The sequence below is a fragment of the Alosa pseudoharengus genome, unplaced genomic scaffold (genome assembly GCF_046254945.1).
Source record: "Alosa pseudoharengus isolate Yale_2024_CS ecotype anadromous, Long Island Sound unplaced genomic scaffold, YU_APseudo_1.1 YU_APseudo_1.1_scf_8, whole genome shotgun sequence".
In the NCBI taxonomy this organism is placed as follows: domain Eukaryota; kingdom Metazoa; phylum Chordata; class Actinopteri; order Clupeiformes; family Clupeidae; genus Alosa; species Alosa pseudoharengus.
In genome coordinates, this window is record NW_027468870.1 from 1,164,692 (window position 1) to 1,236,780 (window position 72,089).

At 40.9% G+C, this 72,089-nt stretch overlaps 1 protein-coding gene across 1 annotated transcript; it reads right to left on the bottom strand.

Moving 5' to 3' along the window:
* Positions 1 to 31,518: 31,518 nt before the first annotated feature.
* On the bottom strand, positions 31,519 to 33,255 carry LOC143111993 (uncharacterized). The gene is made up of 7 exons (XM_076274247.1): positions 33,153 to 33,255; positions 32,978 to 33,069; positions 32,750 to 32,854; positions 32,440 to 32,612; positions 32,179 to 32,343; positions 31,794 to 32,038; positions 31,519 to 31,669 (listed from the first exon to the last, which is right to left on the bottom strand). The coding sequence occupies exons 1-7, from the start codon at positions 33,253 to 33,255 to the stop codon at positions 31,635 to 31,637; spliced, it is 918 nt and encodes a 305-aa protein (XP_076130362.1). The 3' UTR covers positions 31,519 to 31,634.
* Positions 33,256 to 72,089: the final 38,834 nt, after the last annotated feature.

The window sequence follows — 72,089 nt, forward strand, 5'->3', positions numbered from 1 at the left end:
GACCAGCCGCTACAGAGGACTTCATAGGATGGTAATAGAGAACAAGACAATGGGGATAGACTCATTTTGTACGTACATCCCTGGAACAGATGAAGACATTGAGGGTGTTATAAAGGCAATGGATAGACGTAAGATCCTGAACACTGAAGCTCATGGAATTTCGGGAAAAGAATAGAAGAATATAACATTAGATGTAGGTGATGTGTCAGGTATTTTTTAGTCCAGTGACTCAGTGGCTGTAAAACAACTTTGGGTCACTGGGAGCACTGATTGTGGCTCACAAGACTGTGGCCAAACAATTGATGGTCGTGGAAAAAGAGTATGAAGAAATGTACCCGAACACACGTGGACATGAGAATCAAATAATGTTGGAGGGGCTCCAGACTTGTTTGGTCCTCCATCCACCGGTTTGGCAAGAATAGGGTGGGGCATGCGAGAAGCCCACACCTATACACAAGAATACATAGATGCTTTGTCTGTACACACACACACACACACAATTACTGATAGGTAACTCACAGGACATGTACCTGCACGCCCAGGTGACAGAGAAAAGGATAGAAGTCATGGGCTGTGACCTGATACGAATAGTCGCCTCAAAAGAGCATAAAGTGATAAGGGAAAGGTAAGATGGATGTTGATGTATGGCTAATGAATACTTATTATGTGTAGATGAAACATAGAATTGTGGAGGATTAGCCCTCACCTGCAAGGCCATCCAGAAAAGTTGGATTGTACTGCTTGCTTGAAATTTATAATACATGCTCTCACCCCAGCCTGCCGTATGCTAGCCCCGGCCGGCCAAAAGGCGTGGCGGAGTTTGGGGCTCAGGCATTGCCCAAGGACGGGTAAGACCCCATTTTGGTCAGCAGGGGCAACCTAAGGCAGGGGGCTGACGGCCCGGCTCCATAGTGTGGCGTACACTTGCGACCGGTGACATCCACCCAGCCCGGAAGGGGCATAAGTGTTGAGATATCTGGGAGATATCTAAGGGGGGGCGATGCTACGGGAGAACAGGGGGGTGGGACATGTAAGGAAAATAATCAACCTAAATCAATATATAATCAATATATATATATATACTTTACTTACAAATATGTGAGGAGAAAACGGATTGGCAGATTGGGGACAAATACGATCATGATGTTGTTATGTAACTCCGAATCGTCACGATGGCCGTTGCATGAAAATTATGTTTATGCTCAAAGTGACTGACATATTGGTCGGCTTTGGGGACAAATCCGTCTCGGGTCCTAGCCATTGTCATAAAAAAAAAAAATTTGGTCTTTCTGTCACCCGTTCTGGGCGTCCAGGTTTGATAATTTAGCAATAGTACACATATTTGAGAGTACTAGTGCATAATCATTTAAATAGATTAGGTAGTGATACATTACGGGTTACATTTATATACAGTTTTTTACAATTACACATATGATAGTGAAAATTGTACAATCATCACTTATGAAGGGTGCTAACCATATACAAGGTTCCATAGCAAATGCTCACGCATGTCTGGATGAAAATGCCTTGACAATGTATTAGGTCACGACATATCATTTATGCTTGCTGTAGAGTGAGGCTAATTTAGCCTCAAAGGAGGGAATATGTGGTGGATTTCTATGACTTAACGGATGCATGTATGGTTTTTATAAACTTTGATATTACTGCAATTATTATGAGACTTCAAGGCCTGTACACATCTTAAACAGACCAGACCAGCAGTCAAGGAGTGGGGTGAAGGAGTTCACAGTGACACCTGGCTAGATGGTCGAGGTGAAGGAGTTCACAGTGAACTAGATGGCCGAGAGCGAGAGGATGATGTAATTGGATGATGTAATGGTGGTAACAGCAAGGCCAAGTAACAGGTGGCAAGATAAGAAGCCCTGTTACAACTGGACTTTATGCATGACGAGACAATGGGTTCCACCAATAGTCGTAACCTTGGTGGATGCTGATAGGCCAACAGGTGTCTTTCGAGGGAGGCGAGAAGGCCCAACTTCAAGGTTAAGGAGTATAAAAGATAGGCCGCAGCCATTTTGATTTCAGATCTCATCGGGGGCGCCAGCTGATGACATCTCACATCACCCTATTGCTTGACACCTGGTCTGGACATCGTTTAGGCTGGACTATCATTGCAATACGGTGAATAAAGATCAACAGTCTTCAGAGATCTCCTGTCTGCATTGTCTCCTTCGGACGCTTTGTTCCAGAGTGCTAATTAGTAAGTAGTTAAGTGATAAATTGTTCATTCGATTCGGAAGTGGACCGGTTTTTCCACGACATTCACTAAAGAGACAAAACTTTATTTACACTAAATTATTCCTTTGTTACACACGCACAGAGTTTGTTTGATGCATGGAGTTTCCGACCGTTTTCCCCTGAGAGCTTAGAGAATAAAATGAGGAGAGCTACCTGTGTTTTACATATAATGTGTAACATTTATTCACATGGCCAGTTCAAAATCACCTAAGGTTTTGACTGAAATGTGTGCCGATATCAATTATTGGGAAAAACATTGTTTGGAGTGGATGGCGGGTGGATTATTGATGTAGCTGCAGGTGTAGATGACATGACTACAGCTCATCCATGCATCTAGGATGTTGGAATTTGATAGGATACAGGAACTGAGATAAATTGAAAATGAGGATTGGTAATGTCGGAATAGCGGTACTAAAAAAAGTCGGAGTAGGGGCATGTCTAAATAGAGGCATGTCGTAATAACGGTATGTCGTAATAGAGGGTTGTCGTAATAACGGGATGTTGTAATAAAGAGTGAACCCCGGATGTTTGGTGTGCAGTGACTCACACACACATACACACACACAGGACAGAGATGCTATGGAGGGATGTTTGGTGTGCAGTAACTCACACACACACACACAGGGGAAAGAGAGGCTATGGAGGGATGTTTGGTATGCAGTGACTGTGAACTACCACACTATATTCCAACATTTATCTGCAGCTGGAACATTAGATGTGGATAATGATCTAGACCTCATCTGTCTACATTACGTCATGCTTTCACGCATAAATCGACATCTCCAGCTTTTCATAAAAGCATGGGATCGTCATTCACTCTCCACAGAGCAAGGAAGGTCACCGCAACAATTATGGATCGAGGGCCAAATTATGGTCGGTAATACAATCTCCGTCCCTGTCAACTTGCAGGTAATGCCTAAACACCAAAAACATGTTAACAAGATGTGAAGTTTTTCAAAATCTTTTTAATGTTCCTAACAAAACTGTATTATAATGTTAACAGACCTCAATTCTGATGCCATTTGATAAATCTGGACCTGTTACGACCCTGTGGGTCGTTTCTGTGTATTCTCCATTTCTGTTCCTCTGTTCTGTGTCTTATAGGCCGATTGGTGCAGCTGATTAGTATTGGACGTCTTGACGACCTGCCCCTTTAATTCATTGAGTGCCAAAAACATAATATTACATTTTTCCTTCCCATGCGTTGAGTGCCAAAAACGTAATATTACGTTTTTAGCTTTTTTTTTTTAAATTACGAAACTAGACACTCTAACACACCTTATATGTGATTTTGGAAACTCTGTGATGAATGGAAATGAAAATATGACGATCGAAAACTCATGAAAACGCACAATCTGGACATTTTATCATAACTCTGTTGCCGCTTTGGGTCGAATCAGTGACGCATGCACGTCAGGTCAAAACCAGTGGGTCTATCACTAGGTGGCAGTTTCGCCAGGTCTCGCTGATCACTTCCAGGAAAGTTTACACATGTAAGTAACAGGCAACACTTCATATTTCATGAAAGACATTATATCTCCATTTCTAGAAAAAAAAAACAGCAATTTTGATGAAAACTAGCCACTGTTTAGCTTGGGATTTCTCAGGAACAGAGGCGTGTAGAAATACACGGTTTGCACCCACCGAGAGCTTAAAGTCTCAACTTTTAATCGAGCCATTGTATGTGTTCATAGCTATAACACAGAATATGCTGTGGCTGTACAAATATAATCAACAATGGTCTAGATTGCTGGCACTCTAGGACAAAGCTCCCGAAAACTTGGCATTCAATGAGTTAAAAGTGGCTGGGTGACGTCAATCGGCAGCGCCGCTCTCGCTCTTGCTCGTTTTGGAGGATCGTTCCTTCCACCGCCGCTGCCGCACTTTGTTGCCGCTAGGGCCAGCCTCGGGCCTTACCCGTGCAACCACCATCATTTTTTTCCACTCCCTGGGGCGACCAGGAGTGAGAGCCTGGCCGCAGAGGCCTTGTTTTTTTGTAGTGTCTGGACTGTTTTTTCTGTATTAATAAATACACTTTAATGTTACGTTTCGCTGTCTGCCCGTTTCTCACAATTCAAAACGTTGTTATATCCCACTATGCCATGCACCTGTACACTGGTCACAATGTTAATGGGATTGACTGGGACGGCCCAACACCATCTGATCCAGAGGGAACAATCAATGTTCCAGAAGCACTTCAAACTTTGAGGAACCAAATTGTCCATGATCTTCGTGGGATTATTGTGCTGGCCGGAGTTTTTAGAAAGAATCGTTTTCTGAGGCGAATTCGCCGTTTGCATGTGAACGAAGGGAAATGTCTCAGTTTTTCAAAATAACCATGTGTAAACTTAAAAGACTATCTGTGTAAAAGAATGGGCCAAAATCACACCTGAATACTGCAACTGATTAGTTTTTGTTATACAGGAAATGCCTTGATGCTGGCATTACAAATAAAGGCTTTTCCACACAGTATTTAAGAAATGTCAGTAGGCACTCATTAATGACATTAATGTTTGGATTTTTTTTATATATGTGGATTACCAAAATTAATGCTAATGTCTGATGAAAATTTCATGCGAATAGCCTCACTGGAAGTATACTTACTGAAAAAAATGTGGACATGTTCAATGCTTATTTTCCCCACTGTATGTCAATAGTATATTGTCCCCAGATTAACTGGGGTGAGGTTGCTTTGCAAAAGGCCACAACGGTTGAAGCAGGGAATCCAACCCACAACTTCTCAGGCCCCATGTTTAGCTATAGGCTACTATAGGCTACGGACAATACAACAGAAGTTGCACGTCAAAACACAAACAATTTATGGCTATACAAATAGGCCAATATAAAAATGTGAAGCAGTAATTACATTCATATTGAAACTTTACATTTACTGAAATGCCTACCGTGAGAATAAATATATGAAAAAAACCAACTTCTTTATGAATTCAAAAAATAAAATAAAAATGTATCTTGATCGCGCTAGGTAATTGTAAAGTCAAGACATTGGTAGTTCAGTCAGAGACTTTCTAACGAGGAGACACAACTCAAAGAATCTTCATATAGGTTACATGCTGCTATTCCGACATGCCGCTACTTGGACATTGGCGTCTAATTGTCGAAATGGCGGCATCAACATTAATTTTCAAGCGTCCCACTTGTAGAACATTTGTCTGTCATGTTATTCACCAAATGTTCATAAGTAATGAGATCAGTTTGAATACTCTGAATGGGCACTGCGCATGCGCGTAGTCAGTATAGTGAATGACGAGTCTGACCCAAGTTGCCTGTAATGCTTTTATGCCTTTACGAGTTCCTGAGTAAAAGCTATAATACGGAATCCTGAATGATGTGTCACTCGTCTTTCAACATGGTGTCAGAAGTTGAGGTTTGGTCGTGAGTGAAAGGACTGTCTACAACGTGGTAAGACGACGTTTTCTGTGCTTTGAGGACATAGCAAACAGGCGCAGCCAGCTAGCGCTGCACAGTTATTGTTGCGAAGGCTAATCTACCAACGACCATGGCTGAAGGATTCCGTAGGCCAGAACCGCTAATATTTGATGGAAACATTGGTGAAAAGTGGCGTGTGTTCGAGCAAGAATATGATATATTCATTGCAGCTGCTCACTCTGATAAGGATGCTCGAACTCAAGCTTTCATACTCCTAAATGTAGCCGTCTCGGAAGCAATTGAAAGGAAACGTGCTTTCGTTTATGCACCCGCTGTTTATACGGGGGTGGGAGAGAACCGACGTATAGTGACCAGAGCAGAATCGAGAGAAGATCCTGAATGTCTTAAACAAAAATTCCGCCAACTCTGCAACCCTCAGACAAATATAACAATGGAAAGACACAAATTTAATACAAGAAACCAACGACCGGATGAAACAATTGAGGCTTACATGACTGACCTAAGAAACAAAGCCAAGGGCTGCAGATTCGGTGAACTCAGAGACGAGCTTATCAGAGACAAATTGGTGTGCGATGTGTGTGATGGCATGAGAAAGCAACTCCTGCGTGACAATGAGTTAACGTTAACCAAAGCCATTGACATGTATCAAATATATGAACAGACTGAACAACATACAAAGGCCCTTGCAGCCCCAAAACCTCAACCTCAACCTGTCACTCCAGCGGAGAATGTCTTTAAACTGGCAGATAAAGTCGCTGCATTTAAAGCCAAGCTTGATTTGTGAGGACGACGAGTGGACCAGGTAAGTTCCAAACAGTATTGGGGGTTTTGGGAGAGACTGAGGCAGGGCCCTTTCTCTCGCAGCTGGTGCGCGATCACCTTGTTGCGCTTTCAAATGAGTTTGAGCGTTACTTCCCATCCTCCAAAGATCCACGGCAAACCAATGAGTGGGTCCGCAACCCATTTGTCAATATCCCGAATAGTCCTAACTTGTCAGCGCAGGAGGAAGAGCAGTTGATCGAAATTGCAAATGACGGTGGTCTTAAGAGTGTGTATAAGGAAACCTTTCTGGCGGGTTTTTGGATCAAAACCAAAGCAGAATATCCCGAGATAGCCGTAAAAGCGCTGAAAACGTTTCCCACCACGTATCTATGCGAGGCCGAGTTTTCGGCAATGACTGCAACTAAGACCAAATTGCGCAATCGACTGGACATTTCAAACACACTGAGGGTGTTACTGTCTTCCATCAGCCCCAGATGGAAGCTTCTTGTTGTAGGGAAACAAGCAGGGCTCCCACTGATTATATTCGTAATGCACGTTTAGTTCATGTTTTGTTCCCATATTTTGTTAAGCATGTTCACACTTATAGATGTAGCTTCAAGTTGTTCAATATTCATAGTTCATATTGTTCAATTTTCACTTATTTAAAAAAAAAAAATAGGAATCAAACCGGTCCATGGTACATAAAAGGTTGGGGACCCCTGGTTTACAACACAAAGTATGGAAAAGACAGACACCAAAGCCAAAATCAGGCGCAGAGCAGTATGCATTTCAATCACTTTCAGACCAGCGTCCCACACATTCCATAACTAACTGCAATAATTGTGGAAATAACCATGAGGCTAAAAGAGAGAAATGCCAAGCTTATGGTCAGCAATGTCACAAGTGCAAAAAGTGGAACCATTTCCAGAAATGCTGTAGTTCATCACAAACACAAGGCTACAAAATAAGATCTGTGAATCCGATTCAAACTGTGCAGGCCACTAGCAGTGATGAGGAACTGTTCTTTGTGGATGTAGTTAGTGTTACAAGTGGAACTGTAGATGCTGTTGACTCCCATCTGCTACAAAGGAATGACATATTCTCCACTGTACACATTAATGGAAAACCCGTAGAACTCAAAGTTGATACAGGCGCCAAATGTAAAGTCATGTCTGCGGATCTTTTCACACAAGTGAGACAGCATGAAAACCTCCAGTCATCAGAGGGTACTAAACTGGTAGCCTATGGAGGTGAAGAAATCCATACAGCTGGGTTAGCCCTACTTTCGTGTCACTCTGCAGGCAGAGTATACAACCTACAATTCTACATAGTGAAACGAAACGTACAACCTCTGCTTGGCCTACCAGACCTCGCTTGGACTTAAAGGAGAATTCCGGTGTGAAATTGACCTTAGCTGCACTGAAAGATGTTGCCGAGTACGTACATGTGTCCAATAGGCACCTTCGGTCACCCCCTAGTATTCCGAATTGCGCCGATTTTCGCCGAACTTGCATAAGGTTTTCAGCTAGCTGTGGGGGCATAGCGTAACCTATGCAGCTAGCTGGGGGTGACCGAAGATGCCTATTGGACACATGTACGTACTCGGCAACATCTTTCAGTGCAGCTAAGGTCAATTTCACTCCTTTAATCAGCTTGAACAAAGAAGTTCATCACATAGACATCAGCAAAGAAACACATTTCTCACAGCAGATGTTTACAGATGTTTACAGAGTATGCAGACTTCTTTAAGGCGAGACACTACAGGTGTTTTTTTAACTTATAGATATCACCATGAAACTTCACCTGTTGATTACATACATTAATAGGAGAAAAAAATGCATTGCAGGTTTTCTGTAATTTTATGTTTAAATATGCTAATTCAGGTATATCTAATTAATGATGCGCTAATTTGCATATATTTTGAAGCGAAGAATCTAACCATTGGAAAATGTTGGGTTCAAAATTCTTTTTTCATTTTGTTGAGGAATTAAATTAAAAAACATTTACAGAGGGGATTATGGATATCTCCCTTTATTACCCAGTAAATCAGAAAATACTGCCAATAGCCTTAATTTTAGGCATAAAACATCATATAAATCAGGCCCAGAATGATGTATCAACAAATCCCTCTGTTAAAATCTTCATAATATAGTTAAGAACAATACTGTAAAGTTTGGTGTATGTAGGAACTACAGAAGTGGAGATTTCTCGCTTGGCGTGTGTGAAAAAAACCATTTTGAGAAAACGGCCTTTAAAGATTTTTATGGCAAAATTCCACACATTCCTATTGAAAACCATGTATTACAGACAAAATATACATTGAGGTCCAAGTAATATCCATGTATCACACTGTATAACATTCAAAACTCATCCACCACATCCATAACATCCAAAACAACACAGGCATCAACATAGGCCTCAACTGAAGACCGATCACAAAGCTCAATTAGAACGGACAGAACACAACCATAACACTGCCTCCCCCCAACATCTCTACATATCCATGCCAGCACCATATGTGGGGCCCTCCTGCATCTCCTGCTGGTGTCTTTTTACGTTTTTGGCTGAGCTCTCACTTTTTCGTCTCCGCTTTGCACTGGCGGACTGGACACTATCTGCTTTTGAGATTCTGACCATATCGTCATTACTCATTGCACTCACAGTCACAGCTGTGCTCTGAAGCCACAATTTCTCCATCACACTCAGCATGGCAGAGGCACCCTCATTAAAAGTAGAAATAGCCATACTGGCTGCAGCCTCAACCCTACTTTTCCCAACAAAGACTGTTTTTGGACATCGGGCCCATATGACCGAGTTGAGGCACTCGTTGGCATTCTGAGTGCCCCCATGCTGCATCCGCTTCAGCAGGCTGTCACTGGACATTCGGTGATACACAGGGAGGAGTTGTTGACCCACCTCCCGTGACAAAAAGTTCCCTGCGTGGCGATCATGGCTCTCTGGTTGCTCTCCATTCTCCTCTGCTCTCCTGTACCAGCACCAGGCAGGACTGCACCTAGTGTGCATGGGGTTGTCATCACTGGACATGGAATGGAGGAGACCTGCCCATATTTCTGCCTTCATTTTATCTAATGAGCCTTGATTATTAAGAATGGCCCCCCTGTAATAGTTCTGTAAGGCTTTACATTTTTTGGCTGTCAGCTTCCCGCGACCTTTGCCCCCTAACTTGCGTTCAGCACTCAGTTTCCTGAGTGCTGTGCCCATGCGTTTGTGAGCATGATTAATGCACTCAAGTTTCACTATTTCGTGCCCAGGGTACGGGTTGAGTGCAACCACCTCCTTAAATGCAGCACTGTCCCCATCTGACAGCATCTGGGTACCTCAGCTGATGTTGAGACACTGACCTGGCCCACATCCTCTTGGCTGCCTCCTGCTCCATGGCCTTACTTGACCCTGAAAAGTTCCTTGCACAGTCAACATGATTCTGCTTCCAGCTATCATCTCTTCCTGTGTTATTTTGCTGTCTCGTCTGGCACGCTCTCTCAGGGTACAAGCATGACAGTAGGAGGATAGCACCTCAAAGTCCACTACCAACCCAGTGAGGATGTCAATGCACACGCCAATGCCGTAGTGAGACGTGGATCCCCTCTTCTGCCATGTGCCATCAAAAGACACACTGATATTGATCACAGCATCCTGATCCTGCCTCATCATCTCTGCCACAACAGGGTCAATATCTCTGTATGCCTGCCTGATCTGGTCCTTGGTTCTCTCCAGTGACTCCAACCCTCTCTCAATTTCTGCCACTAAAATGAAAAGTATACTGTATCAGAAACTTTTCATTTGGCCTGATTGTATTGATACCCTACATATCTTCATTTCATTTGGCCTGATTGTATTGATACCCTACATATCTTCATTTCATTTGGCCTGATTGTATTGATACATATCTTCATTTCAGTGGCAGAAATCAGAGAGGGGAGCAGCCAGGTCATAAAAGGTCACTTTAGCAGGGAGTTACAGTATGTGCATTTTTATTTAGCTGATGCCTTTGGTTATGGTTTTTTTGCAAGCACTTTTATCCAAAGCAACTTAAATGCCTTTGGAGCGAATCATATGCTTAGAGTCCTACAAATGGCTTATAAGACTTGGAACATTTAGATAAGAGATAAGATAGTACTTTATTCATCCCGTAGTAAATTCATTTGTATGGAATAAACTGGTTATGGTTTGTTTAGTACCCTATATGCTTTTGTCCAAAGTCACATGCAAAACAGGACAAAAAGAGAACAGAATATACTGTTGTTTGTGTGCATATGAGCCTGCGTGTGTATTGTGTAGGTCCAGCTGTTTTTTGCAACAGACTTCTCCTGACCATTTGCTTAGGCTACATTATTTTCATATCCACCTCTGTTTACTGCCACCTCAAAGAAAATATGTATGGTAACAGTAAAACTGACCAGCACAAAATAACATTACTGAATGAAATGCCACTTAATTTCTTCATGTATTATTGTTTCCTCATAGAAAGATGCAAACTATGCACACAAAACAGCAAACAGAGGTGGACATTTCCAGCTTCAGAAAATACTGCCACGGATTTTGACAATGTAAATTACTGGCTGATCTATTTATCTTAATAGTTGTGCTAGGATCAGCAAGCTGGTTGGAATAAATAAGCAAAGTGATGTACGTTTCTGGACCTCTGAATACAAAGCAAATCACAGCCAGTTCGTTTCTGATAAGCTACTCTTAACTACTCCTATTAAACACATTTCATACCTGTCACTCTCCTGTCATGTCTTTGGTAAGACTTAAGATGCAGGCCAGGAATCCCCAACACCTTTGAGATCTTTTTGAGGGCCGCATACCCCAATCCTAGTTTGTGCGCTAAAAGCACCATGCGAACATTCACATCAAAGGCAACGTCATTCCTAGACTCCTCCTGAAGATGCGTGGATGTGTGCACACTTCTGCAGTACTTGTAGCCTTCACACACACTGCACTCAAGCAACAAACTGCTACAAGATCCTTGATTTTGTTTGTCGATTGTAAGTTGCAGCCCAGACCCAGCACAATTAGGACAAACGAGCTCACAGATCATCTCATTCAATCGCGCAACATGAACTATGAGCCACTGCTGAGTGGTACGGCTGTCACTGCCGCTGACTGAACTCTCTCCTTTCCCCATTGACAGCTTACGTAATGATGCACTTTGAGAGGTTATTTCATCACCTGATTTATTGCTTACTTTAGCCTTTGATTTTCTGGCATTACTTAACTGCATCACTCTCCTATTTGAAGCTTTAAATCGTCGCGTTGCAGCCATCTTGATAATTAAATATCCCGTGGAAAGCTAACAAGGAAGTGTGGCAGTATACCACGTGACACGTTTGAACAAATCGTCTTGTCGGAAATCGCGTGCAGCCAATGAGAGTTCATTTAAAAGTTTAAAGCCCCTTGTAAGCTTTCAGGATTGGTGGATGATACAGCGGAACTATCTATGTTTGGATGAGATGAAACAGTGCTGCAGACCGAGCCGTTTAAAGTGGTATCAAACATGGCATAATGAGAGAGATCAGTCACGAAACGACACGGTGCGTAAGAATGCTAACTTTTTGTGAATCTTCGGTAAAATTCACAGGTGCAAGTCGACAAAGTGTAATAAAATAAACACCTAAATGTGTAATTTGGACGTTTTCTTTATAGCAGTGTGAAAGATTACATGTTAAGGCTGTAAACTAGCCCAATAACTCAAATTTGACCAGGTCATGAAAAATCGATGTTTTCACCTGACGTGTCTCGCCTTAAAGACGAGCTTGGCAAGCTTCCTGTCACTTATTCCATGAAGCTAGACCCCGAGGTCCCGCCAGCTGTAAAACCAGCACGTAAAATACCAGTGCCAATGCAAGATAAAGTCAAAGCAGAACTGACCCGTATGGTTGACTTAGGCGTAATCACTCCTGTCTCAGACCCCACTGAATAGGTTTCTTCTATGGTTGCAAATCATAAGAAAAACTCTGATGACATCAGACTGTCCATTGACCCAAGGGATCTAAATAAAGCCCTGAAACGTCCGCATCATCCCATACGTACTGTAGAGGAAGTAGCTGCACAAATGCCCAATTCCACAGTCTTCTCTGTCCTCGACGCGAAAAGTTCTGCCATTCTGGCAGATCTCACTTGATCACAAGTCATCCATGCTGACGACTTTCAGCTCTCCATTTGGCAGGTTCCGCTTTCTAAGAATGCCATATGGAATCTAACCTGACCCTAGCCAAATGAATTTCGTTCCACTTAGCTCCGCCTAGCTTCACTCACATCTATCTGGGACCTCTTCCATTGAGAGTGATTTCTGCAACCAACTTTATGGTTCAGCCAATCAGGACGCAGGGCGGGAGTTTCATAGATGTGACGTAGTGGAGAAGCGACCGTGAGACTGTTATCAGCGTCACGGGTTGGCTTCGATGTGAGTGGTTGAAGTAGCACGTCAATAGATGACGGACAAGTGGCTTATTCAATCATATGGAAGCATTTTTTGATTAGGGCCAGCCTTCTGAAGCAACACTTCAATGGATCGGTTCCAGATGGATGAGTGGAGCTAGGCGAGGCGAAATTCATCTGGCGAGGGTCAGGTTATATGGAATCAACTCAGCCAGTGAGGTGTTCCAGCATGCAATGGAGCAAATCTTTGCTGGGTACCCCTGCGCTGTCATAGTGGACGACATAATCATAGGCGGGAAAGACGAAAAAGAGCATGAACAAAACCTCAAAAAAGTGATTGACCGTGCAAGGGGAGTGAACCTTAGGTTCAACCCCACAAAGTGCAAATTTCGACTTAAAGAAGTCTGTTATGTCCGACATGTGTTCACAAGTGAAGGATTAAAGCCAGACCCTGCAAAGACAAAAGCAATTAGTGAGATGCCCTTACCTGAAAATGTCACAGCCCTTCAGCGTTTCTTAGGCATGATCAACTATCTAGGAAAGTTCATTCCTAATTTTAGCGAGATCTCAGCCCCTCTGCGCGAGCTAACATGCAAAGACATTCAGTGGTGCTGGCTGAAACAACATCAGGAGGCGTTTGATGCTTTGAAACGGTGCCTGTCCAGTCCACCCACTCTGCGCTACTACGATCTCCAGAAATCGGTTACACTTACCTGTGACGCCTCACAGTATGGACTCGGGGCAGCATGCCTTCAGGAAGGTGCTCCGATCGCATACTCCTCCCGAACATTGACTCAGACTGAAATGCGCTATGCGCAAATTGAAAAGGAGCTGTTAGCAGTCGTTTTTGCATGCTCGAAATGTAATGATTACATCTATGGAAAGCAGATTGAGATTGATCATCAGCCTTTAGTGACAATACTCAACAAGCCCATACACTCAGCTCCAGCCAGATTGCAACGTATGATGCTGAGGCTGCAAAAGTATGACTTCAAGATTGTCTACAAGAAAGGCTCACAGATGTACATCGCTGATACTCTGTCGCGTGCCCCTAGAACAACAACGGAGCAGCACAGTGATGAACCAGGTGACTATGAGATCATGTCAGTCCAACATATCTCATCCTCCAGACTGAATGAATTGAAGGAACACACTGCTTCAGATCTAGCCCTGCAGAAACTGAGCAGCGTCATATCAAAGGGCTGGCCTCTCAAACAAACTCAGATATCCCCAGAGATCCGCCAGTACTTCCCCTACAGAGATGAACTGGCTGTTGAAGATGGTGTTATCATGAAGGGCCCAAAGACAGTCATTCCCAAGTCATTGCAAAAGGACTACATCACCATTCTTCACAGAAGGCACCCAGGCACAGAATCCACTAAACGCAGAGCACGTGGAATCGTGTTCTGGCCCACAATCAGTGAGGACATTGAGAGGGACACAATTGCATGTCCTGTGTGCAACAGTACGAAACCTCACCAACAAAAGGAACCACTTAAGCTACACCAGGTCCCTGACCTACCCTGGTCAACAGTCGCAACTGACATACAAGTAGCGGCACTTGGTCATTTCAAATACCTTCTAAGGACCCGACAATAACGTTATACCGGGGACATGAGGGGGACGTTTGTTTATTCACACATGGCAGCGGAGTTGAGAGCGCTCTGGCTACCGCCTGCAGGACGGAGACATCACATCCATGCACGACTTCACGTTACGTCTGGGGATGACTAAAGTATCTATCTATCTAGTATCTCTAGCAGTAGCTGCATTAGCCTACCGTAGTCTAAGGCAACATATCATATACAGTTTATGAAGTTGTGCGTCTATGAGCAAAGTAGGCCTATATGTCTACTTTGCTCATAGACGCACAACTTCATAAACTAGGAGAAGGGTTGTTAACGTTAAACTCAAAATGTATATGCTACATAATTCAGCATACATGCTGAATTATGTAGCACATACATTTTGAGTTTAACGTTAATGTATAATGTTACAAACTAGGGAAGGGATTTTATCAAATTCGCTGATGTGATGCTTGGTGTAACGTTAGCAAAGTCACTGTTCTTCTAGCTTAGCCTACAATGCGCATTTCTTCAGATAACAGTCATTACGTGATGCATGTAACATGCTCTAAATAGGCAGTGGTTTATTTAACGTAGTCACCTACTTATTATCTGTTTTATTTTCAGAAACACACACACGGCCGAATTTGGACTGAACCGACTTTTGGAGCTGAATACGATGCAATAAAACTAGAGAAATGTTAAAAACAGACCACGTTTGTTTAGGGTTGTCTAGCAACAGAAGTGACTAGGCTACTTAATTTGTAAAGCAAAACGATCTAGCTCTACATTGCAGAAGAATTAAGGATACTGCTTCTTCATGACTTGTTTAAATGTCATTGTAATTTATTTGACGCATGCTCGCGTTTAAAAGTGTCACGCAGCTGTCCCCGATGTTACAGCAGCTCCTTGTGGAAACAGCAAAGAGTGCACATAGCCTATCCGATGAGATTTCTGACGAGGAGCAAGCTCTCTGCCTCACCAGAGCCTTACTGTTTATTAATAAAACAATGATATAGAATAGAAACATCTTTCTATTTATTTCATCTTAAAGTTGGCTACAAAGAGCATTCAGGGAAAACGATACATTTTTCTTTATCTGCAATGTTCCAGGAAGATAGGCTTACATTAGGCTGTGCCTGTTTGATCACAGGTCCAAGAAAACGAGTGGATATAACGTCAATGCATTCTAGTTATGTTTCATGTAGCCTGCTTTATTTCATGTTGAGTTTTGCTTCCCAGCATGCATTGCGATTCATTTAGTATTTTTGGCTATTATTAGTTTTTAATATTTTGAAACAATATGGTTTGAACTATTTATCTTGGGCTAGCCTAGGCCTACTCTGATGATGTTTTGAACAATATGCTACGGGATATGCCCATTAAAACGTCGTACTAGTTTATGAAGGAAATGACACCGTAGATGTGAAAGCAGCACATCCTAGCCCGGTATAAATGTCCATGTCTACTCATCATTAGTGTAATACATTCGGAGGACGTGATTTGTCATACATGCGTGAAAATATGAGGTGAGTGACGTTGATTGTGTAGTTGTAGAACAAGTCGTTGATGCGTGTTGTCGTTGCTGTTCCGTCCCCCTCTCTCCTAGCAACGCTGAGACTTACAGGATGTAATAGCCTACCATACTAAATCGCGCTTCATGTTTTTTTTTTTTTTTTTACCATCGCGGAAATATAAACGTCGCGCGCATAACGTCGCGGTGACCATTACAGGACGTCCTCTCAAAGTCTCGTGGACGTCTTTTAGACCTCCCGAACAGAGGTCCGCGGGACGTAAAGGGAACCCTACACAATGTCGAGGAGGTGACGTTCGCCAGGGGACCTTTAGGGGACGTCGCCAGGACTTTATTTTGTTTACTGTGTATTTTTTTATTCCAATATGGGCAGTAGCCTAGGCCTACAGTAATCGTCCCAACTTTAAACAACACACGATTTCATCACAGCGCAGACGATTTATGGCAAAAAAACAATAAAAAGGCTACATTAAATAGCAGGGTCAACAGGATTGGATTCTATAATAGCCTACGCACAAGAACTTCAACCGAAAGGTTAGTCGCGTCTCAAGGAGTCCAAGAGTGCGCGAAGAGTCCCAGAGAGCGTTCTGTGGAGGCTGCCATCTTGTGGCGACGCCATTACTGAGCTGTTACTGGTATGTAAACAAACCTCCGTGATAACGCACCCTCAATGACAGCTACAGCCAGGCAGTATGGCTTGTTGGGTTGATGATGTTAGACAGTGGCCTCCAGTCACAGATGAAGGTACAAGCGATCTTACAGATTATGTATGAAAATAGCTTAGAGTAGAGAATGAGGAAATAAAGACATAATTGGGACTAGGTTGATATTATATCTACTTAATTACTGTAGCTAGCTAACGTTAGCAATAACTACCGTATTTTCCGGACTATAAGTCGCACTTTTTTTTCATAGTTTGGCTGGTCCTGCGACTTATAGTCAGGTGCGACTTATATATGAAAAAATTATATAATTTAACATGTTTTTAAATGTTAATTTATATTAACTGACATGAACCCTACATGAAACATTATCGTCTACAGCCTTGAGAGAGTGCTCTCAAATGCACAAGTCGTGAAACACACGTGCTTAAATCCTCAAATTACTGCCGGGATTCTATTTATAGCTGGGCCTCAGATTCGGACAAATAAAAGCCAGTATAATTTTGTTCCAATTTAACTCATAAAATAGCTCTTCTTAAAAATTAGTGGGTTTGATCCAGCAAGACCTTTCAGCCATGCTTCTTCTTAAGTTTACTTATATCTTCTTATTCACCCACTTTTTGGCCGAACTACTGCTCCTAGACCGTTTGAGCTATCGACGCAGTTCGAACTCCAAAAATTCAGGCCCGAACCGGTGTAACTTGCTTGTTACTTTCGTGTCGCTGGCCCTTGTCGTTTTCGCGGTATTCCCGTTTTTCTGCGTTTTTGGGTCCCATTGAAATGAATGGCGGAATGTTCAAGGATTCTAATTCGATTGTGACATCACAGCTCTAATTGTTTAAGCTTGCACCTGGCAGAGTTCTGAGTCATCTGGCAGAGCTCTAATGGGCTGGGCTGGGCTGTCTGTGTATATGAAGGTGTGTGCATGTAACTTTTGACCCGTATGTCCGATTTTCATAAATGAGGTACCGTTGGAATCCTTGGATGAGGCCGAGTTCCATGCCCCTGATCAAACCCACTCTTGCAGTTCCTCGGAACCGCAATTCTAGTTTATATTGTTGGTTGGTTTAATATTGTTGCCAACGAAGTCATTGTCCTACACAATGAGTCTCCAACACATTGCTCTCAAGCTACCAGGAGCACGCAGCAATTGGTTTAATATTGTTGCCAACGAAGTCATTGTCCTACACCATGAATCTCCAACACATTGCTCTCAAGCTACCAGGAGCACGCAGCCCCAGGTTAACCTACATTTAAACACAATTGTTGCTGCCAGGCATCAGCCTACGAATTTTATAAAAAAGTAAATCATGCCTAATTTAAAAAATAACTAAATTTAGGCTATCTTAGACCTCTTTGGCTATACGGAATAAGGTTTCCCTTGCAGCACAGCACACGTTCCATGAATGAATGAAAGCGGATGCCTTATCTCGCAATAAGCGGATGGACATCCTGACACTCTTTCATACATGAAACTTAATAGTGACCCATGCAATGCCATTGATAGCCTACCGGTATGCTGCTCCAAAAGTATAGGCCTATGTCTCACAGTAAAACGCAAGAAATGAAGGCCTATAGCTGACTCGAATAGGCTACAAGCCATGGTCCAAATAAAGGTGCTGTGCTTTGCCCAGCCATAAATATAGGATTCACGATAGTCTGTCCCCTAAACATTCCTCACCCGTTATCTGGACATGCATGAAAACATTTGAAAACAAAACTCACTGCCATGTAATATTTGATCGCTGTTTTGCTAGTAATTATCTTTCACGTGAATACGCACAGAAAGTGAAAGTAGGCCTACTATGCTGTCTGTGTCTGTAGCTGTCTGTTCACGTCCGCAATCGATTATAACGTTCCTCAAATGGAGAACACATCCATGTTCTCTCGCGTTATATTATAGGCTGTCAAGCTTCTGTGTTTGCGGTTCCTGATCGCTAAACGTTTGTTTTCCTTTCCTGTCGATAGCGGTTGATGTAGAAGCATGTAATAGGCTATAATAATTTGACTTTAGCGGTGACAAATCCGGCTGAGAGAGAGAGAGAGAGCAAAGAGAGAGAGGCACCCCCAAAGTGGTCCAGCGCGCGTGCGTGTGTGTGTCTCTGCATGGGGTTCAATTGAAGTCAGAGTTGGTCCGCTTTCAGGCCGCTCCATTATTAGATTAACGTCAGACAGCGCTGTAAAATGTGTGGGAATTTCTCGCATTATGATGGCTAGCGTTGCGGGACTTTTATTAGTATGCTCAATACTTAATAATAATTTATGCGCAATCCCACGCTGAAATTTAGGCCCTGGTTTTAAATGCGCATCTTTTTTTCTCTCGCTCTCTCGGCGAGCATTTGTTCTGCTGCCAGCTTGTGCCAATACGCTATATTGTCCAAAATGCTTGATTGCATTGCATTCTTCACATTTTTAGCTAAAATTTCATGTACCACATCAGCATTTTTGTTCAGTGAATCTTTCGTAAATTGCTTTACAATAGCGTCGGGCACTTGTCAGCAGCCTTCGGCTTGCCTCTTGCCACTATTCGCTCCTTCGTCTTCAAGATTCCCTGTAGAATTCTCAATATTTTTGGCCTCAATGTGTTCAGTTACATAGTCTGTCTGTTCTTAGTCTTGGATTTTGTGAAATAAATTTCTAAATATCACCTGCTTGCTGCAGCTTCGGTCTGCACGTCCTTTTAAAACTGCATCTTTTTCTCTCTCGAGCATTTAATCTGCTGCCGGCTTGTCTCTCCACATCGTCCAAAATGCTTGATTGCATTGCATTCTCCACATTTTAGATACATTTTGGTGTACCACATGGTATTTTCTTTCAGTGAATCTTTTGCTTTGCAATGACCTTCCTGCCCTCCTCTTGGCTGCCTACACTCCTTCGTCTTCATTAACATTAATCTTTTTGGCCTCAATAATCCAGTTACATAGTCTCTGTTTTTGGTTTTGGATTTTGTGAAATACATTTCTAAATAAATGCGACTTATAGTCCGGTGCGACTTATATGTTTTTTTCCTGTTCATGATGCATTTTTTGACTAATGCGACTTATAGCCTACTCAGGAGCGACTTATAGTCCGGAAAATACGGTATGCTAGCTAGGCTAGCTAACGAGGAAACTATACAAATATCTGTCCATTTGGCATGTTTTCCCACTCAACATTATAAAAGAAGTAGTGAGACAGTCGTAAATCGCGGGCTGTTAGGCTATCCCTGTGGACACAACCAATCCAATATAAACAAACCTCCGTGATAACGCACCCTCAATGACAGCTACAGCCAGGCAGTATGGCTTGTTGGGTTGATGATGTTAGACAGTGGACTCCGGTCACAGATGAAGGTACAAGCGATCTTACAGATTATTTATGAAAATAGCTTAGAGTAGAGAATGAGGAAATAAAGACATAATTGGGACTAGGTTGATATATCTACTTAACTACTGTAGCTAGCTAACGTTAGCAATAACTATGCTAGCTAGGCTACCTAACGAGGAAACTATACAAATATCTGTCCATTTGGCATGTTTTCCCACTCAACATTATAAAAGAAGTAGTGAGACAGTCGTAAATTGCGGGCTGTTATCCCTGTGGACACAACCAATCCAATATGGTATATAAACAAAACTCTGATAACGCACCCTCAATCACAGCTACAGCCAGGCAGTATGGCTTGTTGGGTTGATGTTAGACAGTGGCCTCCGGTCACAGATGAAGGTACAAGCGATCTTACAGATTATTTATGAAAATAGCTTAGAGTAGAGAATGAGGGAATAAAGACATAATTAGGACTAGGTTAATATTATATCTACTTAACTACTGATATCTAGCTCTAACGTCAGCAATAACTATGCTAGCTAGGCTAGCTAACGAGGAAACTAAATATCTGTCCATTTGGCAACAATAAATAAATGAATGGATATCAAATAAACAAATTCATGTTTTTCATTTGTGACCATTGTTTATCTAATTTTTACATTTCAAAAGGAAAGGGTAAGGTACAGCTAACTGCTATCTGTGCAAACCGTATGGTAACGTTAACGTTAGGCTACCAGACAGGGGCAGTCCACCCGGGGTATTTTGTGTATCTCACATTTTTTTTTGTTCCAACTGGTAATTTTATTGCTGCTATTGGAACAATTGAAAACGGAACATGTTTTCCTACTCGACATTATAAAATAATAGTGAGACAGTCGTAAATCGTGGGCTGTTATTCCAGTGGACGCAACGAATCCAATAGGAGGCACTGGCACAATGCTACCCAGCAACAGCTCAGTAATGGCGCCCGCTTACTTCCGGTAGTTTCGCCGGATTCGTGTATAGGGCCATGATAATGCATGCGCTAGCCTTAAGTTGAGAGATAAAAGACTAAATAAATATGCAGACATGTTATGTGCAATTCAACAACTGCATGTGTAACCCTCGTTAGTTTCACCCACTTGATGTGAGTGGTCCCTCGCTTTGGCTGCACTAGTATTGGTGGTGGGGTGTTATCGGACACTCTCTAAGTCCCTCCCCTTGTAGAGAAACAATACTTAATTTTCCTCCCTTCCATTTTCCCACACCATCCACCAGATACAGAGATTTCACATAAGATGTATGGCAAATAGCTCATTATCGCTTACATACAACACAGAACAGATAGAATAGACTAAGAGTTGTAATTGACACCTTGAAGATTTCCGAGAAGAACTGTTTTGATTTATTTTGAACTTATCCTGGTGAGTGGAAGTGTTCAGCTATAACTTACTGTTGAAACGTGGACACTTAGCTAAATTGTTCACGACAGACACATGTCAAATGAAAATAATTGTATTGTAAACCAGTCAGGATAGGTTGACTATTATTACAAGTGTGATGTGTAACTGTCATGAAATTTGCAAATCTCATGTTATTACGGTGGTGTACGTTCATATAAGCTAGCTGTGTTAGCCACCTAGCTATTGTGCTATAGCTGAATAAGCTAGGAGACGTACAGTATTTGAATGAAGAAAAGTAATACTTGTGTCTTTTGATATAAACACTTGCTGTATGTTCATATTAAGATGTAACGACATGGAGAATGAATTATTTATCCCAAATGTTGATGAACAGCGTAGTTCCAGAATGTAGTTTTGCTAATCGATGTGCGCGTGTGTGCAGGCTGGTTTTTTTTCACCCCCTGAGTGCCGTGCATGCATTGGTGAGGATTCGAAGCGTCATCCCCAACACTCCCGTTTTTCTCCCGTATTTCAAGGTCATCTCCCAGCACCCTCCCGTTTTGTTATTTCTCCCGGAAAACTCCTGTAATTTGCATGGCCATCAAACTTCATTTTAAAATCATTGATGCATTCAGGTTGCCAGATTGTGTATGAAATACACCCTACACATACACGATCACTTAGTTTCAATTTCAACCGTTTTGTCATAGCCTAAAACCTGGCAACCCAAAACCCAAATAAGGAAGCGGGTGCCAACTGCGCAGCCTGAGTCTCGTCGTAAGCAAGCAGGCTAGATTAATGGCCTACTCCAGAACTAGCTGTTGTGAAATTGTTGGGAATTGAATTGATTAACACATCACATAAACTGTTATTAAGTGTTGTTGATACACTGAACTTGTTCCCTCGGAACCAAATCTGACAGCATGGATACATAACTGGCATAAGGTAATGGTAAGGTAAAAGCAACGACCGAAATGCAGTGTTAAAACACGTGTATGAAACGTATTAAATATGCAAACATAGATCCGGTATAAACACTGAACTGCCCTGTTACCCATGGGCCTCTCTCTTGCTTTCCTTTTCTTCCTTTCTTTCCTTCTTTCTCTGATTGCCTACATTCTGTAAAGCGCCATGATACATGTGTTATGTTTTGGCGCTCTATAAGCACAATAAATTGAAATTGAAATTGAATTGAACCCCCCCCCCCCCCCCCCCCCCCGAAAAGAAATCTCCCGTTTTTGGATGGTCATCCCCCCCACTTTATTCGCTTGTGTTCCATGGACTGAGAAGTTCCCCTTGAGAGTAGGACGCCTTCCCACGGACTGATCACGCCCAGGAGCGTGGTAGGACGGGACATACTGATCAGAACTTTCGTACTGAAACATGCACAACTTTTCCTCCTTTTTTCATTAATCTCAGCTCGAGCTCTTGATTCCATTTTTTATGAGATCTCAAACTTAAAGGGGTGGTTCAGGAAGTCAACGGTATGTGCTAGCCTGCCACTAAAGACAGTCTTACCCACTCCAAAGTACACCCGAGGCAAATTCCAGACAATCGATGTAAATGTCTGTGTTGATAGAATAGTGTGAGAAATACAACTACCCTCTCGCTTCGCGTTGCAATAGTTATACTTTGGTCCCTGAAGTTGGTAGTAGTCATTTTGCATCTCAGCGGCGGACTGATATTACCAAGGCTACTACTAGGTATCCCCATTGGAGTGCGCTTTACTGTTTACTTTTCGGCGCAGTACTACTAACCAGAGCAAGTATAATTCCGCCGCTGCTAAGAAACTAGTCCCTCAAAATGTAATGCGATCGTTGAAATGCAAGGATAGAATAACGTTAGAAATAACACTATCAAAACAGACATTTACATCGATAGTCTGGCGTTATAATTTATTTGCCTCGGGTGTACTTTGGAGTGGGTAAGACTGTTTTTAGTGGCAGGCTAGCACATACCGTTGACTTGCGCTAGCCTAGCACCTGCGAACTCTGCAATTAGAAGGACTGGATGAAACGTGTTGAAAGCGGTCTCCACTGATAAATATCACACTTGCTTACTTGGAAATGAGGTCCTATGTCCAAAATCCTGAACCACCCCTTTAAAGACATTTACATTTTCTTTTGGGGGTTGTTGGATCCAACATAGTTTGATTTGTATTGTCTAATACAGTGGTCCCCAAACTTTTTCTTCCGAGGATCACCTCACTATGCCTGGCTCTAAGAGAGGGCCAGAGACTCGGAGTATATCAACCATAAATAGCTTATTGCTGTGAACAACAGCAGTCTATCTTAGTTGAATATTCCATTACATTTAATCATAGGCTACTGCAATTTAATACCATTGCTAGCTGTGTTTATGTTGCCACCATGCCATATCAGTGTAGAATGTATAGCTCAAATGAAATAATACTAGTAAAAAGACTGTTTATTTGCATACATAGCTCAAGTTGTGAACAAGCAATATCCTACAAATAATTTAAAGTTATCAAACTAGACAGTTTTATGAAGTGCTGGCAAACACATCTGAAATGACCACCATTTTAACTTTCACTCACCTGATGAGAACTTTGAACTCTGTATGAACATTTGAACGTGTGAATAAAAAATATAAATAATTATCCCAGAAAGTCACAGAAATATGACTTGAATAGAAGTTAGTTATTAACAAATAATTGATAAACGTTTAGAATACGTTGAGCACTGATGCAGTCAGCATAGGCCTCTTACATTGTTTGCAGGTAAGCCTACATTTCATTCCGGTTTCGATGGCAAACGCGAAACAGCGCCAAAACAACCACCAGTGGACAAAATGAGTATTACATGTGTACTGTTAAGACTCGCCATAGAGAATGAATGGGGAAATTACGGATTTTATAGTTTGACGATGTCATACTCCTGTGCGGGCCAGATGCTATATACCACGGACATGTTTTGGGGGGCCACCCAAAATGAGTTGGCGGGCCGTAGTTTGGGGACCACTGGGCTAGAGTGTGCCTCTGTATTCCGTCATTTTCACCCAAGCAGTGGAGGTTTTCACGTGAAGAAAACAAACAGCGTAAACATCTGACAGGTGGGGCGTGGCCAGCAGTAGCTTATTTGCATAAAAGTGACAGAGTCCTTAAACGGCTCATTCTGAAAGGGACTGAAGCTGGCAAGAATAGAGGCTGCAGAGATCTCTTTATGTGAGATTGATTTTGTGCAAAAAACTTTATGAACATGTTTTGTATAGCCCAAGTAGTATCTAAGCTGTACCTTATGTCAAAAAAATGATTAATGACCCACCTGTCAAATTTTGATTGATTGATGACACCTGCCATAATTTGATTGATGACCAATGTGTCAAAATTGGATTGATGACCGTTGTGTCAAAATTGGATTGATGACCCATGTGTCAAAATTGGATTGATGATCCATATGTCAAACCCTGGACGTAGTGTTGCTGATTTATGGTGTGCATGTCAAAGTTGATTAATCGTCCGACCATGTTGCAACTAAGTGTCATTCGTATATCAAATGGTTTTGGTCAAAATTGATTAATTGTCTGACCATGTTGCAACTAAGTGTCATTCGTATATCAAATGGTTTTGGTTACCTTTCTCTCACCAGTCAGTGATACCTGGATGTGTCCAACCCTGGACGTTGTCCCCTTCTTATCATTGTGCATTCCACAAACCTGAGGGGGTGTGTGTTTCTGTGTCTTGTCAGGGATAGAGTAGAGCTATGAAAGGGTCAAATGAGGGTATATTTCATTCATTCAAACCATTTTTTAAATGAACTCTCTTTAAAGAAATCACAGAACAGAAGAAATGTGTACAGAAAGCACAGCGCAAACTGAGTGGAAGGAACTAGTCTAAATATAACATGAATCTACCCTTAATCAAATTACTATTACTATGTCATGTTCTACATGGTCCATAGGTTTTTATTTTGTTTTTGAGGGGGTATCAGACAGTTATTTTCTTTTTATTTCAGTTAACCAAAATATCCTCCACAGCCTTTTTTTGTTAATTATAACACCATTTTTTTTTTTTTAGTGGGTTGTGTGACCAAGACTGAGATGCACTGGTCACCATCTCCATTGTCTTTGGGGTTCTGACTATATGAATTGAAGACAATGTAGTGAGAGCAAGCCCTGCAGTTAGTGCTGTTTCAAGGCCATGTAGTCCTAATGAATACCAGCATAGCTGCACCTGTTCACACACCTGTTCACCATCTCCATTGTCTTTGGGGTTCTGACTATATCTAAATCAATTGAAGACGATGTAATCAGAGCAAGTCCCTGCAGTTAGTGCTGTTTCAAGGCCATGTAGTCCTGGTGTGTGTGGTGTTCACACACCTGTTCACCATCTCCATTGTCTTAGGCTTCTGACTAATTGTAAATGATTTGAAGAGCTTGCAGGCAGAGCAAGCCACAAAATAAGCAGTGTTTCTGGAGCCATGGCCCAGGTAGAGTTCATCTTGAGATCATGATAGTTATGTAATGGTCCAATGTGGCATTTTTTAATTTTTTTTATTCATTCAAACCAATTTTTAAATGAACTCTCTTTAAAGAAATCACAGAACAGGGGGAAATGTGTACAAAAGCACAGCACAAACTGAGTGGAAGGAACTTGTCTAAATATAACATGATTCAAGCATTTATCAAAATACTATTACTAATGTTCTACATCGTCCATACGTTTTTTATTTTGTTTTTGAGGGAGTATCAGATAGTTATTTTCTTTTTATTTCAGTTAACCAAATTATCATCCACAGGTGGGTTTTTTTAGCAAATTTTTTTCATTAATTATAACACAAGTTTTTCAGAGGAGGTATGAGTGAGGGTGTGACTAAAACTGAGTCAGCCAGTGAACATCCCCAACCCAAAGATAGACCCCCATTGTTTGCAAATGTGCTGGCTACCTGGTATATAAGTTACCTCAGGGGGGAATTTTGAAAAATTTCTTCAATCAAGATCTGGTGACAACTTTGGAGCATTTGGAGCTGAGATACCATGATGTCTTCTTTCAACGTAAGTAAGTAGTCCACAATATCTTTTAACAATGTGTTATTGTTAACAATTTATTTAGTAAATTTTGATAGATGATTTTTATTTATGTTCTTTTTTTATTTTTTATTTGTCATAGGTGATTTTGAAGTCCTTGCTACTCCCCCTGATGTAGGAATCACAGGGTTCAATCATCTTTGTAAGTAGTATGTATATTAAATTTCTTTATGCAACTGTTTTGGGCTGAATGTTAACAAAGTATATGTTTCATTTCTTTACTAGTGCGTAGTGAAATAACTAATCCGGTGTCCAGTGACCAGATTGCGATCCATCATGTATCAGATGGTAAGTTTATATTGTGGTTTATATAATACAAGCATTTCTTGATTCTATCCTTTTCTAACATTTGTTAACTTTTTTATTATTTATTTTATTTATTTTAAGCTTTAGCAGATTTGGAAAATCTACCACCAAGACTTCCAGTGACTGAAAATGATGTGTATGCTGAGCCGAGGACCGCGGGTAAACAGCGGAAGACAACAAAAAACAGTAATCAAACTGTACCCCGCCATTCATCTCGTGAGTATACATGGCTTTTTTCTGGTAAGTTAGTCTATGCTCTTTATTCTATGCCAACATGGTAAGTTAGTCTATGCTCTTTATTCTATGCCAACATGGTAAGTTAGTCTATGCTCTTTATTCTATGCCAACATGGTAAGTTAGTTTATGCTCTTTATTCTATGCCAACATGGTAAGTTAGTTTATGCTCTTTATTCTATGCCAACATGGTAAGTTAGTCTATGCTCTTTATTCTATGCCAACATGGTAAGTTAGTTTATGCTCTTTATTCTATGCCAACATGGTAAGTTAGTTTATGCTCTTTATTCTATGCCAACATGGTAAGTTAGTCTATGCTCTTTATTCTATGCCAACATGGTAAGTTAGTTTATGCTCTTTATTCTATGCCAACATGGTAAGTTAGTCTATGCTCTTTATTCTATGCCAACATGGTAAGTTAGTCTATGCTCTTTATTCTATGCCAACATGGTAAGTTAGTTTATGCTCTTTATTCTATGCCAACATGGTAAGTTAGTTTATGCTCTTTATTCTATGCCAACATGGTAAGTTAGTCTATGCTCTTTATTCTATGCCAACATGGTAAGTTAGTCTATGCTCTTTATTCTATGCCAACATGGTAAGTTAGTTTATGCTCTTTATTCTATGCCAACATGGTAAGTTAGTCTATGCTCTTTATTCTATGCCAACATGGTAAGTTAGTCTATGCTCTTTATTCTATGCCAACATGGTAAGTTAGTTTATGCTCTTTATTCTATGCCAACATGGTAAGTTAGTTTATGCTCTTTATTCTATGCCAACATGGTAAGTTAGTCTATGCTCTTTATTCTATGCCAACATGGTAAGTTAGTCTATGCTCTTTATTCTATGCCAACATGGTAAGTTAGTTTATGCTCTTTATTCTATGCCAACATGGTAAGTTAGTTTATGCTCTTTATTCTATGCCAACATGGTAAGTTAGTTTATGCTCTTTATTCTATGCCAACATGGTAAGTTAGTCTATGCTCTTTATTCTATGCCAACATGGTAAGTTAGTTTATGCTCTTTATTCTATGCCAACATGGTAAGTTAGTCTATGCTCTTTATTCTATGCCAACATGGTAAGTTAGTTTATGCTCTTTATTCTATGCCAACATATTTTCTGACATTGTTTTTCCTTCTTTTTTTCTTTTTCTTTTTTCTCTAGCTTTAGCAGCTTTGGAAAATCTGGTGGACTATACCCCTCTGACCGCGGATGTTGAACCGAAGACAACTGGTAAAAGGGATAGGAAGAGAAAGCATTTGGACAACCATGTTATAGACAAAGCGGCCAAGCGCCCTACTGTGTTGATCTCTGAATATGCAGGTAAGTCCGGAATCTCGGAACACCATAGTGTGTTTGCATTACAGTGTGTATTGTATGAGCTGAATGTATTATGTGTAAATGATAAGAAGGACATGGCGAGGGGCCTACAATGTTAACCATGGTGTATGTATTATTGTGTTGGTTTGCAGAAGTTTACACAGATGATGCCAACAGTGGGGGACTACAGTCACCGGAATTGAAATTTGACAATAAATGGCCCGAAGTGGATATTACCGACTGGGGTAGCCCTGACTTTGAGGACGAATTAAAAAACTTGGATTTAATTGACTCAGGAATACACACCACTTTTGGTGGGGCTACAAGCTGTGATACTCAATCAGACTGGGGTAACCCAAACTTTGAGGATGAACTAAAAACTTTTGACGCTGTGGATTCAGGAAAAACGGCTGTTTCCAGAGAATCTACACTCCCTGATACACACTCTGTGGACTTTGGGTTTATTTCTGATGGCATGATACTGGGGGACCAGCAACACACCAAGGAGATACATCAAAGGTCAGATCCAGTGGTTATTTCCCAACAAGCTGATTTGGGTAGTGTTAGCAATGCAGCAAATCTTAGACATGAGCATTTGCAAAAAATGATTCATGCAAATGCTGTTTTCAGACAGATTGTGCTAAAGAAGGTTGTGGAAATTTTGGATGAGTTAAAGAAACACGGTGAACATCTCACACAGCTCACCGATAGAGTGAACAAACAGTTTGTTGAGACCAATAAACTCAGTAATATGGTCCGTGAGAGTTTTTCTCTTTCCAAAGTGGATTGGCGGGGCATGCAAGCTGTTCTAGAGTACTTTAAAAGATCTACACCACATTAGGGTCTTAATTTAACCTATCAGTTGTATTTTGTAATCTTTCTAATGATTATTATTATCTCTCTCTCTCTCTCTCTCTCTCTCTCTCTCTCTCTCTCTCTCTCTCTTCTAAAAAGTTTAGTTTGTTAGTTTTTTAGTTCTAAAGTTTTAGGTTTGAATTTTATTGAATTTTAATTTTATTTGTGTGTGTGTGTGTGTGTGACAATGGAACCGCCAAACAAACGTAGTAGATTTGATAGTAAACTGTCTACTAATTCTTTTACTGCGAACGAGCATGTTGCACAGATAAATGGCATGCTGCATTCTCTCTTGGTGGCATTTGGTTTAGAAAGGGGGCCCAGAGGTCCAGATGATGGTGCAAATGAGCATGTTGCACAGATAAATGACATGCTGCATTCTCTCATGGCCGAATTCAGTTTAGAAAGGGAACCCAGAGGCATAAATGACGGTGCAAATGAGCATATTACACAGATAAATGACATGGTGCATTCTCTCATGGCCGAATTCAGTTTAGAAAGGGAACCCAGAGGCATAAATGACGGTGCAAATGAGCATATTACACAGATAAATGACATGGTGCATTCTCTCATAGCTGAATTCAGTTTAGAAAGGGAACCCAGAGGCATAAATGACCCTGTGAGAAATGTTGATGATGTTGTGAATAATACTGTTGCAGAGTCCAGCAATGTAACACAAGTGGGGCAAATTGGTTATGGTGGCTCTAGAACTAATCATGGCCTAGATCGTGCAACTATACAAAGGTTGATAAGAGAGGGTGGCACAGTTGGTGATTACAGGATTGTGGCAAGACCCCGTTTTAACAGTATGGTTTTACACAGAACACTTAAAGCTACATTGTGTAAGAACTTCTCCCATCTAGCGGTGAAATTCTATATGACAACCAACTGAATATTACTTTCTAGCCCCTCCCATTCCGAGCGCATTTTAACTCCTACGGTGGCCGTTTCATGCCAAGGTTAACATGGCTTCCAGTAGCCTACTACGACTTCGTCCAGTGTTCCTTCCAGTTATAAGGTTACTTTAGAAAACAATTACACATTGCATTTAGTTATATAGCCAGTAAACATGTTGGGTATGACCTCTATGTAAAGTGAATAGCCTAGTTTTACGTTTTCATTATTTTGGTAGGCTACTATTTCATTGCTAGCATCAGCTATCAGGTTCCCAAACGAATGCATGCTAATGTTAGTACAGTATCAGTGCTATCTTTATTCTGTATGTACGAGATTAATAGTGTAAGGCAATGTTTACAGCGTAGCCTACTATTTTTCTCAGTGAGCAGAGTCAGAGATCAGTCGATGCTACGGAGGTGCGAGGGAAAGGTAAAGGAAGAGGGAAAGGTAAAGAGAAGCCAAAAGACAGAGCCGGTGGCAGAGGATCGATGAGACCTCCTAGGCAAAGAAGAAGACTCTCCAAAGATGACGAGGAGAGAGTGGAAGAACTTCAAAGACAACGGAGGTTTGTGTTTTTAATATATTTCTCTGAACAGTATCAATTCAATGACACCGAAATTAGCTCGGAAGCTGCACCAGGCACGTTCGTTTTCGTTGCGTCTGCTGCAACTAGCATACACCAGAAACAGACCATTCTTCTAAAATTGATTTTACGCGTTGCGAACGGAACGCTTCAGTTACGCGCTTGGTGTAGCTTCCCTGTTTGTATCTCCATTGTTTATATGTAGCAATTTCTAGCTGTTGCCAGTCAACTGCATGATGTGTTGTCTGCCAGTGAAATCATGACACATATGATTACGTTATGGTCTATAGAAAATGTTTTCACCTTTTCATTGTCCATACACATAGTATTCTTCATTTTGTGTAAACGCTTGAAAAATGACAATAGTACTGTTACTACTTTGCTAACCATCTAACTTTGCTACCTAAACAAGCCTATCTGATCTTATTTTTTGTGTCTTATTTCTTTAGAGATTTGTGGATGGAATGAGCCTGCAAGAGCACAGGGACCTCACCACACAGTTGCTAGCGAGGCAGCCTGGTCTGGTGTTTGATGCATTGATGATACATCAGCGCAGACATGTCATCCCCCCACCTGTGCCAGGGATGCCTTGGTGTACCTGTACACACTGCAGAGACATGCCAACCGATCGAGAGAAAACCTGTGTGAGCCTTCTGCCTCACTTCACACAGTACTGCCTAGATGAAGGTTTTCTCCGGATTCACAGGGAGGACATCACAGTATTAGGCTATGTAAGAGAGCCAGGTGACAAGAGTGTTCAGATATGCTGCCTACAGACATTTCATTTTCTGGCTGCATGGGTCTCTAGGACAGGGTAATATAAAAGAGTGATCCCAAGTTGCTGTGTATTTTGCTTTTATGAAAATAAAATATTTTTGTTATAAGAGACCATTCATGCTGTATTTCTTATACATTACATCCACAAACTTATAATAAAAAAGGAGCTGTAGTAATTTACCTTTTGAAACACCAAATGACGGTAACATGGTCAATAATGTTATTTGCAATATATATTTATTTACAGAAAGTAACAAATTATGGTATTTACACCCATTTACACAACCCTTCCTTTTTCATGGTGCCTTTGAAGCAACATGGACCAGCAATAGGAATCATTCTAAATGCGCAGCCTCCTGGAAAGCTGCTCCTGTGGAAGACATGGGGTGCCATTAGACATACACACCATTTTATAGTTCAACATATTGTTATTAATCTGTACAGTGCTATTTCGCCTAGACTGAGTTACAGGCAAAGGCAAGTGCATCACATACCAAGACCTCTGCTGACTTGTGTCCGCATCAGCTCTGATATAGGGGGTGGAGGTATAGGGGGGACGACACCAAGTCTTCTTGGGTCATTGGGCCGAAGGCTCCTCCTTCGAGGCATCCCAACTCCACTCGTGAGTCTCTTGTTTATAATTTTCCCCTGCAGTTCTGAGATGTATTCATATGTTTTCTCAGATTTCAGGGCGTACAAGCTGTATCGTCTTGCATGTTTGTTGTACAGTCTTCGGAAACTGTAATGGCACAAAGGTAAACTATTACAGGTCAATTACTCATTACAACAACTGACAAACTGGAGAGCACATACCAATCCCAAACCACTGTGTGCCTGTGGGTTTACTTTACAAGACAATACTGCATGTATTAAACTTACATTTGTTTGCCCTCAGATGTAGTTCTTGTTGGTCTGTTGCAGTGGAAATTGTAGTCAAGAGCTGCCAGCAGAACTCTTGCCTCATAAACCGGGGGAGTGAAAGCAAAGCGCTTACTGGCATACATCAGAACATGGTTCTGGAATGACTCCAGGTCTGCTGTTGATCTGTTCGAATAGAAAAGAAATCACACACACATCCACATTAGTGTGTGCATACATACATACACACACACAATTTGTGTACAATGTTACATGCTTTACCTGAAACGCAGATATTTGTGGACATCCTTCAGCCAACGCTTGTTGAAAACAATGTCCACTAAGGCTTTGTGAGACTTAGAATCTCTCTCGATCCACTCCTTCCCTTCTCCCAGATCGCTGTGTTGGCACGTGTGGATGTTGCAGACATGGTGACAAATGCCAATCCAAAGTGCCTGTGCAAAAAATACAAATATAATACATAATATATAAAACAAATTGTTATACAGAAAAGGGTCCCCACAGTACAAATATATATATAGATATAGTGGGAGCTACCAGCTACAATCAGTACAATAACAATCCTGCTTACAAGGAACTGCTCTTTGGTGTCAGCAGTCTTGCAACACCACCAAAAATGGTTGACGATGTCCTTCAACCAGTGGAGGAGAATGGACTGTCCTTTCACCTTCCCTGCCTTTGGGAAATAAAAACAAAATACTGAGGTATTTCAGAAATTGTCCATGGAGAGCTAAGAAAATGCATATTTCATCCCAACAGTAAACTACAGCCAATGATTCCCATGAGTCTTGAAACTTACAGCAGCAAGTTTCTTGGCCAGATTCTTGGCACCGTGCCACATGTCCAGACTGTGATGAATTCCAAGGTCCTTGTATTTGCCTTTGTCTGGGTCTGTGAAGTGGGAAATCATAGCATTTCACAACATCTCTTTTTGCAATATTTGTATTCATATATGTTATCAGAGGAGCACTTACTCATAAGGGCTCCAATCTGGATATGAGCATCTGTGCAGATCTCCACCAGCTTTATCTCTCTGGAAAGCTTGTCCACAGTCTGGATAAATCCCTCCTTCTCCATGATGTTGGAGTTCCACGATGTATGCCGCTTGTCTATTGTTGCTACATGAATGATTTCCTTGGTGTCAAGCTCCATCGTGGTGTAGCTGCAGTACTGGGCACAATGCCCTGGTGAATCATTTCTGCCATCCCCTGTAAAAACCCAGGCATATTTCGTAGTAAGGTTATATAATAAACATATGTCATTGCTGCAAGTAATTTATACATGCACCATTTCAACATACCTAGCACCACAACGTCTTTCCCTTGAAGGCGACGGATGGCCTCGGTATTCCTTTCTTCCCAGTATTCCTTGACTGCGTCAACACAGTATGTGTCTTGGATTGTGCAAAATGTGTTTGGGTTCACCATGCCCATGTTCATGAATTTAAACAATAGGGAAACCTTCCCATAGTTGTTCCCCGACAACAAAATGTTGGTGGATAGAAGGAAATCCCCAGCTTGCATCCCAAACTTCATCACAGGCTGCGAATTCCATCTCCACAGGCTATGTCCGTTGGGACATATCTAAAAGTCAGAGAAGATTGATAAATGGATTTGAATTATACAACACTGGCTGTCACAAGAAAAGTGCTTGGTATTGCTACCAGTACCAGTTGTATTATGTTGTTACTGACTGGACTTACCCATTCCGCAATCATTGCCGTGCCCTTATAAGTGATGTTGATGTGAAAGGGGGCAACACTATCACACACCAGACCAGTCCTGAGAACACCTGTACATCTGTCCACCGGCAGCTTCATTAGTGTGACAAGCTGCCTCAAGCAGGTCTCATACAACACTGCCGCTCGGACACAGATGATATCATCTACACATTGGACCTTCAAAGGACCTTCAAAATCAAACAACAATCACATAGAGTCAACACAATTGTTTTCATGCAGTGACTGACCTGTCTGTCCCACTAGAGATGCTGGACACTGCTGGAGTTAATACTTTAGAGGGCTTTCCTTTCAGTGGTGTTGATGTGACTGCTCGAAGTTCTCTCTCATAGCTGGACAAAAAAGAGCAGTATGTTTGAATGTCTCACTAAACCACAAACAAAGTGCATTCATTTTATGACAGTGAAGAAAATGTATTTTGGTAGATGCACCTCATATACATATAGTAAATTGACTAAAGTTCAATCAAAACAGTTCTGTCAGTTCAGTTTTGTATTGTTCTGCATGATAATGACTTTGACCCTCAGTCTGATCAGTCTCTGGGCTGGCTGGTCTACCCTTCCCCCATTAGGTGTAATGACCTACCCTTCCTCCATTCACAAGTGTAATGGACTAGTCTACCCTTCCCCCATTCCCAGGTGTAGGCTACAGGTGTAAAAACGTTCCCTTCAGACAATCTAGTAATTAGTAGGCTACGTCTAAAATTAATAAGACTACAGGACAGGCCTCAGGAGGTAAACGTCACCCTTGGAATTGGCTACCCCAGCATTATCAGATTAGGATACATTGTGTAGGCTACAAAGCAAAAGCAATGAAAAATAACTAGGCTACAATTTACAGTGCCCTTTCCCTTTGATCCGTCACAGCACACAGATTTATGTTATAGCCTAGACAATCCTTTTTCATTAACGCGAAAAGTATCCTAGACGTCATTCTAGCGTTATGCTATAGTTAGCCAAGCAACTGTAAAACTTCGAATTTACACCATAGACTGTATAGGTTTACACGAATAGGCCGAATTACCTGTCGAGAAGAAAGCAGGCAACTTCGGCGTCCCTTTTGAAATCCTTGCTCCTCATGAGCTCTTTCCATCTTGGAAAAGCCACTCCAATATTTACTTTGGTCTTGTTGTTTTTCCTGTTGCGTTGTCTTTTTAATTCTCGTTTTCGCTTCCTTGGCGACTCCTTTTCATGACCTCGAGAATATGTGTGATCCTCCATCTTCAACAACCTTTCAAATCTGCCGGCAGTCAGGAGTAGACTAATCTCCCCCTGCCATACGTCACGGTGCAGCTGAGTGTAGCCTAAAAGCGCGAAAGGCGGAGCTGAATTCCAGGAATGTCCCTCGTTGGCGAATGTATTTCAAAGATGGAGGCGCAACATGGATTCTGCCATCGCGCGACTCGCGCGTATGTATTTGGAATAGCAGATTCTACATTTACGAGAATACTTTGATTAGTAAGTGGAAGTAATTACACATGAATGAGCACATATTTTTGAAAGAACAAAAGGGTTTTTGCTAAGAATTAACTCAAAAAAATACACAATGTAGCTTTAATTTCAGGAATGCATCAAACACTGACATGGCTTCATACATAATGGATGTTCACAACACACTGAGTGACATAGTTGACTTCGGTAGGGCCCTTGCAGGGGAAAATGGTGTTTTCCACATAGTGTTGAGGGGGCCTAGTCTCACCTCTGATGTAGCTGCTATGTTGACCCCAGCAAATGGTCACGCTCTAGATTATTTCATTGAATCTCTTGAAAGAATTTTGCAGAGTAATACACAGATCATGGCAGATCAAAGCTTAGAGCTAACTGTCAATATAACACGGGGGTGGAACGGCGGTGCACGCCGGAAGTTACGCGAATTGGCGCATAATGAAGTCATTAAGAAGAATAGATTGAATTTATTCTGTCCTGCTAATGTTTCAAACAATCTGTGTTTCGCTATGTGTGCTGCACATTATCTGTATCCTCAGGCCAATGATGAGCGGTTGATGACACTGGCTACAGACATACAGATGCGTGCTGGTTTTACTATGCAACAGAAAATTGGTTTTCAGGATGTTTCCAAGTTTGAGACCATTTTGGTGGTTAAAATTGTTGTCTTCTACAGTTCAGCCAATGGTAGCCTATTGAAATACCAGACAAGTGAAAACCCCCACCCTAAAACAGTATTCTTATACCTACACGATGGCCATTACTACAGGATTGTGAATCTCAAGGCATTTCTAGGGGAACCATTTGTTTGCCAGTTTTGTTACAAAGGTTATAGCAATCGCAGACACCACGCGTGCAAGTTTAGTTGTGATGTGTGTCATGACGCTGAATGTCACAAGAAGAAGGGGCGTGTAAAATATTGCAATGATTGTCTGAGGTACTGTAAGTCTGAATATTGTTTTCAGAAACACAAACAGCCTACACCCACAAAGGATCCAGGTGTGTTAGCATCCTCATGTGACGTCCTAAAATATTGCAAAGATTGTAACAGACGTTATGATGTTAGTGTGAAAAACCCCAAACCACACAAATGTGCAGCGACACGTTGCATTCATTGTAAGGAATACTTGACGCCTGACGGTGTACACAAGTGTTACATACAGCCTATTAAACAGAAACCAATAGACAACAAATACATCTTTTTTGATTTTGAGACGAGGTTTGAGGATGGAAGACACAAAGCTAATTTTGTCTGTGCCATCACATATAGTGGGGAGGAGTTTACGGCAGAAGGCTATGATTGTGTTGACAAGCTTTTGGAGAAGTTTAGGAGTTCAAATTATGTGGGGTACACATGGCTGGCGCACAATGCATCAGGATTTGACAATTTCATTCTGTTGGAACATTTTTCCAAAATAGGCCTTACGCCAAAGATTACTATGATGGGGTGTAGATTGATTTTCATGTACGACCCTTGTTTTAAACAGCGATACATAGACAGCTATTCGTTCATCCCAATGCGTCTGGCTAAAACTACTGCTGCATTAAATCTGTCAACTAGTGGAAAAGGATACTTTCCACACAAATTTAACACACGAGAAAACAACAATTACCGCGGCCCATACCCTGACAAGTCTTACTATAGTTATGACACCATGTCTGATAAATATAGAACAGAGTTTGATGAGTGGTACAGAGAGGTCTCCGGTGGTGTTTTTGACTTTCAAACAGAACTGAGGGCTTATGGGCGTCAAGATGTAATTTTGCTACGAGAGGCTTGTCTGAAATACCGCAGTGAGTTTATGGACTGTACAGGTCTAGATCCCTTTGGGCAAACCACTTTAGCATCTTGCTGTATGACTGTCTACAAGACACATTTTCTCCCCAGAGACACACTAGCTCTCACACATAACAATGCCTACATAAACCAACACAAAGCATTTTCTAACATTTCCATTGAATGGTTGGAATTTGTGAAAGCTACTAGAAATGTGGATGTGCAGCATGCACTGACCAGCGGTGAGATGATGGTGGGTAGATATTATCTTGATGGTTATTATGAAAAAGACGGTGACAGAATTTCGTTGGAATTCAATGGGTGTATGCACCACGGTCATGATTGTCGTTACAATCCAAACCATGCACACCCCTTGTCAAAGGTTCCATATGGCATTCTAAGAAAGCGTTTTGATGACAAAGTAGAGATACTCACCCAAACGTATGGTTTAAGAGTTGAAATTATGTGGGAGTGCATGTGGATGTTTGCAAAGCAAAATGACCCAGCTGTTATTGAGTTTATGTCCACATACAATCACCCAGAGCGGTTGATACCAAGAGCCAGTCTCTTTGGTGGTAGGACAAATGCCTACAAACTCTACTACAAAGCCAAAGATGGTGAGAAAATCAGATATGTGGATTTCACTAGTCTTTATCCATTCTGTCAGGCCAGAAAAAGTTACCCAGTAGGCCACCCTCAGATTATTTTGAAGGACTTTGAACCTCTTGAAAACTACTATGGCATAGTCAAAGCAACAGTCTACCCCCCACGAGGGTTGCTTCACCCTGTTTTACCATACCGATGCAATGGTAAATTGTTTTTTCCACTTTGTAGAACATGTGCCGAACAAGAGAATCAGTCCACTCCCTGTGTCCACAATGATGAAGACCGGGCTCTATCAGGTTGCTGGGTTAGCATTGAATTGCTGAAAGCTGTTGAGAAGGGGTATGTTTTGGCCAAGTTGGATGAAGTATGGCATTTTCCCGAGAGGTGAGATACACTGTTTTCAGGTTATGTCAGAACCTTTTTGCAATACAAACAGGAAGCTAGTGGCTACCCTGCACATGTAGTATCGGAGGCTGAGAAGAATGCTTACATTGAAGACTATTTTGAGAAGGAGGGCGTCAGATTGAATCCTGACAATATTTGCATGAACCAAGCACGCAGGAGCATTAACAAACTCCTGCTCAATTCCCTGTGGGGTCGCTTCTCTATGCGTGAGAACCTTCCTACAACAGAAATGTTGAAGGATCCAGAACAGTTTGCCAGATACATATTTAGTGATGAGTATGAGGTCACTCACTTTTCATTTGTCTCGGATGATGTGGCTCTGATTCAGTGGCGTTTTCCTGAGGGGCATAGCGGTCAGACACCTGACATAAATGTATTCCTCGGTGCATTCACTACAGCACATGCACGTCTAGAACTGTATGATGTTATGGATAAATTGGGTTCGAGGCTTCTTTACACGGACACGGACAGTTTGATTTTTGCTTCAAAGGATGGCGATTTTGAACCGGAATTGGGGCCTTACTTGGGAGACCTCACAGATGAAATAGGTTCTGGTGACTACATTGTAGAATTTTGTTCATCTGGTCCAAAATCGTATGGTTACAAGACGTTTTCTGGCAAAACTTGTATTAAAACTAAAGGCGTCACCTTGAATGCTGAAAACTCAAAAGTAATCAGGTTAGACAGCCTGATAGACCTGGTTGATCACCATGTGACAGACAGAAATAGCACACGTCACATACTAGCCCGTACTGATAACATTGTGCGAAACAAAAGAAACCTCACTCTGAAAAACAAATCAGATGTGAAACGTTTCAAAGTTGTTTACAACAAACGGGTGTTACTGTCTGATTATTCAACATTGCCTTATGGTTTCTGAAGGAGGTATGTTATAATGGATAAATCTTATTTGGGTTTGCGAGATGTGTCAGGTTTTGACTTTAGACTTCAACATCCATTTTCATGTGTAATAAGTGGACCATCAAATTCTGGGAAGACCTATTTTGTAAAACTGCTGATGGCGAACGCAGACACTGTGATCAGTAATAAAATTGACAATATTGTTTACATTTACGATTGTTGGCAACCCCTTTATGATGATTTGTTGAAGATAAGAGACATCAAATTTGTTGAGGGTATACCTAGTGCTCTAGACGACGATGAACTTTTGCCAGCAAGCAAAAATAACTTATTGATTATTGATGATGTGATGAAAGATGCCTGTAACAATACACAGGTTGAAAAGGTGTTTACCCAGTATGTCCACCATCGTAACCTTAGTGCTATCTACCTGGTTCAGAACCTGTTTTCTCAGGGAAAATCCAGTAGGACCATTAGTTTAAACACAAATTATCTAATACTTTTCAAAAACCCCAGAGATAACAACCAGATTGCGGTTTTGGCTAGACAGATGTATCCTGGCAACACAAAGTTTTTTCTGGAATGTTTTAAAAATGCCACAGAAAAACCCTATGGTTTCCTCTTGATTGATTATAAAGCGAAAACACCAGATTTACTTCGCCTCAGAACAGACTTGCTTTCAGAGTATCCGGCTGTCTATGCACAGAAAAAGAGCTGAGACACAACCATGTCTGCGAGGGTTCGTAGAAATTTGTCACTTTTAAAGACCATACTTAAGGCTAAACCGGTACAGAGACGCCTCATTTTACAAACTGCGTCAGATGAGTTGATCCTGACTCTGTGTGAAGTGGCTTTGAACATCCTCCGTGGTACCATACCATTAACAAAAGCCCAATATAAAAAACTAGAAAAGAAGAAGGCTGTGATAAAGTTTATTGCTGACAAGAAAATTGGTATACGCAAGAAAAAGCTGACAATTAATCAAAAAGGTGGTTTCCTTCTTCCTCTCTTGAGCGTAGCCATACCTTTTATAAGCAGTCTAATTGCTTCAAGACAGAGTTAGAACTGATGGAGCATGCAGAGAAATTGTATTTAGTCCCACAAAGGCAATTGGATAGATTAAAGAGTGAAACAACACCTGTACCTCTAAGGCAATCTGTTGAAAATGAGTTGGATGCATCCATAAGAAAAGTTTTGAGCAGAACAGATTTGGATCAGCATGAAAAAATCAGTCAATATACATCATTATTGCAGAGATATTTAACACTGGTTAAACAGGGGGATCTTGAGACCAATACTATAACTTTGAGTTTGCCACAACCAGCTGTAAGTGGTGATGTTGGAGTGAATTTAGCAGCGCAAACTGTAGCTACTGCTGAGGATCATGATCAATTGATTGAGGAGGTTCTCAAAAATATACCGACTAGAAGTAAAAAGAATGCTCAGTACATATTAGAAAAAATGCTCAAGTCTCGAGATATGGGATGAGACAGGGGAATTCGTTTTTAATGGTACCACCATACCCGGCACACACATATTTGATTTGGTAAGAAGTGTCACTGGACCACAGACTGTGAGCCCCAGTAGGAGACCTCAGGGGTGGCATGAATTTCTAAGTGCTATAGCCAAGCTAAACATACCCCTGTCTACAGTGCCGAATAGGTTTGTTAAAGAGGAAATCAAATCTTTGAAAACAAATGCATCACATAATTATACGACACCTGTCAGAGACACCTCTGCGACACCTGTCAGAGATTCCCCTACTTTTCAAACACCTCATTTTGAGACTAGTGCATGGCTTCAATTTTAAATATGTGCCAATGACATGGTACATGGTGTGTGTGTGTGTGTGTGTGTGTGTGTGTGTGTGTGTGAGTGTGCGGGTGTGTAATGTATATGAAATTTTGTTTTTCTACATTGAGGGTTTGTGATTTGTTTCAGGTTGTGATTTGTGGGTTTTTATTTTTTATTTTTATGTTTGTTATTTTTATTATTATTATTTTATATCTACATCAACATGTATTCTCACGTTATAATGGGTGTATCTTCAATATTTTGTCAATAAAAACACTTAACACCGGTAATATGTTTTGTCTTCTTTATTTATCATCACACTACAATAACCCTAACCCTAACCCTAACACTTGTTTAGACATTTTTCACCAGTTTGTACATGTTGGACACAGTTAAACAAATTAGAATTACAGCTACAGGGTTGTAATTTTTTCACAAATGATGAAACCATATTATCATTTTTAATCAAGTTGTCAGAATACTTAGACACTACATCTTCATAGCTTAAACCTCTCAACATATGATAGAGAAAGAAAACACAATGTTCACCACACGTAACAGACATGAAATCCTGTACTTGTTTGTTTGAAAATTGTATACTTGTACACACAGTTCTTAGAAATGTGTAAATGGATGGTGGAAATATTTTGTTGTTTGGTTTGTTACCAAAACTGTCAAAAAAATTCCCCACATGATCATCTGATATGTACACGGCCAACCAGTGTTCACCAGGTAAGTCTGAGCTATGGGTGTTGATTATCACAGACGCAGGTAATTTTAGCACAGGTGATTTTGGTAATAGGTCACATGCTAGCACGCCAAGAAAATGGGTGTTTTTAGAAATCTTATCCATAATTGCAGATAGTTGAACAGTGTTCATAGCTTTAGTGGTAATCTATCAGGATCTGTCTTCGATTGGATACCTCTATTATACTGTCAAATATAGCATACACCACCAAATTTATAGTATTTGGTAAGGGCTGTCTAAAGCGAGTTTCTACCCTAATGTTTCCTGACTTAATTAATGACAAATGTTGATTGCAATCATCATCAGGTGACAAATTAAAAGCATAAAGAGTGTAACCTTGAAGAAAGGATTCACGGTCTATTATCATAGCCTTATTTTTTAGATGTCTTCCAGAGGCTAGTGCTAGCTGATAAAACTCACGCACCGCAGACCCCTGTAAATATGACGGTGTTAGCGGTTTAGCAGGGAATTGTTGTCCATCCACATAGACAGCCAGGAATTCCAAGTCAAAATGCTTAAAGCTAAAGGGATTTTTTCCGTAACTTCCAGTGAACGCGTCGTTATCAATCATTCCAAGGATTATCGACTTTGGGAGTGTTCCTAGAAACAGATTTTCTTGATTGGAAACACGAGTGCCCGCGGGTATTGAGAAATTCTTTAGACATACTCTGTCAATTGGGTACTTGGCCGTAGCAGAGAGCAAAGCCTGTGCATGACCTAGTCGTACGGCAGGAGATACAGTGACTTTCTTAACAAATAGAGATGCTGAAACAATATTGATTTTATATGCTATCTGGTCACTACGCATCAGACAAAATTCATCCTTTGTGCGGGTCAGTCGGATTTTTATGTCAACCCCATTCAACATGAGTTTTTCTTGAAAAAATATGTCACTATGGATTGGTGTCAACAATTCCACAACATTGCTGGCATTTGAAAAGGCTGCTCTCTTTGTGAGTCCATGGTTATCTCCGGCCGGGTCCGCTACATCCATGTGGCCTGCTGAGTCCTTGTAAAACAATCCGGTGGAGAAAACTGATTCCAGTGTCTGGCAATCATAGTTCATAAGGCATTCTATGATACACCGATATGGGTATGTGTTTGAGCTCTGTGAAATCAATCGGTCCCCCAATGAGACATCGACCTGAGAATATATGGTGGCCCCTGGATAGTTTATCAAGCCTACTGGAGCCCCATCAGCTATATATGCACCATCCGGTCTTGTAATTTTAAGTCTTGTAAACAAGAGTGTATGGTTCAAGTCCAAGTAGGAGTCCCCCGTTCCTGCTATGACAAATTCCAGCGGCTCTGTGTCGGCCAGGGCCGAGATGGGTGGTACTTCCACATATAGGTTTTTTTCGATAGCTGTTTGTGTCATAGGAACTGTAAATAGATCCAATTCTGATTTGATACATTCTTCTGACAAGCCATGTAATAGCGCCATGATCAAAATATAGTTTTACGTCTCTTTTTAGCAGGGTGTTGTTGTCGTTGTTTATCCCGTGATTTCCTTTTCAACACTGATCTTTTCTTTGGTTTCACTTTGTATTTCTGTGTGCGTGAAGCACGCCTCACTCCTGGGGGTCTCTTCATAGACGTGCGTGACATCACTAGTATGCCAGAACCATCCTGAGCAGTTTCATTGTAGCGGGGTTGCATGACGTTGCTGACGACGTCACTAACAATGTTTTTAGCAGCCATCTTTAGATGAGGTTTGGCAATACTGAATCCTTTTTTCAATAGTGGCATAGCCATTCGAAAAAGTCCACGAAATAGACCGCCCAGACCAGCTCCCCCATACATTACAGGTGCACCGCTGTAGCCAGCCAACAGGCCCCCGGCCTGGTTTTGATAATAGGCAACATAGCGTTGTGGATCCGCGTAGTGGTTAAAAGGCATCATCATTTTAAAACCGCTGTGTTTGTTTCACAGGTCTGAAATGCAGTTTTACCACTACCTTCCCGTACTTAAATGGCACGTTATAATTTTGATCAGTTTTCACTTCTATGTCTATGTCGCTTATATGCGCTTTTGAAACACGCACGTAATGTGCCTTGTCGTAGTTAATTGTGACAATATCCTTGTCATCACCCGTTATTTGTACACATCGCAGGAGCGGTACAAAATAGTCCCCCACTATTTGATGCTCTATCATGTCAGTATATACAAATAGGGAATACTCCCCATCATACAAATCGGTAACACGAGGACCATATTTTTTACCCAGCGTGTCAGTTGCACTGCTTGGGTCATAAGCCATCCCACGATCAAAGCCTAAAATGGTAGCCAGTTTTCCATAGAATGTTAGAGTTATGTCCTTTTTTGCATCAACATAGATTTTGTTTAAAACATCATCATAACCAAGGGTTATACTGTGTGTGACCAAATGTTTGTTAATCTCAGCCACTATGTATGTGACGCTTGGGTAATACCCTACACGAAGCTTAATTCCACGGTATGCCCCGGTAACCTTATTAGTTAAAATAAATGTTGCATGTTTATCGCAAAAGGTTTCCCATGTCCTTGGGTACTGAATTTCAGAAAGTGAGACTTCCCAATGTCCTTTCAAGGTTAATGGTCTTGCTAGTTTAGTCCTATATCTGGAAATTTCGTTGTCAGGATACACGCTTCGGGAAGAATTAGACGGTAATGTGATAAAGAAACCTTCGTCATCCATGATGTCTTCTACACTAAATGAGGTACTGTGTTTAGAAACTATGGTTTAAATAATTTGTATAAATGACAAAAAAAACAAAAACCTAAATGTCAATCACATCTTTTTCAGGAAGCCAGGTGTTGAATTTTGAAGGCCATCCTAACCATTTCACTAAGACTATATTTCTTTTCCCCACTTTTTTTCTTTCTAAAATTTTTTCCACTTTAAATGGTTTATCCCTATCGATATGGATTTTTTGCAACTCTTCCTGATAAAAACATCCGTCCAACACTTCGCCGTCATAGTCTTTCAACTTGTAGACTGGTGGTATTCGAGGAATACATTCAGATATGGTGAAGAATTCATGTGTAAAATTTTCCTGATACCCCTTTGTGAATACACCTCTCACTTTAGAAACCCTAACGGTGTCACCAATTTTGAATTTGAAAACGGATTTTTTTTTGACATCTCCACCCTTTACGCCGTATAATATTTTAAATACGGTATTTTCATTTTCTCCGGTTACATCTACAGGTCTCATCCTGATACTCCGATGATAACTATGATTGTAAGAGGTAATTAGATCTGGCAAAACATCGATGTACTGCTTAGAATTGACAGCTGTTAAATACCGCCACATTCTAGCTTTAATAGTTCGATTGAAGCGTTCAACTATACTAGCTTTTAATTCGCTGCCTGTGGCGAAATGGTGAATTTTATGTCGACTCAACACATTCTGAAAATGTTTGTTGAAAAACTCAGTTCCACGGTCAGTTTGTAGCTTTTGAGGTACACGCCCATCCTTCAAAATGGAATCAAATGCCTTGGCCACTTCAGGACCGGTCTTATTTTTTAATACACGTACCCAGGCGTATTTGCTGAAAACATCTATGCATGTCAACAAATATTTAGGGCCCGAGCACCCGAAGGGCGCAAGGCCCTATTGTTTTTGTAAGGATTATTAGGGCCCGAGCACCCGAAGGGCGCAAGGCCCTATTGTTTTTGTAAGGATTATTATTATTATTAGGGCCCGAGCACCGAAGGGCGCAAGGCCCTATTGTTTTTGTAAGGATTATTATTATTAGGGCCCGAGCACCGAAGGGCGCAAGGCCCTATTGTTTTTGTAAGGATTATTATTATTATTATTATTGTTATTCCACTTTTTTGCTTTCCTTTTTTTGAGGTGGTTAACATGGTCGAAAATTCTTGAAATTTGGCACACACGTCAGGTGTCATGCAACGCAGTTAGGTACAAGAGCTTGACCTCGGGTGTGGCCCAGAGACTCGCTAGCGCCCCCTTAGGTGACTGATCCCGTGGTTGGCATATATTTTGAGGTGGTTAACATGGTCGAAAACGCATGAAATTTATCACACACATCAAGTGGTACAGTGAATAGACAGGGATAAAAGCTTGGCACCAGGCGTTGCCCAGGAACTCCATAGCGCCCCCTTACGTCACAGTGACTTGTGGTTGGCATATAGTTTTAGATACACACACCAAATTTGGTGGGTGTATGTAACTCCCAAAAACAAACAACTTTTGTATTAACATGCCATTAGCCACGCCCACAGGAAGTGAGGTAATTGAGATTTTGTGCGTTGTGGACATGATCAATTTTAACATACTCCTCCTAGACGGTTGATCCGATTCATGTCAAAGTTGGTATACATGATGCCGAGATGTTCCTGATTATAAATTGTGAAGCCTTTTTTTGATATGTTGTAATTTGACGAAATGGCGAAATTATTCATTTTAATACCCTTCCACATAAACAATAAATGTGTTATAATTCACCATGCATGGCTTGAAATGTTTTAAATTTCACAGGTCATTGAAGACCATGTTGATGATAATATTCACATGCCCATTATGCATGTTTGGCATAGCGCCACCAACTGGCAACAGAAAGAATGACAATTATACTGATGTCACATGATCGATCAATTTGAACATACTCCTCCTAGACGGTTTGTCAGATTCATTTGAAATTTGGCAAACATTATGCCAAGATGTCGCTGATGTTAAATTGTGAATGAATTTTTGAATGTTGTAATATATTTGATATGATTTTAATATCTCACCACATAAACAGGAAAGGTGTCATAAATCACAGTGCATTGAATGAATGGTCTGAAACTTCTCAGGTTAATAGATATCATGATTATGATGATATCCAGACACCCAATGGGCCTGCCTGGCATAGCGCCACCACCTGGCCAAGCAGGAAATGTGCCAGAAATGGACAATGCCTTAAGTGATTGATCTGAAAGTTTACAAACATTTTGGATATCATTATTGTGATGATATTCACATGTGTACTTTTCATGCCTAACATAGCGCCACCATCTGGCCAACCAAAAAGTGTATCAGAAATGTTCTTTGCTTAAAATGAATGGTCTGAAATTTCTCAGGTTAATATATATTATGATTATGATGACACCCAATGGGCCTGCCTTGCATTACGCCCCCACGTGGCCAAGCGAGTAAATGTGGCAGAAAATAAAATACAAAAACAAATAGCACACGCATCAAATATGTACATTTCACAAACGCACCACGTCGGTGCTTTGTTGCATTCCGACATGTCAAGGGTTGCGGCCCGCAGGTGCTCGGGCCCGCCATTGCCGCTTGCGGCTATATTTATTATTATTGTTATTCCACTTTTTTGCTTTCCTTTTTTTGAGGTGGTTAACATGGTCGAAAATTCTTGAAATTTGGCACACACGTCAGGTGTCATGCAACGCAGTTAGGTACAAGAGCTTGACCTCGGGTGTGGCCCAGAGACTCGCTAGCGCCCCCTTAGGTGACTGATCCCGTGGTTGGCATATATTTTGAGGTGGTTAACATGGTCGAAAACGCATGAAATTTATCACACACATCAAGTGGTACAGTGAATAGACAGGGATAAAAGCTTGGCACCAGGCGTTGCCCAGGAACTCCATAGCGCCCCCTTACGTCACAGTGACTTGTGGTTGGCATATAGTTTTAGATACACACACCAAATTTGGTGGGTGTATGTAACTCCCAAAAACAAACAACTTTTGTATTAACATGCCATTAGCCACGCCCACAGGAAGTGAGGTAATTGAGATTTTGTGCGTTGTGGACATGATCAATTTTAACATACTCCTCCTAGACGGTTGATCCGATTCATGTCAAAGTTGGTATACATGATGCCGAGATGTTCCTGATTATAAATTGTGAAGTCTTTTTTTGATATGTTGTAATTTGACGAAATGGCGAAATTATTCATTTTAATACCCTTCCACATAAACAATAAATGTGTTATAATTCACCATGCATGGCTTGAAATGTTTTAAATTTCACAGGTCATTGAAGACCATGTTGATGATAATATTCACATGCCCATTATGCATGTTTGGCATAGCGCCACCAACTGGCAACAGAAAGAATGACAATTATACTGATGTCACATGATCAATTTGAACATACTCCTCCTAGACGGTTTGTCAGATTCATTTGAAATTTGGCAAACATTATGCCAAGATGTCGCTGATGTTAAATTGTGAATGAATTTTTGAATGTTGTAATATATTTGATATGATTTTAATATCTCACCACATAAACAGGAAATGTGTCATAAATCACAGTGCATTGAATGAATGGTCTGAAACTTCTCAGGTTAATAGATATCATGATTATGATGATATCCAGACACCCAATGGGCCTGCCTGGCATAGCGCCACCACCTGGCCAAGCAGGAAATGTGCCAGAAATGGACAATGCCTTAAGTGATTGATCTGAAACTTTATAAAATATTGGATATCATTATTGTGATGATATTCACATGCGTAATTCACAGGCCTAGCATAGCACCACCTTCTGGCCAAGCAGGAAATGTGCCAGAAATGCTCTAGGCTTTGAATAAATGGTCTGAAACTTCTCAGGTTAATAGATATTATGATTATGATGATATCCAGACACCCAATGGGCCTGCCTGGCATAGCGCCACCACCTGGTCAAGCAGTAAATGTGCCAGAAATGGACAATGCCTTAAGTGATTGATCTGAAAGTTTACAAACATTTTGGATATCATTATTGTGATGATATTCACATGTGTACTTTTCATGCCTAACATAGCGCCACCATCTGGCCAACCAAAAAGTGTATCAGAAATGTTCTTTGCTTAAAATGAATGGTCTGAAATTTCTCAGGTTAATATATATTATGATTATGATGACACCCAATGGGCCTGCCTTGCATTACGCCCCCACGTGGCCAAGCGAGTAAATGTGGCAGAAAATAAAATACAAAAACAAATAGCACACGCATCAAATATGTACATTTCACAAACGCACCACGTCGGTGCTTTGTTGCATTCCGACATGTCAAGGGTTGCGGCCCGCAGGTGCTCGGGCCCGCCATTGCCGCTTGCGGCTATATTTATTATTGTTATTTCACTTTTTTGCTTTCCTGTTTTTGAGGTGGTTAACATGGTCGAAACCTCTTGAAATTTGGCACACACGTCAGGTGTCATGCATCGCAGTTAGGTACAAGAGCTTGACCCCGGGCGTGGCCCAGGGACTCGCTAGCGCCTCCTTAGGTGACTGATCTCGTGGTTGGCAGATATTTTGAGGTGGTTAACATAGTCGAAAACGCATGAAATTTAACACACACATCAAGTGGTACAGTGAATAGACAGGGATAAAAGCTTGGCACCGGGCGTTGCCCAGGAACTCCATAGCGCCCCCTTACGTCACAGTGACTTGTGGTTGGCATATAGTTTTAGATACACACACCAAATTTGGTGGGTGTATGTAACTCCCAAAAACAAACAACTTTTGTATTAACATGCCATTAGCCACGCCCACAGGAAGTGAGGTAATTGAGATTTTGTGCGTTATGGACATGATCAATTTTAACGTACTCCTCCTAGACGGTTGATCCGATTCATGTCAAAGTTGGTATACATGATGCCGAGATGTTCCTGATTATAAATTGTGAAGTTTTTTTTTGATATGTTGTAATTTGACGAAATGGCGAAATTATTAATTTTAATACCCTTCCACATAAACAATAAATGTGTCATAATTCACCATGCATGGCTTGAAATGCTTTAAATTTCACAGGTCATTGAAGACCATGTTAATGATAATATTCACATGCCCATAATGCATGTTTGGCATAGCGCCACCAACTGGCAACAGAAAGAATGACAATTATACTGATGTCACATGATCAATTTGAACATACTCCTCCTAGACGGTTTGTCAGATTCATTTGAAATTTGGCAAACATTATGCCAAGATGTCGCTGATGTTAAATTGTGAATGGATTTTGGAATGTTGTAATATATTTGATATGATTTTAATATCTCACCACATAAACAGGAAATGTGTCATAAATCACAGTGCATTGAATGAATGGTCTGAAACTTCTCAGGTTAATAGATATCATGCTTATGATGATATCCAGACACCCAATGGGCCTGCCTAGCATAGCGCCACCACCTGGCCAAGCAGGAAATGTGCCAGAAATGGACAATGCCTTAAGTGATTGATCTGAAACTTTATAAAATATTGGATATCATTATTGTGATGATATTCACGTGCGTAATTTAGACGGTTTGTCAGATTCATTTGAAATTTGGCAAACATTATGCCAAGATGTCGCTGATGTTAAATTGTGAATGGATTTTGGAATGTTGTAATATATTTGATATGATTTTAATATCTCACCACATAAACAGGAAATGTGTCATAAATCACAGTGCATTGAATGAATGGTCTGAAACTTCTCAGGTTAATTGTAATTCACAAATGCAATAGTGTAATTCACAGGCCTAGCATAGCGCCACCTTCTGGCCAAGCAGGAAATGTGCCAGAAATGCTCTATGCTTTGAATAAATGGTCTGAAACTTTTCAGGTTAATAGATATTATGATTATAATGATATCCAGACACCCAATGGGCCTGCCTGGCATAGCGCCACCACCTGGCCAAGGAGGAAATGTGCCAGAAATGGACAATGCTTTAAGTGATTGATCTGAAACTTTTTAAAATATCGGATATCATTATTGTGATGATATTCACACATATAATTCACATGCCTAGCATAGCGCCACCATCTGGCCAAACAGGAAATATGCCAGAAATGCTCTATGCTTTGAATGAATGGTCTGAAACTTCTCAGGTTAATTGATATTATGATTATGATGACACTCATTGGGCCTGCCTTGCATTACGCCCCCACCTGGCCAAGCGAGTAAATGTGGCAGAAAATAAAATACAAAAGCAAATAGCACACGCATCAAATATGTACATTTCACAAACGCACCACGTCGGTGCTTTGTTGGATTCCGACATGTCACGGGTTGCGGCCCGCAGGTGCTCGGGCCCGCCATTGCCGCTTGCGGCTATATTTAAAGTTGTCATTGTCCTTTGAGTATGCGGTCATATCAACCAAGTCTGCTTGAAACTGTTTGTCTATACCATACACTACAACCCTATTCCTGTTGTAATTGAGACGCATAGATTTATGAAGCGTATAGGCATCCTCTCCTGATAACCACTCAGAGACCTCCTTGTCAGACAAGCGCACCCCTGTGTTATTAAAAACAGCCTCTTTTAACCTTGTTTTACCACCAAAAGAACCCTCGCTGGAGGGTGTGTAGTAAGCAGCTTTTAGAAGGTCCGTCATGATGACTAACCACACAATAATGGCATAAACTCATATGTTTCACAGTGTTTTATTACCCAACAAAGTTACAAATTCACAATTGGCAAAGTATCAAGATAGATTAAAAATTTAACGCATGAATCAAAGTACCTCTCAACCAATACATCCACCAAACATATTACTACTGAACAAACATCCACAGATTCGTTTTTACACAGTTTGATTACACAGACATCAATCACATATGTACAAACAGCAGTAATATGACCTATTTTTAAAACCCCTTCTTGGTACAAACCCATATTTTCTAAAATTTCACACACTGTTACATGACATGGTTTGATTATGCTATTCCCCATACACACAAGCTTTGGCCAGTCTTCAGACAATGTCCTGACGAACGCCATTTGATTTTTGATGGCATTCAAACGGTGGTAAGTCACAGCAAAGTCTGTGGTAAAACAGCAAGACTCGTCTGCTATGACGTTACACAACAATGCGGTTAGATCACATTTTACACGCTGTTTGTCAGTTTCTTTTGGCCTTGCCTTTATACCACAATTATTCCCCATATTGAGCAAACTCAATATCAGTCGTTTTTCTCGATCCAACAGTCTAGAGCTTCAAAAACAATATCAACACAACGTTGGTCGGCAAAGGTTTCCTTGAGTTCCCGCAGTTTCTCACAAATATATGGTTCCTCTTCCAGTTCATACACAATGGCTTCCACGGCACCCCAGATTTTTTGGGGGTGTGTAGGGATGTTGTATTCCTCAAAAACACGTGTAACAACTTGTAGCAGCTCCGGCTTGAAAATGTTCTGTTTTATCTCCTCAACGTGTGTCTGGTAGTAATAGGCATCCGGTTCATAAAGACAGGAATGCTGGCGTTGGCTCGGGTGGTCCACTTCACAGCCGAAACAAGAACCCCGCAACATCTTACTGATGGTGTGCTGCAGAATGGTGTACACACAGGTCTTTAGGAGTTTAAAAGACAATGCTGTCGAACATCCAATCAGGCCTTCTTCTGCACCTTCAGAGGATCCATCACTATCTGTAGGTGACATAGAGGTTACTGATCCAGCAGTCTTAACTTCTTCATCGCACGACATGGTCAACTTTTCAAATTTTTCACACAAATCATCAAGCCATGCACACTCTTCGGTCATTTCAACTTCATTCACTAGTGACATACGTTATATGTATGACAGATTGTCTCTGGGTGGTTTGAAAGTGACCAATGCACACTCACCTTTTAATGTTTGTAAACGATGGGCGGTGATTCCAGGTGTGACGCCCCAGGGTCACAGGCCAGGTCAGCCCCTTGCGTCTGAAAAAGACGCATCTTGACCCCCTGGTATCTATCCAATACTTTAGCCCATTTGAACAACCTGTCAACCTTTTTGAAAACATTACTTAGAACATGCAGGTCTTTCCATAGATACCTCACTTTAGGTGAATCTGTGAATTTATTTTCTTCAGAATCATATGTTGGTTTTCTGTAAACATCACTAGACAGGTGAATGAAGCCCTTTGGACAGTGAGCATAAATATGGTAGCGCTGGGTATAGAACGCACTATTCCATGCCGCTGTGTAGGTGGTGTCCATAGTAGGTAGCGCAATATCGCTCCAATTGCTCCTAAACATTTTCCAATCTTCAGCACAAAATGAGATGTGTGGCATGTCATCTGAAAATGCTACCCCGGCAAAATCCAAAGTGTATAGCTTCACACAGCATTCTTCTTTGTCAAAAACATAGCCTCCTATACGACCATTGGCCAGACCCCATTCGTATTCCACCGCTTCTGACAAATTACGAAAAATTTTTGCATAACTTTCCGGTTTTCCTCTTTTAGGAGCAAAAGTTATTTCAGGATGCATTAGCTTGTTGCTAACTGGGGTCAGAGCAACTCTCTTCTTGGAATCGATGCCCCTGGTCATAGATGATTCAGCCATGGTGGTAGGTCTTACAAACTTTCAAAGCTCACAGCAGAGTATATTAACTGCTTAGACTCACACCTTTTATACAACTATACCTATAGCCTCATCCCTGACAAGACACAGAAACACACACCCCCTCAGGTTTGTGGAATGCACAATGATAAGAAGGGGACAACGTCCAGGGTTGGACACATCCAGGTATCACTGACTGGTGAGAGAAAGGTAACCAAAACCATTTGATATACGAATGACACTTAGTTGCAACATGGTCAGACAATTAATCAATTTTGACCAAAACCATTTGATATACGAATGACACTTAGTTGCAACATGGTCGGACGATTAATCAACTTTGACATGCACACCATAAATCAGCAACACTACGTCCAGGGTTTGACATATGGATCATCAATCCAATTTTGACACATGGGTCATCAATCCAATTTTGACACAACGGTCATCAATCCAATTTTGACACATCGGTCATCAATCAAATTATGGCAGGTGTCATCAATCAATCAAATTTTGACAGGTGGGTCATTAATCATTTTTTTGACATAAGGTACAGCTTAGATACTACTAGCCCATAGACCTATTCTAACTTGTTTAAAAAGAGGTATAATATGTCTCCTTTAAGACTCGCCATAGAGAATGAATGGGGAAATTACGGAGGTTATAGTTTGACGATGTCGTACTCCCGTGCAGGTCAGATGCTATATACCACGGACATGTTTTGGGGGGCCACTTATTTTGGTCTTTTCCTTTTCTTTTTCGGGGGGCTTTTATTTTGAAACCGCTTTAAAACCGTTCCAACCGAGGTTGTAATGTAAACAGAACTAACATTAGGCTAAAACAGAGACGTGAACATATTGAAATGAAACAACACAGAATGTTAATTTGATTGTTTCAGCACACTCCAAAGAGACCCAAGGTTAGTGTTCATGGAATATGTAAATGTGCATTTTAAGCCTTAAAGTAACTTTGGACTGTAATTAGACCATCTTTTCACTTGCTAAGTTGAGTAGGCTAAGTTAGTTTTAATTGACGTGAATGAACGAATACTTCCACAGCGGTGATTTCAAAGTAGCAAGAGGGGCTTTGATTTCGGTAGGTTGATGTGTAGGCCTATATTTTAACTTGCTGCAGCCTAAAATTAGAGGAGTGTTGACGCTGCAGTTCAGCACGTGCATGTGTGTTTGTGCGTCTTGGCATACATGCTGGACGTGACATTGGGGGTGTGGCTGCATCGTCGATTCTACTTTTAAGTTCGAAGTTCGAGATTGAGATGTAATTTCGATCGATTTCGAAATAAAATCGAAATCGTGACACCCTTAGAAATTAGGTCCAGTGTCTACATTTAATATACAGAATATACATATTCAATTTTCTTTTATATAATTTTCCTGATACATTCCGATTTAATGTGATGACTACTCCTGTTAATACAAGCTTATCTTTTGATACATAATCTGATTGGTCTGCTGTTATTGTGGGTTTGGGTGCAAGACTTAGTAATTGAGCATTACTGCAGTCCTCCTGTACGAACCTTAAGATAACCCTGAATGAATCTAGTGAGAGATATTACAGAATTTACTTGATAGTGCTTACCCAGAGCCTGTCCGGTAAACCGAGTTACACACGCATGACATGTAAAAGATATTAGCCTAGCCTACGTTATTGTGTAGTAAATTGAGTTTATCCAACCTGCTGGCAAGCCAAAATGCGTTGCACATGGCTTTATCATTGTCCTCTAAAATGCAATAGCCTATAAGCAACTTCAATATATGGCACACCCAGTTTGAACACCCTGATGGACACTGAACTCTGGGGGTTATTTGAACGTTCACTGAAGTGGTTTAGGCTACTGGAGCGTAAGAATTCCACCCGTCTTTGCGCAATTGGCCATTATAATAATAATAATAATAATAATAAGCTTTATTTGTATAGCACCTTTCATACACAGAATGCAGCTCAAAGTGCTTTACATTTGAAGCATGTAACAAAATAATAGTCAGTCAGTCATTATCAATCACATTTCTTCATTGCTGGGGCCGTTTATGATCCACTCAGCAACATATCAAAAATATAGAAAATGACATGTCATAAGACTGGCAGCCTTAACCCTCTTACCCCCCACAAGCACGCCATATGGCAACTGTGGCAAGGAAAAACTCCCATATTCCAGGAAGAAACCTTGAGCAGAACCTGACTTAATAGGGGGAGCCTATCTGCTTCTGGCTGGCTGCGCCCTCCAATAGCAGCAGATGTAGAATAATCTGAAAAAGTAGTCTACAGGATAAGACGAGTTAACTGAAAGCTTTCCTGTACAGGTATGTTTTCAGATCTTTTTAAAAAATATTTACTGAACTCGCCTGCTTGATGTACAGAGGCAGGGTGTTCCATAGTTTGGGGGCATAATGGATAAAAGCAGCTGGGTCATTCTACAGAAACGCACACTTTTGACATGGCAAGATGTCTGAAAATTTCTTTCATTTTCTAAACTTCAAACTTAGACCACACTATTACTTAACTTATTGGCTGTAAGAATACACTTAAGGGACACCTTAAATATGTTTTACCTTTATTGAGCATTTATTTAAAGATTTCATGCACCGTCTATTTGTCACTGGTGTTACCTTACTCATTTTGGCAATAATTATAGCTTTTTTAAAAATATTATCTCTCAATCTCTTTAGCACATGTAATAAGAGCTACAGTACAATAATGATAAGGCAAAAAACAGGAGATTATTGATTTATTTATTTTAATAATGATTGTTAAAAGTTTATTTGAATGATGTTTATTCAAATGCGCAACCATGTATTCTCTATAAAAATGAAAATATCCTAAAAAACAGTTATAAACAAATAATATTGCAATTGTTTAAATGTCATCTCTTAAGTCTAGCAAAATTAAATGAATATTAAATCATTATCATGTCGAATTTGACACATTTGTCTTAATGTTCCTGAAACACACAGTAACACCAGTGACATTTATGTAACACCAGTGACCAAAGATCTTGACTACTCAACTCGAATTAAGTATATGACACCAAATTGTTACATGTAGGCTAATAAAATCACATTGACAATAAGTGAAAGTATTTAACAAAGTATTGTAAACAAGAATTTCATACATTGTAACTGACAGTCACTGGTGTTACCCACATGAGGGTAACACCAGTGATGGTAACACCAGTGACAACTCTCAAGGAAAATTAAATTTACAAAATGGCTGCTACAGGGAATCAAACCACATGTTGTCATTCATGGTATACTCACTAAATTATGTATATTAATCCATTTGTAATCTTTTTTTTTTAACTTTCCAAAGAATAAAATAGGTCATACCAGTGACGTCAACTAAAAGCTTCAAAGGAAAACTTAAGATAAATGAGAATATTTCTCAAAAATGAAAAGAGTCAGTGGTCTTACCATGTGTCTGTCTTCTTTGATCTTCAGGAAGGAAGTAAATAGATGTCCTGTGATGTCATCAGTCTGATTTTTTATGTCAAAATGATAGTCTTTTCTAATGAGGTAACACCAGTGACATGACTCCATGGGACATACATTTTTATCATTTTATTTGTAATATTTAATTGCCATTTTGTATTTTTATCTAATGCATATAATATATTTGATAGTTATGTATATATTATTGCAATTTAACTGAATAAAAATCATGTTTTTGACTTAAAAATATTGCCCTCTGCCTTTGTACTTGACAGTTGGGACGGGCATTTTTGTGGTGCCTGGGAATTCATAAAATTGTTTAAAAACAAATACTGTCATAATGATGGCTCAAAAAGGTGTAATTGTTCAGGAAACATATTATTTTACTTTAAAATATAAATAAATTGCAACAGTAATATGTTTTTAAAATGTTATAGTCCTCTAAAGTCAGGGGACAGAAAAGTGTGCGTTTCTGTAGAATGGCCCAGCTTCTCCACTTTGTTTGTGGAGCACTTTGGGTACGATTAAAATATTAGAATTGGATGATCTAAGTTTCCTTTGTGGTTGATAAGATATTAAAAGCTCAGAGATATATGAAGGTGCTGTGCCATTCAGAGCTTTGTAAGTAATTAACATAACCTTAAAATCAATTCTATAGGAAATAGGGAGCCAGTGCAGTTCAGCCAACACAGGGGTGATGTGTTCTCTCTTCTTAGTCTTAGTTAAAAGTCTAGCCGCAGAGTTCTGTATGAGTGCCAATTTCTTTAGATGTTTTTTGGGAAGACCAGTGAAAAGTGCATTGCAGTAGTCTAACCTGCTAGTGATAAAGGCGTGAATGAGTTTTTCTGCATCTTGTTGAGTTAAAAAGGGCCACACTTTGGCAATGTTTCTCAAGTGGAAATAGGCTGTCTGAGTAACTTTACTGATATGGGGCTTAAAACTTAACTCTGCATCTAAGATGACACCGAGGCTTGTTACTTTTGGTTTGACCTGGTGTGCCAAGTTCCCCAGATTACTAAGAACAATATCTCGCTTTAGTTTTGGTCCCACCAAAAGTACCTCTGTTTTGTCATCATTTAGTTTTTAGAACATTTTTGCTCATCCACTGATTAATGGAGGTTAGGCATGCAGTGAGGGAGCAAAGGCCATCTGGGTTAGTTGGCTCCACAGAAATATACAATTGGGTATCATCTGCGTAGCTATGGAAGTTTACATTATGCTGACTTATGACGTTTCCCAATGGAAGCATATATAGGGAAAATAGCAGGGGACCAAGGCAGCTCCCCTGGGCCACACCAAAAGGCAAGTCATGTTTTTCAGATACATGATCTCCTAGACTGATATAAAAATCTCTGCCAGTAATGTAGGTTTGAAACCAGTTTAGAGCATTATCAGAGAGACCCACCCACTTCGCAAGGCGGTGAATTAGGATGCTATGATCAATGGTGTCAAATGCCGCACTCATATCCAGAAGAATAAGGATTGAGACTTTGTTTGAGTCAGTAGCCAGTCTGAGATCATTGACTATTTTTACTAGAGCCGTTTCTGTGCTGTGATTTGATCTAAAACCTGATTGGAATTTTTCAAGGATACTGTTTTCGTTGAGGAAGGTATTTAACTGATTACAAACAACTTTTTCAAGTACTTTGCTCAGGAACGGTAGATTTGATATAGGCCTGTAGTTGCTCAGATTGGTATGGTCAAGATTTGACTTTTTAAGCAAAGGTTTCACAACAGCGGTTTTAAAAGCAGTTGGAAATATACCTGTTTCTAATGAGGTATTTATTACCTTGAGAATAAATGGAGCTAAGCTATCATATACTTTTTTGAGGAATCTAGTAGGGATTGGATCTAAAACACATGTTGAGGAGCCGGTTTGAGTTATAATTTTACCAAGATCAGATTGAGTAATAGTGCTAAAGGACCTTAATTTTGGGGCGCTGTTTTTGGGTGTACTATCAAACATATTACTTGTGTTACCAATAGCCTCCCTTATAGAAATGACTTTGTTTTTGAAGAAGTCTGCAAATTCTTCGCATCTTAGAGAGGATGCCTGACTGAGTGTATCAAAAGGTGTTTGATGCAATAGCCTATCAATGGTAGAGAACAACACCCTAGAGTTTCCACTGTTTTCAGCAATTACCTTAAGTGGTTCCTTCTCTCATTCCGAATAGCTCTATTATAATTTGCTATTTTTTCTTTTAGAATGGCACGGTGAACCTGTAACTTAGTTTTTCTCCATGTTCTCTCAGCTTTTCTACATGATCTTTTTAGATCATGGATATTTTCGTTCATCCAAGGTGTCAGTTTGAGGCCATTGATTGACCGCAATTAATTAATTAATATAGCAGGGCCGGAGTGGGGCCACTTTAAATGTCCGGGAGTTTCAGGCTCAAGACCGGCCCAATTTTTCATGGTGGTGGAAATTGGATAAATAAAGCAACAGTTCAGCTCTTCTATCCTGTAGTTTTTATTAGTAATATGATTCAAAAATGTGTAAAGGTTATAAATAATGCACTTAAACTGAGAAGTTAACAAAAGATATTTCATTATTCCACAATGATAGGTTGATACGTTAACAAAAACAGAAAGAAAGAAAGAAATAAAGCATTCTATATATACAGTCTATGGTCTGTACCGTCATATTTCTTACATTAAATAACTTTAATTCATATGGTTTACTCTATTATCCTCTACTTATAGTCATAGCTAATTTCAGGCTCATCATTTTCAGTGGGGGACTGGCTGATCTGCTACTTTTTTTTTTTTTACTGCATACACAGGTCAAGCTTGAGTTTTGTTATCAATATTTGCAAAGTCTATGAATCGCCATATTGGATGATACGAAAAGGCTAATATTTTAATTAATATGTTGCTTGAGAATAGGTTGACAACGCTACAACGGCCAATAGCCCAATAATTACTCCGCTAATCATTGCATAGGCGTTCTCTCTTTACCAGTTGCCACTTATGCATGTCCTCTTCAAAAAAAATCTGGAAGCTTGGCATATTTTGCAGAATTTTCTCCAATGTTTTTGTCTTTTTTACCTGGCCTTTTCAGTCCCTCCAGGGCCCAGTTTCCCGATAACGACGGAGACACACTCTTACGAGGGTTTTCTACAATTCATCTTACGATCGTTCGTTTGGTTTTTCCGACTGTTTCCCGAACATGCTCGTAGCGTGAACGCGTGTGCACTGCTCTTAAGATGCTCTAAAGGGGAGCTGTACACGTTAATAGTTCTGAAATATCCTCTGATTTGACGGTGATGTCAGGTGACTGCACGTCACAGCTATAGGCCTCCCAGATAGCAAAACCACACTGGGGTGGATCTGGCCCACACCTACCATGCGATTCGGCCCAGATCCATCTCACGGACATGGTCCAGCGTCCAAACGAACAACGGGCCAAAAGTGGTCAGGATTCGTTCATGGCTCTGCACCGGAGATGGGTCAGCGCTGGCCCACTCTCGTACCAAAACAGTAAAACCACACTGGGGTGGAGCTGGCCCACACCTAACATTCCATCCGCGTCTGATCCGTTAAACGGACACGGCCCAGTCCCGTACAGGAGCGGCTTAGATCCGCGTACCAGATCGATGCCAGCTATATGCCTTATTTTCGGCATTTATAGTTAGCCTATGTTTAGTCTATCATTTAGGCTACCTTATATTTAATTACCCTACAGTCAGAAGCAATAATCATAGGCCATCCACAAAGTATACATTTCAGAATATAGGGCAATGGAAAATTATTTTTTTGTAACATCTATAACGCCAATAAAATGTGATGGTAGGCCTATGATGTGAAAGATTGCATGAGATTTGAGCATTTGCTATTTTTGGCTGAAGAATGTAAATGAGAAAAAAATGCACAAAAAAATAATGTTATCATTCACATCATACAAATGCCAAGGTTTGGAATTGCCCTATAACAATCATAGCACGTGTCGCTTGCTGTAGGCTTGCTGCATAGCCCAATACCCCATCAGAATCGAAGAAAATGTTTACATTTAAAAAACATCTTTATTTAAAACATCACATGAACATAGAACAATTAATCCAACATTTATCTGGCTTCTTTCATCGCGCTGGCGCTTGCTACGCCCCCCTCCATTCAAAACATGAACAAAAAACATCAAATCCAAAATTTAGCTGGCTTTCTTCTTGTTCTTCACGCTGGCGCTTGCTACGGCCCTTGCTACGGCGCTTGCTACGAACCAGCGTATGGCGCACTGGTGGATGTCAAGTCAAGTCAAGTCAGTTTTATTTGTATAGCGCATTTAACGTGCACAGAGTGCAACCCAAAGCGCTCCACATATAAGACATTGTCATGACACATAGACTAACAAAGACAATAGCGGATGGAGCGGCGTAGTCGCCAGCGTACCCGTGACACCAAGACAGAACTACATTTAAGAAATAACAAACGCAAAAGATGCCGGACGGAGCGGCGTAGTCGCCAGCGTACCCGTGACACCAAAACATACAAGACAGACAACAAACAAATTAATAAATAAATAAATAAAAATTAGTCCAATTTCCAACCGGCTGAAAATGTCCAAGAGCAATGATGACTTGCGTGAAACTGCGCACAGCTGTGTCTCCACAACCGATGCATGCAACGCCAACAAAGTTCTTCGTCTCACTGGTAGTCTGGAGATAACGTGAACGTTAGACCTTGTTAGTCTGGAGATCACTGGAAGCATAACAGTCCGAAGTCATGGGCTATCTTGTAGATCAGCAACTCGGTGGACTTTTAACAGCGATGTAGTTGGTCCGTAATGCAGAGTCATTCAACGTTAACGTTAGTGTGCTCAATCCAGACTCCAGGCAGTTGGCATGGCAGCTCACTGGTCAGAAACAGCTCGGCGGCCTCTGCAGATCTTTCGCAGAGTAGCTCCAGCTGCTGTCCCGATGTCTGTGTCTGTTGCCTGGGCCGTCATGGACACTTGCGTACCGCTCCTATGGAACAAGATTATACGTTATAGTGTGCACTGTACTGTAGGGCATCCTATGGGCAGGCAATATCGGTTTACATTATGCTAAATATAATTTATTATTCACCCTTTCTTTATTTTCAATCAGTGATGAAATGTTGATCGGTAAAAAAATAACCGAATGTGGGCTTAAACTAGGCTAATTGTATTGTTAGACCATGAAACATGACACCCCTATCGTGAAGCATAGTCACATCGTATAAAAACCACATGTAGGCCCTAAACGGTAAAAAAAAAAAAAAAGATCATCCAACAGCTCGGGCGCAAGTAATTTTCGGCTGGAATATTCTAACATACAACATAGGCTAAGTGTTAATAGAGTGGTTCCCATGGTAATACTTAATTCACAAGTGCACATTAAAGGAGATATTTACAACAAACTCCCTGCTCGAGATGCAGAGATCGTTTTATAGCCGGATAGAAAAGTATCACGTTCAAATGATAATCTTTTGACTGATTGATCCTGCTCGACACATAGATTAGGAAACTAGTTTTAATTATAGCTCAGTTATCATATAGTTGCATCATTGATTGATTGTTCGTAACCTAGCATAGGCCTAGGCTATAGGCTACTTAATGAATTATGTGTCACGAAATGCATTATAGAATCACAAAATCAGTTTTGTGACCTGCTAAAATATATTTCGTGAGTCAGCAGTTTGCGGAATTAACTGGCCAGTGGGTAGCATTTAGAAGTGGCCACTTCATTCGCGCCTCCCGTTAATCACAGAGATCCGTGAAACAAAGGAAAGCCCTCTATTTGGACGGGCAAGTAGGCATAGGCCTATGCGCGCACTCCAGCGAGGCGAGTGATATGAGCTAGGCCTACAACAAGTCGCGATTTATTAGGCTATCCAATCGCTATACTGTTTTCATGAACATAACAGGAATCCACTTCATTCATTGTTTTAAATATCGTTGCTTAGCCTACACACGAGTTTGTCAGTTTCACTTGCACAGACGCGCATAGACTTTGAATGCGCACTCATTGCCAATCACTGCCGTTGCAAAGCCTCTGAATGCAGTCAGCAGCCCTGTTTACCGGCAATGCTACAGCGGACTTAAGCTGCCACCTCGTGGCGAAAAATTGCAATATATTTCACGCAGCTCTGTGAATGAAGTGTCACTTCTAAATGGACCCACTGGCTAATTCATTCCGCAAACTGGTGACTCACGAAATGTATATTAGCAGGTCACAAAACTGATTTCGTGATTTCAAAATCGGATATTTCAGGCAGTAAAAAGTCCCGGTAAGAACCAAACTAGATTTTGTTCAAATCTACACACCTATGGCTACTGAAAAATGTAAGATTCATTTAGCAAATGTTCTTTTGAAGTATTAAAAAACATTGTTGGTAATTAGCACGTTTACAATAGCTGCTAGCAGCAAATAGTGGCATGGGGCAAACAAAAACTTAAAGCAGAAACTTTCATAGTCCCATATTTCACACTATAGCCTATTCACCATAATCACACAATTGACAACGAAATATAGTATTAAAAAGCAATACGTACCCATGTTGGCATCCATCTTCTTATGTGCGCCAGTGCCTGTTTTTTTACCCCCCACGACGTTTTTTTCCCACGATGGCAATACCATTGCTCCTGGATAGTGGACAGTTGCTAATGTATTTTTTTTAGTTATGTGGTGAATCTTCCATTTTAAGACAAGCCTATACTTTGTTAGTGAATTAACCATTTTTGTGTAGGCTACTTGGGAGTGTTCAATTGTAAGATTTAACAAATCAGTTTTTAATAGAAATTTAATAAGGAAATTGGCAATGGGCACCCCCACAAAAGTTTTATTTGCTCTTTTCCAACGGTTTCTGGTGCCTGTGGCTGTAATCCGTGGTACTGATGAGGGCCAAATCAGCATCATGTTTCTCAAACGGACGGACCTCACTCACTTGGCGCGTTCGGCTCTGTTCAGTAAACCAGCGTGAGAAACAAAGATTGTTAAGGCGGAGCAAGATACTTCGTCGTAGTTCATGTCTATGGGCGCGAAATGGGGATCGAATCCTGTCTGCATAAAGAGGCGTGTCGATGACGTATTGATGAGCGTACGTTGCAACCCGCCAACAGCAGCGGCATAAATAACCGGCGCACACCTGATATAAAGTCGATTTTCTCCAGACTGGAATGCTCAAAAATGCTAAAAATGTACCTGAAATGTTCACAAGGGTTTGAGGATCATGAAAACGTGCCCGAAATTCACATTCCTAATTCCTAAGACCTTAGCATATGTGGTGAAATTCTGAGCGATCCGGGTTCCCGGAAGTGGCTCCTGATGAAGTATCTTGCTCCGCCTTAACAATCTTTGTGAGAAATATGCATATTCTAGAACGTTAGCAACAAGTCCAAGTTTAGAGGTGGTCTGGGTCCGTATTACAGATGTGGGCCACATCAGTGAACTGTCTTTGTGGAAGCTTTGGTTCTGATGTGGTAAGTGGATCTGGGCCAAATCTGCTGACTGTTAGAAAAACAGCACTGCTTGGATTGGAATGCTAAACTGAAAAGTCTAACTGGCACAGATCTGGTCCATAGCCAGAAACCGTGTAAGCTACGCCCAGATCTAGAGGCTTTATGCGGATCCGGTCCAAAGGTAATTACTATCTACCATTTAAACTTCGGATCTACACATTAATTCACATCAATACGAAAATAGAAACACTTTGACATCTGCATGTAAGCATCCCAAGTAGGTTATATACCACATAGAGACATAAGTAATTATTTTAAGATTAGATTGTTGCACCATGCAATAATTTTTCGCGGTGTCACTTAAGAACACGTTTGAAGATAAGAAAGAAGTCGAGTAAGAAAGAGAGGAAATGTGTAGGCTTAGATTTTTATGCAGTAGGATACAGACTAAACCACATGTTGCTTTCTCTGCTTTTTACCTCATAGGCCTAATAAAATATAGCCTTCACTTAGCAAAGATAATGCTGGCAACGTCTCGTTTCATAACTTGATTTAATTTTTGTCCGCTTTTCATCACATTATTATGACCCTTAAAGGGGTCATCCCTATCTTCCCCGGGTCCTATGTTCCCCGCTGCTTCCAAGTAGATTGCCGCCGCACGGCAAGGCGCGGGTTGGTAAAGTGCTGTCGCGCGTGTTTGAGCTCCGACTCGCCTCCGAGGAAGAGCGCATGTTTGAATCTGCAAGCACGTTCACTAATGAACATTTCTTGACGAAGCTGGCCTATCTTAGCGATATATTTGATATATCTTAGCGATACATTTGAGTTAAATGTCCAGTTACAAGGCAAAGACAAGCACCTACCTCACCTAGCAAATAAGATTAGCCTACTGCATTCACCAAAAAAACTTGAGTATGGGACAGGCGCCTCGATCGCGACGGTATTATGCCTTTGAGATTTCTGAGCGAAATCGCTGAAACGTCTGATTGGGAGGCACTCTTGTGATCCCATGTATTAAACAGTAGGCCTACATCACATCCCTGCAAAGTTTATTTCAAAATATTTCCCAACCAGCAGTGCTCAGTATGACTGGATTATGGATCCATTTAATGCAGCATGTTGGCATTTCATTGAATATATTGTACAATGCTGTATAATGGCCTATGCTTCCTAATATGTTGCTGGAAAACAGAAATATGTGTGTTATGTATTTATTTATTATTATATCTGCAGCACCAGCTGATTTTAACTCTGTTGAAGAGGATATATTTAGAACTTGTCATTATTTCAATAAATTTGACAATTTTAAGCTTGACCTACCACTTTCTTAGAGCGATGAGGGACAGGTGGGGCTCGAGAATGCCCCCTCAAAGTGGGGAATGAAAGAAAAAGTTTGAGAACCACTACCACAGTCACGAGTTGGGTCGCGGTAGTCTGTCATTTTTAAAAAGTGGGTCCCCAGAAAAAAAGTTTGAGAAACACTGTTAAATCTAGCCGAGTCTGCATGGCTTCAGTCCCAAGCTTGTCATTGTCTTTGCACTTGGCATGTCATTGTTGATTCTTAGGCTACTGTACAAGAGGTGAAGGAGGTGATCTAAAATAGCCTTTGGTTGAGCTGTCGGAAGAATGGGATTAATTTTAATGGAACAAAGAGATATCAAACTACTGGGCTGTAGACCCAAAGGGACATTTTTGGATTATTGACGAGTCAGACCAAAGGGGCTTCGGAGCAACGCGCAGTCCCCCCTGAACGGAAAAATGAACAAAACAAACCAATTAAATATCAACTTAAAAAGGCATGTAGTTGTAGCGCGTTTCTTCTGTGAGAGGTGCAGCTTGTGTGTGTTGCTGTCCTCAATTTAGTGCTGAAGCGGACAATGCGAAGTTACCTAGAATGTTAACTTTGAACTCGTTATATTCAGTAAAGAAGCACTACACAAGTAAAACCATTGTAGGCCTATGTTATAAAAAATGTTCTTCATCTATTCTTTTACTCCGCTATACTCAACGTGGAAGTTAGGACAATCGCCCTTCTGGCTTGTGTCAATATTGCACCGTGCGTGTATGTGTAGGTCTACCTGGTGTGCTACGGCAAGCAACATTGATAGAAAAATACACTTTGCTACCGTTTGTGCACGAAATGTGCACTCGCAAGCATATCCCATGCAATTTCCGTGGTCAGATACAAGGCGGGGAACATAGGACCCTTTTCTACAAAAAGGGTCCTATGTTCCCCGGTCCCATACAAATAGCGGGGAACATAGGACCCGGGGAACATAGGTACGCTCCCCCATTAAATGTAGGCTATTTTGCACGCTAAAATCTGATTCATCACAGGTAAACACAATAAAGAATGGGAACGTAAGTTGGATTATGTATTCTAAGTTGTAATTCCTCTGTATGTCCTGTTGGTGACCTCAGTGAGTACTGTTAACCCTCTAACCGCCCATGTCGCAATATTGCGACAAGCGTCATTACTGAATAAAACAGACGATAGACGCGAGTACAGTGTAAAATCTCATTTGTACTCTTGACCACTAGTTGGCAGACACCCAGAGCTTCGATTCAAGCAGCTCAACCTTTTTTTTTCAAAGTTTTCAGGAAGCATGCGAAAACACGCGAGAAACACACGAAGAAGACATGCATTTCCTCCATAACGCGGAAGTGATGCGGGCCATAGTTTTGCACAAATTGAAGCAGAAATACACCAAATGTTGGAAAAAAAATTCACGTGTGATGAAGTCTTGGATCTGTTATTCACCTATTCTGATTCTGAAGGAGAATATCTGCCTTTTGGAGAATATGATCGATCGTCTATTGACTGATAGTCACGTTGCGTCTGTGAATGGAGGTGCGTCTTTGCGACAGTGTCCACTAAGCATACCATGCTTATTTCGACCCTCTGCCCAAGGAGGTGCCAGTGGCAGGTGATGATAGTGTCAGTAATGGACGTGGTATAGACAGCAGGGGTTGTAAAAATAGGGCTCTGAAGAACTACAAAGTCACCCGCGATATGGAACTGATATGACCAGGCTACTTTATTGTATAGTAGCATAGGGTTTGTGATTATAGTAATAGTTTACTATTGTTGGTTTACATGTGACTGTTTTCCTGTTCATTTGTTATGTCGGTGAAATGACAAAAAAAGAAAGTAAAACTGCTCAAATATGTTCAACATCTAGTATTTACTGAAATGTGCATAATTCACGGTGGTGAATCCAGTGACGTCATAATATGCAAATTAGATGAGTACATTTACCCCCTTCATAAACTTCTGTTCATACTCAATGATTTTCACATTTACAGTAGGACTATCTCTGACCACTTGCAAGCCATGGCCTTTTGAAATTTTGATGTAAAAATCCAATTAATTTTTTTTAAACCCTGGCGGCTAAAGGGTTAAGATGCTCTTAGCCGGTAACGAGTACTCTGGAGCACTCGTAGATCTACGAGTGTTTTTTACGACGCTCTTAAGCTACGATGGTTTCGGGAATCAGTCGGCAAATCTTAAGACGTTCGTAAGAGGGACTTTACGACGCTCTTAGGCTTAAGATGCTTTCGGGGAACTGGGCCCTTGCCTCTTTCTACCATCCATCCTCCCTGACGCTTATCGCTATTCGCTACGGTATGGCTGGCCGGGCTATTGTATCTGAGAAAAGACGGGCTATATGGACCCAACCAACTCTTCTTGGGAGGGGAGAACTCCCTCACATGGTAGGCTACAACCCATGCAGAGGCTGCAATGTTAGGCATAGAATGTGGAATGTGTGTAGCCTACTTTAAGAGAAGATCTAAGACTAACGTGGCAAATGTCAATATTTTCCCCTCGACCGGCCCAAAAGTGAAGCAGCCCACCGGGAATTCTCCCGAATCTCCCGATTACCCACTCCGGGCCTGTAATATAGGACTACTGGCCTGCACGCACACAGTTTGTTTGATGCATGGAGTTTCCGACCGTTTTCCCCTGAGAGCTTAGAGAATAAAGTGAGGAGAGCTACCTGTGTTTTATATAATGTGTAACATTTATTCACATGGCAGTTCAAAATCACCTGAGGTTTTGACTGAAATGTGTGCCGATATCAATTATTGGGAAAAACATTGTTTGGAGTGGATGGCGGGTGGATTGTTGATGTAGCTGCAGGTGCAGATGACATGACTACAGCTCATCCATGCATCTAGGATGTTGGAATTTGATAGGATACAGGAACTGAGATAAATTGAAAATGAGGATTGGTAATGTCGGAATAGCGGTACTAAAAAAAATCGGAGTAGAGGCATGTCTAAATAGAGGCATGTTGTAATAACGGTATGTCGTAATAGAAGGCTGTCGTAATAACGGGATGTCGTAAAAACAGGTGAACCCCCTTCACTTCATATAAGTCTATGGGGTTAGTTTGTAACGCAAACGTGATACATTGTGCCAACCAGGTGGTATGTGTAACAGTGGGTTAACACACAGCGAAACACCTCGCAAATTTCGGCCAGCGAAATTTCGCCTCGTATCCGGGGCGTGACGGCCAAACCGCTAACCTTTTGACTGCAGTGTCTAGCCAGTGGTGGCAAGCGAGCTAATTAGGCTAATCAGCTAGTCAAAACGTTTTACTTAATGAAGATATCCAGGGGTCTTTATGCCTCGACTAAGTTGATGTTGCCTATAAACAACAATTCATGTTCATAGAAACAACAAGGTTAATAAGACATAATATATTTCACATTTCATACCTGTGTTGCAGCATGTAACCTAGCTGTCTAGCTAGGTTTAAAATGCAATCCAATGTCCGAACATACTAGCAGTTCGCCTGTCAGCTAGCTAATAAGTTAGAGTGTTTAAACTAACATATATAGTGGTCTATTTAGTGGTGTATGTAACCTGACTAAGTTTGTGTGGCATATAAACTGCAATTCATGTTGATACAAGTGCCAATGTTCGTGTAGAAACATTTTAATCACATACACATTTTCGTGTTACAGCTCTCCGCCATCTTGGTCAGACTTTTTTGTAACTCCCGCCTCCAAACACGCGGACCTGATTGGTTCTCAAATGGTCCTCATTTAAATAAAGTTAAACTTTTGCCAACTTTGTTTCATCTGCCTCTGCGTTTCGCTCTCATTTCGCCCAACCAGGGCGAATTTCGTGTCCATTCAACCTCAATGAGAGCGAAGAGAAATTTCGCCGTGTGGAAACCGACCGTAACCTGATAATTTGTGGGTTTGCAGAGTTCACACTGTCCAGTCTCTCAGACATGAGCAAGACAAAGACAGGTTACACTTTGGTTATTATAACCTCTTTTATTCACAACCAAATTAGCCTAAAGCCCTCCTTACACTGACAGACTTTGGAAAGATCTGCAAAGATTTGGAAAAGATTTTTGAAAGACTACAGTCTCAGACCCTCTCACATCTAAAGACAAGTAGTAGAGTTTTAAGTCACAGACTATGATTTTGCAATGACTAGGGATCTCGCAGGGTCACTATTTACAAGACTGCAACTAGATTTCCTTTAAATTATTACCCATCATGCAATAGATAAACAGGAACTGAAATGATAGCATACTAAACTCAAAGTCGTCAAAGTATTATAAGAATAACAAATAATTATAGGCTACAGCTGTCGCCTATACTTTGCCCCTTCCTGTTTGGTGTTGGAGAGAGGTCATTATTGGTTTTTATAGTTCATGTCACTATTTGCATGAGCCACGACTAGAAAGACTTGCGATAATATCAAAGATGTTTGATATTGTCGTAACGGCAGAACTAGAAAAGAACTGACTCAGACTGACTTAAAACTGCTAAGATTGGCACCTTACACGTAACAATCTAGTTGACGGGAGCGCGCTGCGATTCCAGTACAACTCCCATGATTTCTGTCCGACTTTGGAAATGTAGTCGCCGACTGTGAAAACAGACCAAAATCGTACAATGTGAGGCCGCCATAACGCGCACTCACTTCTGTCCAGCTCAACTCTTCTCTAAAACCTTCCGGTGGAGAAACCACTCCCCCCGCAACCAAAACACCCAACACTCAAATGTATGGGGAACTAAATTCACCATAAACCAATCGCAGCTCAGCACCAGGCAAACTCGGCCAACTTCAACCCAGACAGAGCTCGAACTGCCATTCTATCGAAATTGATTGCAGTTCATCTAGCCTCTAGGGGCGGTTGCAAATGAACGTGAAATGAGTTTCTGCTACACTCAATTACATCTTAAATGGTAACATTAAGTTCTAATAATAGTGAAAAATAAGACACCCACTGTTTTTATAACACACTTGCAACTCAACAAGCAATCAACTGTTACAATAAAACACTTGTAACTCATATTTCAGCTGGCTGATGAGACTGCAGCATAAGAAAGGTGACTGATACATTTTAGATATTTTATAAATTGTTCAATGTGTGAAACAAGTGTGTGTTAAAAAGAACAGGGGGAAAAAACACAAATACTGTGAGGGAGGGATGGTGGGAGTAGTGATGGATTTTATTTTTCGTTCTCATGACACAGTTCACGTCGTTCAGTTCGCCAAGATGATTCGTTCTGAATCGTTCGTTCAATCGCATTTCCGGTTCAACGTAGTTCAGCGGTGAATCATGGAATGCAGGTTCCCAGCTCCTCGTTCACAAACGATCGTGCAAACAATCAACACAACACTGTAGTTGCAGCGGCAAATATAGCTGAAACTTCATGATTATGTGTACTTTTAGACAAAGTAGCGGTAGTTAATGTGTTCACCTTGACATTAAATTGACATATTGAAGGTACATAAGAGTAGACTATGGCTAGATCAGCTACTTTCTTTTTTAAAATATGTGTTCATTCATAAAGGAACAAAGACCCAGTATGCCAACAATCATGTTTAAAGGCTTGGCAGAAAGATTGTATTGATGAAAAGGATTCAAGTCCCCATTTTGCCTACAGAGCCATAATCACTCAGGGCTAGCCAAGAACGACTGACTGAACGAGAAGAACGACAGACCGAAGTCAAACAGGTGGGGGGGCGTTATAAACTAGATGCATGCGCAGCCGTGGGGCAGAAGACGCTTGGTGGCCGTTCACAACGTTATAAACTTAACCTAATAGTCGGCTGCTGTAAGCTACAATTGGAATTTTTTGTATACCCCTGTTGTCTCAATGATAATAACATCTCATTTCAGGCTATATTTCAAAGTTTGCCGTTCTTTTGCATTATTAATATAACATCGTATTTTGTCATTTTTGGCGAAGACATGCATTCCGTTAGGGATATTGAACATAATGAACATTCTCTAACCATTGTGATTTCGAATTGGTGCAGTTTTCAGCACAAAAACTCATTTTATTCTTTTCATGAAGAGCACTGCTCCATGCTGTTTTTGGTGCTTTCTGCCTCTTAGTTGCGCACGCATGTTTTTGTGACGTTGCATAGAAATCCATGTATACAAAGACAGCATGCATTTACCATTAGACAGATATTTAAATGTAAATGCAAACATTGAAATGTAAAAATGGTATTGTTAATGTAAACCATTATCATTATTTTTATGGTATGCTCGCTCGCTAACACATTTTTTTTTTTTTTCATGGAAACGGTTGCTATGCTTTCCTGCCCCTCATTGGCTAATTCAATGAGAACGTTTTAGAAACAACACAGACAACAGCATACAATTGGTTTGGCTCTCGCCCTAGGAAGTTGATTCACAGCAGCACTAGGACAGTGTGATTCAGAGACGAACGAAAGAACGAACAACTGGAAAGGCGAATCAGTTCAGGCGGTTAAACCCGTTCGAATGAACTGATTCGTTCGCGACCAACCCACCACTAGGTGGGACTGCAGCTGCAACATAAACACTAGGATAGAGGGAGGGATGGTGGGACTGCAACATAAGTACACTGGGAAAGACACAGATGACAACATGCACGACAGCAGAATCAAATGACACAGCACACAACATGCACAGCAATAAACCCAAACGACATCGAGGACGACACGCACAACAGCAGAATCAAACGACACAGAAGACGACATGCACAACATTAAAACCAAGCGACAGGGAGAACAACAGCAGAATCAAACGACACAGGAGACTACATACACAACAGCTAAATCGAACAACACAGAAGACGACACGCACTACAGCAGAATCAAACGACAGGCAAGTCGACATGCTTGGCGACATGTGCAACAACCAAGGGGGGAGGGGAACGTTTGGAGAGTGTAGACACTATGGGCAGATCTGAGGCTAATAGACCAATTCCAGCTAGCATTCCATTGAAGCCCAATTTGGCGCCGCTTTGACATTAAATAACAAACAGCTGAAGTGTTTTACATTAAATAACAAACAGCTGAAGTGTTTTAAGCCTTTATGAACCTTTTCTATTTTCGGAGAAATACAACATTGAGCACGTTTTCATGCGGGAATAAACCGTTTTGAATTAGTTTATTGTTTATG

Excerpts from the sequence above, each read along its gene's own strand:
- LOC143111993 (XM_076274247.1), bottom strand. The coding sequence starts at position 33,255 with ATGGAGAAGGAGGGATTTATCCAGACTGTGGACAAGCTTTCCAGAGAG. Across the intron at positions 32,855-32,977 it reads TGGCCAAGAAACTTGCTGCT|GCAGGGAAGGTGAAAGGACA; the intron begins GTAAGTTTCAAG and ends TATTTCCCAAAG. Across the intron at positions 32,039-32,178 it reads ACATCTGAGGGCAAACAAAT|TTTCCGAAGACTGTACAACA; the intron begins GTAAGTTTAATA and ends GTGCCATTACAG.